Source organism: Olea europaea, chromosome 11, assembly GCF_002742605.1.
Source record: "Olea europaea var. sylvestris chromosome 11, O_europaea_v1, whole genome shotgun sequence".
Lineage (NCBI taxonomy): Eukaryota > Viridiplantae > Streptophyta > Magnoliopsida > Lamiales > Oleaceae > Olea > Olea europaea.
The window spans coordinates 25,814,906-25,886,994 of record NC_036247.1 but is presented as its reverse complement, the minus strand read 5'-3'; the positions used below and the strand labels follow the sequence as shown (position 1 = coordinate 25,886,994).

Genomic DNA, 72,089 nt, shown 5'->3' with positions numbered 1-72,089 from the left:
CTAAGATACTTGAAAGGAACTATTGATTATGGATTACATTATCGTGGATTTCCCGCTGTACTTGAAGGATACAGCGATGCAAGTTGGAACAACATAGAATCGAATTCTAAATCCACAACAGGTTGGATTTTTACTTTAGGAGGTGCAACTGTTTCTTGGTGTTCTAAGAAACAAACATGTGTCTCAGATTCGACTATGTTGGCAGAATTTATTGCTTTGACTGATGCAAGTAAAGAAGCTGAATGGCTAAGAAATTTGCTAAATAGATATCCCATTGTGGGAGAAACCATCTCCAACTGTGATGATCTATTGTGATAGTAAAGCTACTTTGTATTCGGTAGCAAACAAGACTTACAATGGTAAGCAATGATATTTCAGTATTAGACATCAGTCTCTTCGAGGATTACTTGAGCAAGGAGTAATCACGGTTGAATATGTAGAGTCGAAGAATAGCCTAGCAGATCCTTTGACAAAAGGATTGGCTAGAGAGATGATTGCGAAAACATCGAAAGGAATGGGATTTGAGATCTACGTAACTTCAGTTAGCTTTAATGGGAACCCTACTTATGTTTTGAAATATAAACAAAGTTCAAAGGGTACAAACAAGTTAAAGTCTAACTAAGACGAGACACTAGAGTATTAGTTCAAACCCATTCATAAAATCTCTAGTGTATGTATTCTGCATAGTTGAGGATGGATTTAATTCCTTAATAAGTTCTATTGAGAGAGAAAGTAACTCGCAGAATTACTTTATAAAGAACTTACCGATGTGAGTGAGAAAGTCAGGCCGTTTTCTATGAGATTTAGGCCGTCTCTAGAGCACTCACGAAATTCGGGATATACACAAGGCCATTAATACATTGGTATAAAAGATACACTCCTTTTTATCGGAATAATATGTGTAATGACTCCGGTTAGTCATGATAGGGTCCTTGGTTCAAGATTCGTTCACCATAGCACCTTGACAAAACTTTGAGTTGTTTACACTAAGTGAAAGTTCAAAGTCAAAAGCTACTTTCATTTATGTACAATTTCCTACGATGATGCCTTTTGTGTGTGTTTGCATGAACTACGGTGGTTTGATCCCGTTAAGGGTACGTAGGCAATCAATTTTTGTGATGCAGTCGCTTCGTCTTTTCTAAATCAAACTTTTGAAAAATAGGGGGGATATGTTAGATATTTTTAATCATTTTGCATGTGTTTAATTTTTTGTTTTGCGAATGATTTTTGAATAGGTGCATCTGTTCATTTTTAACAGTCACTTCCAATAGATGTACCCAAAGATTTCAAGGGATACAACTATTCAAATAGTTGCCTCAGTTTCTATAAATTTTGGGCGAATTCTCATTTGCAAACACATTAAACAATTTATTCTTCCTTCTTTCTCTTGGCATCAATCAGTTATTTTCGAGTGTCTTCTTGATTTGATCAAATAGTCACAATTTGAATCAAACACCTTCATTGTACCCTGAGAGAGATTTTCTATCATACCCCAATTGTGACTTTGTTGAATAAGGGAGAAACATCTCTTGAAAGATAACGTTTTTTCGTGCCTTGGAGTTCATTAACGTATTCAGATTTTCCTACATTTTTATCAACAAACTTCATGTAGCTGCCTGCGCATCAGGAAAATGCATGTAGCTGCATGATAGCTTGTAGGCAGCTGCGTAGCTGCCTGTAAGAGGCAGTACAGCTACCTGTTGGTATGAAAATATTTTTAGCCAAAAAAAAAAAAAAAGGAACACAGAATTTCACAAATTTATATAAAAAAATTCAAGTAAGCTTGGCTTGGCTCAGCTCAGCTCGGTAAAGCTTGAGCCAAGCCAGGTTTTTCGTCTGAGCTTCTCAGTTGTGGCCAAGAAAACTCGAGCCAGTTTTTTTACGGGCCATGCACGAGACACGAATCTTGGCTCGTGAGTTGGTTTTGCTCGACTCATTTACATGGCTAAGAAGGGATAGGAGGGGGCTTTAATGGAAGAAAAGAAAAATTGATTGCCATTAATTTTTATAGAGAAAGAAATTTATAGTTTAATCCCTATAAATTAATACTAAATCTATTAATTTTAGCAAATATAAAATAATTAATTAATTAATTAATTAAATGTATTCAATATTTTCTTATTTTCTTGTATATTATTTTTCGTTTTACTAAGTCCTAGTCTGTTTCTCATTATTTGAATACAAGAATGCATTTTTTGAACATTCTTCAGCACGAGTCCCATTGTAAGATAAAAAGTCAAAAAAAATCGATTGCTGCATTTGCAACTGTCCAAAAAACTATTAAAATGAGGCAAAAACAAAAAAAAAAAAAAAAAAAAAAAAAAAAAGGGAAACAAACACCTTCTCTAACATACATTTTTATCTATTTGTTTAACCAAGAAAAATTAATGAATCTACTTAATTTTTAAAAAAATAGATTGTACATTGTTCTACATTATTCCTTATTATAAACATTTAACCTAGCAGAGACAGATTTAATAAACTAAAACCATAGTAACACAAGGCATCGTACATACCAAATGAAATCCTATCTCAAAGGTAAAGATGATCCAGAACAATATACCATTGTCCGTCTTTTTAGACCTTTTTTGAGAATACTAGTTTTTGCCCATGCAATGCACTGGCCGAATATTTCTAAAGTTAATGTTGGTGTGTCAAATTATTTGAATTTTCATAAATGACATTCTCAATTCAATGTTTGCTATGGCTACACTAGGATGGACTTCCCTTATTGAGAATGTAGAGAAATTTATTAAGTTAAACGTTTCCAAAACAAAAGAAATCCTTTTACATGTGGATTAAGGATCAAATAAATTTATACAACAAACGAATTGTTTGTAGTAACAGTTGCATAATTCAATATAAGTGACCATGGGATTCTTGAAAGCAAAAGACAATTGTAAAAATAGTCAATGGACAATCTATGAAAGCATATACCATAAAACACAAGTTCACAAAATAAATTCACATGTCGAGATTACCCAAATGAGACATGTAAAGGGATAGGAACAAAAAAAGAAAAAATTCAAATTGTGTTTCAAAAAGTTATGGATTACTTGAAAATCATTAGTTTTTAGTATGAGTAATCAAAAAATGTAAATAAAAATCAACATATCATAAAATCCTAATAAATTTGTCAACCACTACTGTTCTATGGGCTTTTATTAGAACTAGGAGAAAGAACAATAGACATGTTTTCATGGTTTACATGAAGAGTAATCTAAGGCCCCGTTTGGGAGTGATTTTTTACACCCCAAAAAATTAATTTTTTGACCGTTATTTCACTATTCCAGCTGTAATTTTTAATTTCATTTCTCATAGGTGGCCCTAACTTTTCTCCTAACGGTCAAAAAATTAATTCTCAAAATCACTATCGAACAGACCCTAAATTACAAAACTTTTCAAGCTCTCGGTGTTAGAGTCACCATCAAGTGCTTGAAGAGATTCCATTTTAGTAGCATAATTATTATTCAATTGAACTGCAGTCTTTTCTTTCTTTTCCTCAAAAATCTATGAGACCAAAAAAATATCACCATAATAAAGCATATGCACAACAAAAAATAAAAAAACGGCACTAATAACAAAAAAAAAAAAAAAAAAAAAAATTCACTGCATAGCTCTGGTGGAACACCTAATGAGGTTCATTGTACAACATTTCTATCCAAATCCGCTTCATACACAATAAAATTGGAATATCTAAAAAAATAACAAGCCCAAAGATTTTACCATTTTCAAATGATAACCAAATTGACAATTTTCATATACATCAAAATATTTATTTAAAAGGATTTACTAAGCTTACAAGAATAAGAGCAAACTTTCTCTCTTAAAATTCTTTATCTAATGAAGTGTATGACTCTGCAGTAGATGGGATCAACAACTTCATTTTTCCAAATGTTTAGTTCACGTAAGCTTAACTTTAAACACTCTTCTAGAAAAATTCATATACTCTCGCTGAATATTTCAGTACCTGGTATCCTCATTTGTACTAAAATATCAGAACTTGCTTCTACCCTTGCATTCACGTTCATAATTCGAACAATAAAGATAATTAATTGAGATACATTTCTAAAAATCGTCTTAAGGTTGATAAATAACGTAAGTATATTTGATGTATGCAAATATTAAGGGAGAGACCAAAGAGATACCTTTTCCTGTGAATTCCATGGAAGCCTGTAAGCTAAGAGATATAGCGAAGTATACCAACATCAGATTCTTCGACGGAATACATGTTATTGGCACTGTTGCCTCCCTCGGTTGCAAGGTTTTAGTGCAATGGAGAATGAATATTAAACACATGTACTAATCATAAGTTTCAGATTACCAAGCATCATATATTACAAAACAAACATGGTAAGTTCAAATAAGGAGAAATAAGATGAGATATCTACAAAAAAATAAATTAAATGAAGAAATCAATTCAATAAAAAAAAAAAAATAGGTGCACCACTATATTCCAACAATTTAACCTGAAAATATTAAATTCAACAATGTGCAAACCAGATTAATTAACACAAAAACAAGAAGCATGCATGGGATATCATCTCGTTCCTACTTTTGATTAGATGAGATAAAAGAGTAGAGGCCTATGAAATATTTTCTATTAAAAAATAATGTAGAATCTGCCACCAGTTGACATAGCACAAATAATAAAATTAGCAAGCTGGAATTTTAAGGGGGGTTTATTCTTTATATTGATATTTATTATTACAATATCCAGTAAACAGGGAAGTTCCAACAACACTTACTGAGCTATAATATCATTCTCCAATGCATATAAATTTCAAAAAACATAATATTGGAAGTTCAATAAATATGGAAAATACATAAGGTCTCATTGGCTTTATATTTTACTAAATGGTTATACGAAATGACTAGAGCCACCCCCCCACCCCACCCCCCTCTCCTTCCAAAAAATAAAAATAAATAAATAAAAAGGTAAGTTAAATTAAATAGTGGTATTTCCCAAGAAAAAATGACGACTATACTTTTTCTTATCATGTTGTCAGGGTAGTCTTTTACTATGTATCAAATATGCAAGGAGAAAAATCAATAGGGTGTGAATTGTGGTTGAATGCATAGAGAAGGAGGTGGCCAGGGACCAAGAGTGAGTTCTATCATCAGTATGACTAGCTTGGTCATCAGAGTGAAATTGGTTATACTGCTGCCTTTGTAATGGTGGTAGTCGAAAAGCAATTGGCCCATAGATTTGATTACAAGTGGTGGCTGTAGTTTTTGTATCCATTGTAGCATCATATTCAGGTGACGGCCCCTAGACTCCTCCCACCACCAGGTACTGTGATGCTTGTCGACTGTGATAATAAATAAAATGACCTGGTCGTCACCCATGTAGCCTATATTTCTGCAATGAAAGCACAAAGATCTTAATTAGAGCGTAAATTTATTGTATAACACAATTCATTATCTCCAAAATAAGCGATATTCACTTGGCAAGAGCAACCCGTCAAGTAAAAAACTTCCATAGCTAATTCAAGCCATTTTCAATTTTAAAGAATTTTTACAAGGAAAATATTTTGATCGAACAAACCTGTAAATGACTTTTTACTTCAAAATTTGTTAGACCGTCAACCTTCATCAAATCCTTAATTGTTTAGGTGTAGCAACTGTATAATAAGATGAACCAGAACAATCAATGCAAAAATGAAGTCACATGTATCTTAGTCAAAGTTAATTTGATAATAAATTATACTGTGTGAACCACCAAGTTTTTGAAGGGCTAGCAAGAATTATCTATGTAGCATAGATGACCAACTCCTCCTAGGTTTTCTTTGAAATTGTCCTTCCTTCTCATCCTTATTATTTCCACCACCACCACCACCTATCTCTTCCACAGAACTGGTGGCAACCATCAGCACCGACATTCTGATTGGCCCTTGTGGAATAGTTACAGTACTCCACTAGAAAATACGTCTGGGTGCAAATACAATAAGTCCTCCACCATAATTCTTGCCGAATATCATTTGCATAAATGCAAAAAGGGATATTATAAGTTTAAAATAAATATTACGATGCCAAAATCTCTGTTACATTGAACGCACAAGTTCGTGGCAAAAAAATCAAAAGGAAAAAATAATTACCAGACCTTCTTTTGCACTAACATAGAGCAAAAATTTTTGACTTCTAGCAGCACAGCGTGCATTGTTGGAAAAACACGAAGCACCAAATCTAAACCTTCATGTTAAGTAAAAATGTACTATCAGGGGGTAAAAAGATCTACACCATAGAAAAACTCTACCTAATTTTTCTAAAACTAAATAATCTAAGTTTACTTTTATTTGTCTCGTTTTCAGCATCAAACATTTTGTCAAATGAGAACCAGACCTCCCCTCCTTTTCCTGTTCTACAGTTCTACACTGCAAAGATATCATCATACTCAAAATCAGTTTTTGCTTCTTTACATATACATTTGTTTAATCTACATTGCCAATGAGAAAATACCTGCATTTTCAGGGAATTTACACATTTTACTATTGATTCAAGCTTCACAGGATGTCTCTATTTGGACAAGATCTATCCTTGATTACTAATGGATCTTCCAAAGATTTGTTAGCTTTATTTATAGATTGCTTTCCATTTGCTGGCCTCTTTGTGCAATTCCTTGTGCCATTAAAAACACCATCTAATGATAATAACCTTCGACTAGAAGCACATGTAGTTAGAGATTGTGAGGGCATTACCAAGAATGAACCTGAATTAACTTAAATTTGGTATAAAGATCTTGAGCTCTTGTAGTAGTAATCAACGAATCATTGAATGAACCGATCGAATCCTCTGAATTTGTTCGGGACGCTATGTAAACATCTCCCTGAGAGAGACCTTGTCTAAAATACACAACCTGTTCCTCGAGTCAAACAACCTCATTTTCCAAAATAGCCAATTCAGCTAGAAGTTCTAGAGTCCACAACATTACACCCACACAATCACAGGTTCATAAGAATAAAGTATGGTGAACCTGTCATTAGTCTCCAATTTCCAATTTACTTAACAATAATTCCCAATTACGCCATTAGTCCTTTTGCCTATGCCAAACGAAAACTAATCAAATCCAATATAGTAGTAGTAAAGGCAGAGAGACATATCTAGATGAATGTGGAATTCAACTAATAGGAAATTCTCGGTACACAATACTCGATTACCTTCTTTAGTATACCAAACATGTCGATACTTAAGTATTTGAGGGAGATACGGAGGAAGACGAGGTAGTGTTCCTAAGGGTCTATAGAAAGCCCTCTCTGAAGCTCTATGAACATTTTCTTCATGCTTTAATTCAGCTTATCAACCTGCCAATTAGAGAAAAAGATAAAAGTTAAAAAAATGAAAGTTAAGCTTAATTTTGTAAAAATTGGAGAACTTGAGTACATCTTATTGTAAGGTCCATTTCGTTGATTTGTTGTAGCTTTCTCTATAGTTTATAATTTCCTTCTCTGCAATTTTATCTTCATTCCCTTCAAGGATTTAGATATCAATTCATAAGTACAATTGCCAAGAAAAAATATTAATTTCTTGAAAGATAAGAATAAATTGGGCAAATTCTTGATTAGTGAACAATAGTTCCAATTTAAAGGAGAAAAATTTGAGAAAAATAATTATATACTTACATTTTGAGGATGTTGTGGTCCTTTCTTAAAATTATGACATATAACCAATGGATGTCAAGGAAGATTATTGCTGATTAACATATGCATCAATTAACATTCATAACGTAAAAATATTTATAACTCATTCTAATCAAAATAATCATCCTCTGGTAAAGTAAAATTCAACAAATAAAAAAAAAAAATCAACAAATCAAACATGTATTCATCAACTGACAAGAATTTATGATCCCACTTATGCATTGCAATGAAGAAATCAGTATAAAAGTTTAGAAGTCTTAAAGATGAACTAACATGAACTACCTTAATTTCTCAAAATAACCTTAAAATCCGGTTCTTGTTCCCAAAGCCAGCCCTACCGGGAAGGACAATGCGGCCTTTTTTTTTTCTTAGAAGAACCTCTACCAGCCAGAGTTGGTCCTTCATCTCAGCTCTTTCTGCCTAGTATTGCAGGGCACATAAGGGCCTCTGAAATTTTAGAAATCACAGCTGCAATATTAGCCATCTTCTTCTTCCCAGGAGAGTCCACCTCTGTATGAGTTTGATCCCATCGGACAACTGTCGGCCAGGGACAACAACATTCACCTAGCCCCCACCGGACATGACTGTCACCTCCCGGTAGGTGATGGCTGTCGGTAGCAATAAACTAGCAAAAATTACTATAATTTTATGAAGAAATAAGACAAATAGAGGAACTCACGTGTGAAGAGGCCACCAAACGGTTCAACTATTAGCTTCTTCAAACAGATCTTGCAAGAAAGGTTACGACTATGTTTATAAAACTGAATAATCAATGGCTTTTGGGGTGCCCTGGGAGAGAAAGGGAAAGTGAAGACGGTTTCTCTCTTGTTGGCTGGCTTTTGGCTTCTCGATTGCAAAAAGTCTATGCAGATATCAAGGTTGATATTAAGCCCCCGTTTGAACTCCGTCATTTCTCATTACATTAAATTAAATTTTTTTCTCTCCTACTTTTAACCACACAATTTTCAATAAAATAATATTACATGTAAATCAAAAACTTTTCAACCATTCATTTTTCAAAAAAATACTATTCATCTCATTATAATTCACAAATAATGCGATTCAAACGGCCCCTAAGGTTGGACCCCAATCTTGCGGGTCCATCATCTCACCCATATATATGCAAATATTTATTCGAAGTATCAAACCTGTTTATGAATAGTTAACATCGGGTTTGAGCGTGCAAAGTAAGGCGACAAAATGAACAGTAATCTGAGTTGGCTCTTTGAAGAGAAGGTAGATATTTTATAAAAAGTGAAAAAAAAAAAAAAAAAAAAAAAAAAAAATTGGAATGTGTAATTAAAATGTATGAAAAATCTTAAATTTGCATCAAAAAATATATGATTAAAAATGAATTTTAAAGAATGATACTCAAACAAATATTATATTTCAGATAAAGTGTGAGTATTTGAGGAGATATAACTGTAAAATTATTCTACTTGTACATTCTTTGTGTATATCATAGTTGACACTGTGTGAGGTGTAAAAGTTGAGGTCATTGCTTGTTTTAAATGTTATTAAAATTAATGACAAAATTGTGTACCACATCACGCAATGTTAAAAAAAAATTGTTCACAACGAATATACGCCAAGCAAAATAGTAAACTTTATTAGGGTATGTACTATTGAATGTGTATTGTAAGCACCTGTTTGGCCCCTATTTTTTGGAAATGAAAATGGGTGGAACAATATTTTTTTGAAAAATGAGTGGTTGAAAAAGAAGAATTTTTTTTCAATTTACGTGTAATATTGTTTTATAGAAGATTATGTGATTAAAAATAGGAGAAAAAAATGGAATATAATGCAATGAAAATTAATTGGTGCCAAACGGGAGTTTAGAGTATATGTATACATTAAAGAGTGTTCAAATGATTTTTTAAATAATAATTCAAAATTATAATTTTGGAAAGTTCGTAAGGATAATTTCATCAAAATTTTTGATATAATCTCATTTATGTAAGGATAATTATATTCGCACAACAATTTTATTTCTTACACCACATTTTAGTTAGGGTAATTAGTACAAAACGTCGTTACCTTTCATGGTTTTTGTGGAAAACATCTATAACTTTCATTTTTGGCAATTTCACCCCACCTTTAACTTTTATTGCGGAAAACATCAATCCGTCCACTCACCGTTAAAATGCTCCCTTAAATTAAATAAAGTGGAATTTTTATTTTCAAAAGGCAAGAATAACATTGTCCAAACTAATTTCTTCATTGTGGTCTTCCCGCCTTCCTCTTTAAATGTTAAAAACTAAAAGTAATATGAAAATAAAATAATTTGTAAAAATTATTTCATTCAATAAATAAGAAAATGACGTAAAGAACAGTGTATTTCTGATTGAAAAGAATTATGGTTGCTTTAATGCTTGATTGCTTTGGAATGGTATATGAAGATAATGAATATGTGGGTGATAAACTTGAGATGCTCATCCCCGTTTCGTGCTTATAAAGGGTGTAAATAAAGGATAAAGTGAGAAGACCAATTAAAATGTGATTCAGTGAATGGACAATACATATGAATGGGGAAGATGATGAAGACGAATGGGTCTTCTTTCCATTTTAGCATGAAATTGAACTTGTGGTTGTTGTAAAATTAATCAACACCGGGGTTGGAGAAGAAACCAAAAAATAGTAATTCGAGAAGATGAAAGATGAACAAGAAGATCAAACTAATATGAAGGCTCAAACACGAAAATAATCTCGCTGTCCTCGAATGATATTTGCCCCCTCTCCGGATTATACGAGATGCTTCAAGGGTTTTACGGCAAATGGTTCATAGGATTGATCAAACCTTATTGTAGAAAAAACACTAAAGCATAAATGATTTTCTACCCAAACTTGAAGAACACAAGAGGGAATTGCTTGAATATGGAAATAAAAAGAATGTTTTCTTGTGGAATGTAAAATCAGTTTCTCATATAATTTTTCAATAATATGTATTGATCCTTCAATACCTATTTATAGATGTCAATCAATACCTCACAAATTGGTGTCAAAAGTCATGAAGAGATGCAAGATTCCCTCTAAAAGTCACCAAAAAACTAATTGAAAAATGACCTCCAACGGACACTTTAAATGTACCCTGCGGTCGCATGGAGTATTTCAACAGGCCTCTTTAATTTTCTATTAATGGCCATGCGACCACATGGCCATATGACGTGCAATCGCATGGCCCAAAATTTGGGCCTCCGTTTCAGTTTCATGTTTCAATTTTGTTTCTTTCCATTCCACACACATATTTATAGATTTTGAACAATATATTTTGAACAATCCCCCACTTGTTCAAAATTTCAATAAACTCTCATTTTCAAAGTATACAATACTCATGCATAAGGATTAGATATCTTTCGATTTGAATCTAACCATAGTGTAATTCAAACAAAGTATAGTCGGAATCAAAGGTAGCGTGAAGCTTTGAATCAATTGTTCCAAGTGACAATACTGGTTCGAACACACACACGAGTATCACATGTTCTCAAGTTCCTCATGACTCGCTTAGCGCTGTTATGGCCTTGTGTTCATCCTATTCAACAAACTTTTAACAGAGAAACTTCAACTTTCTATTAAGACGACACCACCTTGAAGATTGTTTAGGTGAAGTTCTTCCATATCCTTTACCTTTTAAATCATAGAAATACATCTATGATGGAGAAAGGTAGAGAAGGCCTTGTATTTTTAAGGATGAAACGCACTAAATCTAAAGTAGATTAAATGAATAAATGTCGATTGTGACGCTTGCAAAACCAATGGAATATTTAAAGAATATTCATTGAAGATCATTGTAATGATTCAATGATGATAAGTGAATACCCAAGTATAAAAATATCCACAAATAAAAGTGCTTGACTAGTGTAATAACTTGATGGAAATCATCCAACGATGTTTTGAAAATCAATAAGGCTTTAAAGCAAGTGAGAAGCATGTGGCTTCTTGGTGGTGACGAATTGTATCTATCAAATGAATCGATCGTTGGCTAGCTATCTTTGATAAGATACTGAGTCACATATAATAAAAGTTTAGACATATGAGTCTTAGACATGACTTCCAAAAGGAAATTATCAAAGATGAAATAATTTTCATAGAGAATTTAGCGGATCGTTAAACTAGACCACTAAATAAATATTTAGTGGCGACTATTTCGAGTAGGATGGGATTGAAACTCTTAAACTAAAAAGGTCCACCAATGACGGCAACCCTACCTATCATTATTCAAAAGGTAATCCACGAGTTCAAAGGGTAATAACGAGTCATTCGATATGTAGATAAATTGCAACATTATTAAAATCCGCAATAACCTATCATAATTAAAATAGTGCTGGTTGTTGGTGAAGTGAGGGTTGAGCATTAAAGCTCTTAATGAAGTTCAATACTAAAATACAAGTACCTCTAAAAGTAATAAAGTTACTGGAAGAACTTCACTTAAACAATCTTCAAGGTGGTGCCGTCTTAATAGAGAGTTGGAGTTTCTCTCTTAAAAGTTTGTTGAATAGGATGAGCGCAAGGTCATAACAGCGATAAGGGAGTTATGAGGAATTTGAGAACATGTGATACTCATGTGTGTGTTCGAACCGGTATTGTCACTTGGAACAATTGGTTCAAAGCTTCACGCTACCTTTGATTTCGACTATACTTTGTTTGAATTACACTATGGTTAGATTCAAATTGAAAGATATCTAATTCTTATGCATGAGTATTGTATACTTTGAATATGAGAGTTTATTGAAATTTTGAACAAGTGGGGAATTGTTGGAAATATATTGTTCAAAATCTATAAATACGTGTGTGGAATGGAAAGAAACAAAATTGGAACATGAAACTAAAATGAAGGCCCAAATTTTGGGCCATGCGGTCGGATGGCCATTAACAAAAAATTAAAGGGGCCTATTGAAATACTCCATACGACCGCATGCAGTTGTACCATGCGGTTGCATGGTACATTTAAAATGACCGTTGGAGTGGTAACAATCCCTATCAATTGGAGTTGCGTAAAATATCCCTACCTTTGTTAAAGATTGTGTAAATTGTCCCTACGCATTTTGAGCTAAATTGATCTTCTTTCTTCTTGTCCATTCACAAATCTAATCATTCTCATTAATGGCCACACATCCATTTAAAGATTTGATCATTCTCATTAATGACCACAAATTGATCTCTTTTCTTCTTGTCGCCTGATGTAAAGTCTGAACTTTTAGAGTTCTTTATAGTTTTCTTAGGCTTTGGTAAGTAAAAAAATTATCATAACCCTCTTTTTATTTGGATTATAATATTCTGAATCGTTCAAAAAATGTATATCCCCTCTTATATTACTAGTAGTAGATTTGCTTCTCTTGAAAACAGAAGACAATCTTGAAGATTCACGGTGGTAGGCTTGAAGGGTGACGGTGGTGCCACCTCCTTGCTTAGATTTGAATGAGGGAGAAAAAAGGAAAATGGGTACAAGAAATGAAGAGACTAAATTCCCAAGTTTTTCTTGGAGGCAAAAAGCACAAATTCCACCTGGCTGCTGCTGCTGCTCATGTATGGATGATTCATTACAATGTTACCCTTGTCTTTTGAAAAGAAATATCCAATTTTATTTATTTTAATGGAGCATTTTAACAGTGAGGGGGCGGAAGGACGTTTTTCATAATAAAAGGTAAATGTGAGGGTGAAATTGTCAAAAAATGAAAGATAGGGATGTTTTCCACAAAAAATTTGAAAGGTAGGGATGTTTTGTGCTAATTACTCTTTAAGTTACACTTAAAGTTCTTAATCTTAACTCATTACAGTACTTGTGTCCTTAATGACTTTTCATATTATTTTCATCCTCAAACTTTTCATTTACACATTTTATATTTAGTAACAATTTTATGTCCAAAAAGTTGTTGAAATGGCGTGAAACAACTTATTTTCTCATCATATTTAAAAAAAATAAAACGTGTGAAAAAAAATTATTTTTCCTTTATATCAAATCATGAAAACAAAATGTATTGATATAAATCATCATCAACAGCGAGACATATTAATTAATGGAAGGTTGAAGATAAAAATTCGAAGGAAAAAATTGATATAGTAAGCAAAGATTGAGAAATTAAACTATAATTAAAATGTGGTGTGTTGACCTAAAAAAATGTGTCAACAGAAGTCTGACATCGTCCCCTTCACGTAGACATAATATGCACACTAAACGTCCCATTAGAAGGTAAAGATCGTCGTTTGAGAAAAATGTTCGAGTCCATTTCCACTCTGAAGGTCAAGCCAATGGTCGGACGAGAGATATATGAGTGCAAGAGATGTGGAAGGGAATTTGGCTAAGTTAAAATGAACGTTCCTCGATTGTGCAATGAATCACACAATAAATAGAAATAGAAATGGGCCAAGTGGGTCGGGCCCAATCTTAGGCCTGAAAATATTTTGTTTAATTAAATAGGTCTAATTCAATTAAATAGTTGATGTCACTCGGCATACGTAAGACCCCCACCGCCTGAGTATGTCACGTAATCTATAGATGTAACACGGTGTATCAAATAAAAATAAAAAAAGCCATTGGGACAGGCCCAAAAACAGTGGCGCCCCTATTGGCGGATGGGCTGTTTAAAGTTGGGCTGGATCAAAATTATGATCAGCCTTATATAAAATGTTTTCAAAAGTGAACAAATGTCAAAAATTTATGGCGAATGCAGTTGTACATCTCTTATTAGCCGAATTTGAAACGGTTCAAAAATATCAAATTATTATTAACACCAACACCATAATTCATTGCCATGTCATCGTATAAAAAGCAATATCATATATCACTAAATGGTGATAGTCATGGATCTATATGACACTAAGATTTATTCTTTAATTCAAATTGGATGACAGAAAATTTGCAAGTTGCCAAGTCGTATGAAGGGATCATAGACTAATGGGAACAGTAAAATACATTGTATTAATTTAATATTTTTTATGCGATTGTTTGGTGTAGTTAAAGATCAAAATTTTAATAAATTTTAATAAAAATTGATTAAACTTTTGCTTGATATAGATAAAAATTACATTTTATATAGATTTGGTAAATGTTGATAAAATGTAGAGCTAATTATTCCAATGGTCACTGAAATTAGGTCCACGTCTTTGATTGTTCATTGAAATTTAAAATATCGAGTTTTGGTTACTGAACTTAGGTTCATGTCTTTCATTGTTCACTGAAATTTAAAATGTCGAGTTTTGACCACTGAATTTTGAAAAAAATATTGTATATTTCTCATTGAACTTTGAAAAATGTTGTATATTACTCACTGAATTTTGAAAAATGCTGTACATTACTCACTGTAAACTCGATATTTTTCATAGTTCAAAAGTTATGCTAGTGAGTAACGTATGATATATTCCAAAGTTCATTGGTCAAAAATTGACATTTTAAATTTCAATGAGCAATCTAAGATATGGACTCAAGTTCAGTAAGCAATCAAAGACATGGATTTAAGTTCAGTGACCAAAACTCGATATTTTAAATTTTAGTGATCAATAAAAAATATGGGCCTAAGTTCAGGGACCATTGGAACAATCGTGAATTCCATAACATATGTGGTTGAAATTAAATATTGGCTTTGATTTAGATTTTAATCATTCTTTTTAGTGAAACCAAACATGGACTAGACTAATCAAATAATGATATTTCTATGCATATGCAATAATTCTCCCTAATTGGTTTGCTCATTTAGGGTCTGTTCGATAGTGATTGAAAATTGATTTTTTGATCGTTAAAGAGAAAAGTGAGTCTTATCTGTGAGTGAAGAAGTAAAAAATGATAGATGAAATAATGAAATAACGATAAAAAATTTGATTTTTTGGAGTGAAAAATTGCTACCAAATGGGGGCTTAGATTGTACACGATAAAGAAAGTGAAAGGGATAAAAGAATTTATAAAAAAGGGGATTCCGTTGTTTTTAAAAATAATTATTAACTTTAATTTAATTTTATATTAACTCTTTAATCTACAACAAACTGAACTATGTGTGTTGTGAGTATTTGTATATTGAATAATGTTATTTAACATCATTAATATCAGAATATTAGTTTATACGGTATGATGTTATAAGTTCAATTAAAAGTAAAATTTTTTGATTTATTTAATTAAATTTATAATTAAATTTTATTAGTTCCATCATTTAAATTGGTGTTAAACTTAACAGTGTTACTCGGATGAAGTGCACTACATGTACAGAAAACATTTTTTTCAGAGGACTTACTGACCGCACATAATTCATGGAGTGAGTGGATATATTTTTTCAATATAAAACTCACATGGATCCACCATGCGAGTTTTCTGAATTTCTTTTCTGGAAACAAACAGATTTTTCCTACTCGGATAGGTTACACCAGCCTGGAAAATTCCTAAAAGCAAGAAAGTTGCGCAGGAGCTAAAAGTCAATAAAAATTGCAGTTGACTTGCGTCAATTACAAGTGGCCACGAGGGAAGTGATTCATTGCAAACGCGTAGGCGGCGTTAAAGGGTTTAAAATATTTAATTAGAAGTACAAAAGTGCCCCTTGACTTTTGATGAACTACTGTTTAATAAGATTTAGGCCCTGCTTGGGAGGGGTTTTGAAAATTGATTTTTTGATCATTAGAAGAAAGTGAGGTCCACCTATAAGAGAAAAAGTCAAAAATTATGGCTGGAATAGTAAAATAACGGTCAAAAATCAATTTTTTGCGATAAAAAATCCCTTCCAAACAGGCTGTTAATTTTGCTATGCCCCGGAGCATAGCCTAGTGGTGTAAAGAACAGAAGTGAGGTTATCTCACGCCTTGCCAGCAGCCGCAGTGTGGGGGTTAGATTCCTGAAGCATGGAATTGGACTCTTTGTAGGTGCAATGTACAGACAACTCTTGTTCCCCGACCTGCTGGGCACATCCCACGATTTACCTCCCTCACAAAACTCTAGGACGCAGGGCGGTGGGAACCCTCAAGATTGGGATTCAACCCTTTTTTTTTTTTTTTTTAAAGATTCAATTTTGCTATAATTTTGATATAAGTACAGGGAAGTTTGTTTCACAAATTTTTTTAATAGATGTCAAGTGTCAATACTACATTAATCTATTTTAATTTATATTTTTTCATCATCCAATTCAAGGAAGCCACATCTTTTCCAGTGAAATTTTCCTGTTAAACATCTCTGTACGTACGACATTTTTTCATTGATTTGCTGGAGTTGACTTTGCCAAATATTGATGAGAATCTCCTCAATTTTTTACATCACAAAACAATCAAGTCACATGATCATTACTGAATAATAAATTTGAAAGGTGTGTATTCTCGTTTGGCTCCCATTTTCTGGAAATGAGAACAAGTGAAATAATTTTTTTTGAAAAATGAGTGGTAGAAAATGAATGAAAAATTTTCAACTTACGTGTAATATTATTTTATGGAAGATTGTGTGATTAAAAATAGAAAAAGAAAAATGAAATATAATAGAATGAAAATTAGAGGAGCCAAATGGGGCGTAATGCTCTAATAAGCTATTTTTTTAAATTTTGCTTGAATTGCAAAAGTACAGATTTATATTAAACATCTTATTTTGTAGTTTAGAAATATATAAATATAAATTTTTATTGATAAGTTTGCATATGTTAATACTGTACTGTGTGTACATTATATATAAAGTATTAATTAATTATTAATAGGGTTAATTTCATAAATGGTCACTGAACTTATCAAAAAATTACAAAACGGACACTGAAGTTTAAAACTTTCAGTAACGGCCACTGAAGTTATATTTTCTTTCAAAAGGGGTCACTGAAAGACCGTTATGCTTTTCATTCAAACTTGAAGGACCAAAACAAGTTAAAATCAAACATTGTGGACCAAACCACTCTTTATGCAAAAAAATTTTAGTGACTGCTTCCAAGTCCATCTCCGGCGTCAGCGGATTCAAGGCCAAAATCGACCACCCTATCGTCTGATAAACCACTGGATTTTTGCACCACAAACACTTCATCATCTCTCCACAATCTTATGGCAACAAATAGCCTCAAACAATTAAAAATCAAAAGAATTTTCGGTTCAAAAAATCATACCCACGCACGATTTTACCTCCAATTCCGGCCAAACCACCATCACCCATACCAAAACTCCATCACAAGCTATTAGTACTCCCCAAGATGAGTAGGTTCACTGTCCCATATCATCACAAAACAATTTAAATCAAAATCTAAATAATACTAGTTTGAAGGCAGCAACAACGAATTTTCCTCTCCAATTTTCGGCCTCGGAATAAACAATTATGGCCGCACACCACCATTACCTTATACTCATCGTGGCAAACAAGATGCACATATGGGTCTTCACCAATTTACACCACCAGTTTGCCAATTTCTGGATTTTTCGCACTATGTCCGCTCGCGAGAAAATGAATTTCATCCATCAATTGAGGCTCCAATGCAACCTAATATACAAATCAACTTGGGGAAACTGACATTCAGGTTCAAAAGACACTGGATAACTACTCAATTGCAGAAATTACAACTCTGATATACCAAATTTTGGAATCAAACGTCACTGGATTTGAAGGTTTTTTGGTCGAAAATTTGCACCTGAGTTCCTCAATATTCTTTGGTTACGTGTTATGGTCCTTAAGTTTGAAGTAGAATCATTTTGGTAAATTTTGTGACCATTTGTACAAGTTTTTAAACTTAAGTGACCATTAGTGTAACCACCTGGAAGTTCAGTGACTGTTACTAAAAATTTTAAATTTCAGTAACCGTTTTGTAATTTTTTGTTAAATTCAGTAACCGTTTCTGAAATTAACCCATTATTAATAAAATAAATTAAAATGTAACTAATTGTAGATTTTTTTTTTCCTTAACGACATTATAGATGATACATAACTCAAATAGTGCTTAGATATATTTATGATACTCAAATATAAAATATGAAAACTTAATTATATTTTTATAACGTTGAAGTGTCTATGATATTACTAGTAAAGTGATGGTTATTTGTAATACTTTTATAATTAAAAAGATTGGAGTGCATCTAATATTATTAGAAAAGTGATGGGTATTTCTAATGCTTTCTCTATTTGTTTCTGAATTCATTAGTATAAATTTTACAAATTTGTGAGATGCGAGTACTAGAGCAATTATGCATTATTTTATAGGAAAAATTGCAGCAGTGGTCCATAACTTTTTCTTTTTTGCAGATTTTACCTTAACCTTCATTTTGTGCCAATGAAGGTCCCTTACCTTTTATAAATATGCACCTGAAGTCCATCTAAACTGAAACCGTCCAAAACACCGTCAGTTGATTGGAAAAATTCCTTGAACTATCTGCTATCAAGATAATTTTATTAGATGTTGATACATTTATGGACGATGTTTTTGGATGATTTTATTGGATGTTAATTCTTTAATTTTTCCAGTTATCTGACGGTGTCACAAAATGAAGGTTAGGATAAAACATGCAAAAAAATGAAAAGATTAGGGCTCGATGTTGCAATTTTCCCTATTTTATATCAACATGTTTGAATAGCTTATTTTCAAAACGTTTATATTATAATATAAAATTTGTTTTTGTCATTTGATTATATTTTAATTTGTTAGAAAGTAATTCATCATTTGACGACAACTTGAAATAAGATATGCCCTTTTATTGGTCCCACTATTTTCAAAATGAGCAATGCTATAAGTAAATATTTTTCTACAAATTGGTAAATTGACTATTGTTAAAAATAGTTTTTAGCAACAGCAAAATTGCAGGAAAGCAGCTATATCTATTTTGTTAAAAAAAAATTGGCACTTGCAGATTAATTCTTTTAATATACATTTTTCTTGATCTTGTTTTCAATCACACATTTTTCAATAAAATAATATTACACTCAAATTCAAAAAATTTCCTTATTTTTAACTATATATTCTCCATCAAAATATTATTTTAAAATACATTTTTGACAAACTACTCATGGTCATCCAAAGGTTGTAATTGTTTGAAATTTCCGGGGCATTATTATTATTATATTATTATTTTTATTTTTCAAAGAACCAGAAAAGGGAGAACGCGTAACATAATTGGAAAGTGGATTTAACATAATAATAATAATAATAATAATAATATTTATTTATTATTATTATTATTATATTTTTTTTTCAAAGAACCAGAAAAGGGAGAACGCATTACATAATTGGAAAGTGGATTTAACATAATAATAATAATAATAATAATAATAATAATATTTATTTATTATTATTATTATTATATATTTTTTTTCAAAGAACCAGAAAAGGGAGAACGCGTAACATAATTGGAAAGTGGATTTAACATAATAATAATAATATTAATAATAATAATAATAATAATAATATTATTATTATTATTATTATTAACGCGTAACATAATTGGAAAGTGGATTTAACATAATAATAATAATAACCAGAAAACGGAGAACGCGTAACATAATTGGAAAGTGGATTTAACATAATAATAATAATAATAATAATAAATATAATATTTATTTTTTTTTATTATTATTATATATTTTTTTTCAAAGAACCAGAAAAGGGAGAACGCGTAACATAATTGGAAAGTGGATTTAACATAATAATAATAATATTAATAATAATAATAATAATAATAATATTATTATTATTATTATTATTATTATATATTTTTTTTTCAAAGAACCAGAAAAGGGAGAACGCGTGACATAATTGGAAAGTGGATTTAACATAATAATAATAATAATATATTATTATTATTATTATTATATTTTTTTTTTCAAAGAAACAGAAAAGGGAGAACGCGTAACATAATTGGAAATTTAACAGAATCTCCTACCCTAAACCGAGAATAATGACCTATTTATTTAGCAGGGGTTCCGCGTACATAACAGCTAGCAAGCACTCAGAACTTCGTCAAACGCAGAGAAATATAAAATGTCAGGCTACCCCCCTCATCAACCACCCTCTGGCTACCCTTACGGTGCGCCACCTTCTTCTCAGTCATATTCCTCCGCCCCATATGGTGCGCCACCGCCAGGTCCACCACAGACAGGTCAATCCTCTGCCTACACCCCTTACTCCGCCCCTTCAGCTCCTCCATACAACAATCCCTCCGCCCCCCACAAACCACCAAAAGATAATTCCTATTCTCAGCCCTCTGCCCCCTATGGTGCGCCTGCACCACAATCTTACGGTGGTTATCCTCCGCCACCCTCTGCGCCGTACGGAAGCCCCTTTGCTGCTCTCGTTCCCTCTGCTTTCCCTCCCGGCACCGACCCTAACGTGATAGCGGGCTTCCAGATGGCTGACCAGGATGGCAGTGGGTTTATTGACGATAAGGAGCTCCAGAAGGCGCTTTCGACGTACAATCAGAGCTTCAGCTTGAGGACTGTCCATCTTCTCATGTACATTTTCACCAACACCAACATCAGAAAGATCGGTATGCACGCTCTCTCTCTCCCCCCCACATCTTTATGTTCTAACAGAAAAATTTTGACCCGAACAAGTCTCCTAGACCCTACCAAAGATTAATCGATGCTCGAGCCTGAAAAACGCCTCATGAAATGATTAGAATTTGAGATCATAAAATGAAACCCTAATCTGTAGAGTTACAGTTGAGTTCACGTTCTATATTGAAGATCATTTTAATTTATTTCTAAACATTTAAATCAAACCCAGATGCAGCTAATAGTTTTAGGGATGGGGACGATTAGAATCTGTTCTGTATGAAATTGGGGGTACAAGCATGAAATACTATACAATAATGCAGCAGTGGTGTTTTTTTATTTTTTATTTTCTTGGTTGTAGAATATTTAATTTTGTGCATGAAAAGTGGAGTTGTGGTGGTTGCGAACTTCAGCATTTGGGTTGAAATGTTAGAGCACAGGTCGGACTCGAATTTCAGCAAATCCCTGCAGTGGCGCGAAGTTTCTCGTATCTGCTAGCCAACAACTTGTAATTGCACTTCTTGGTATTGAAAACAGGAGAATTATTGAGAATATTGAAGTACTTAACTTTCGGGTACTATTTGCTCATAGTAACCTATGGCAAAGTTCAGTAGGTAAAGAGTAACTAATTATTTAGAATATTGAAGTACTTAAAATAGAAACAGGATTTACGAGAACCATCCAACTTTATTTTTATAAAACAAAGAAACACAAGTACCAAAATGTGAAGAGTCAACAAATCTATCTGTTGCCTCAACGGTGCATCTATTATTCTACATATTCTAAGTCACCAACACTTAGAATATATACCAATCCACGGTAGGAGTTGACACCCCCAACTGCTGGCTCAGTTTTCACAGATTGGGTTGGAACTGTCCCAACACTTGACCACAATGCATAATTGCCTCAAACTACCATTGCATGTCCCGCTTCTATAAAAACAGCATCTTATCCATAATAGTTAGAGACCAATTTTAAATTTAGAGGAGAAGTTTTTATACACTCCAAACATGCTCCTAATTTTGGCTCTTTATTTATTTTTTCAGTAAACATTTATTAATTTCTCATCATCTTTTATTTAATATTTTTTATATGTCCATGACTAATCAATTCAAATATGATTTGAATAATTTAAAAAGCAGAGTATTAAAATCCTCATTAAGGGCCGTTTCATTCCTATTCTTTGACCACAAAAATGAAAAATATATTTGACTTTCTATCTCTTGTGTTGGGTCCCGTAATGACTATATTTTTCATTCTCTCTTAGAAAAATAGGAATCAAACGGGCTCTAAACGCGCATCTTGTATTTAGATAGTCTTTTGGTGGTGCTTTTAAAGGTAATCTTTTAGGATTGGGAGATGCCATCAGTTACTTTATCTCTACATTTTGCTTTGGTTAAATCTTGGAATGTACTTTTATTAAAGAATTTGATTATTTTATGGATCAATATTTTACATTAAATTATTGAACTTTAGACAAAACCATCAACTTAGGAATGAAATTTTTGTATGCATACTAGCACTATTTGCAAAAAATGGGATTCAGGGAATTAGGAGGGCCAATATAACACATAGCTCTAAATAGGAACTCGGACTTCTTTGAGAAAATTAGGATCCATTTCCACAGTTCTCGTGTTTCAGTTGATTATATCGATGCGTTCTACCCAGTAACTTGTAGATGAATCTGTGCATGGATGTTCACCTTAAGAGCGATGTTTCTACATGCTTTTTAGTCCATTCCCAGCTAAAGAAGATGCACTGGAAGTGGTAATCCATGCATCAGAAGCAAGGGCGGAGCTAGGATTAAACTTTACGGTGGGCTACTAATATAAATTTTATAAGCATCGATAATTGGAGAAAATTATATTTATTTAAAAGTAAACACACATGACACATCTAGTTATGTGAACATAGTGAACTTTAACCCTCAACATGTGTAAACTAATATAATACATTAACTTGAGGACGAAAAAGTATATGAAAAATACATCTAGGTACATATGATTAGATTTTAATAAGACCAAAATTGACTAAATTAGCTGTAATTTAACTAATTTGTCTGACTCAAGCTTAATTTAATTGGTTTTTTGAGGGGGAAAAGATCCCACCTTTATACAATTAGGTATTCACCGAGGCTTAAAACTCAAAAATTGTAGCATAGATATTCTCCATAATTTAAAATCTAAAAGGTGAAAAAAAAAATCAGCAATCTAACAATTCAAAAATAATTTACAATCCCACAACAAATCCAACAATTCAACCTAATTTAACTAATCCAAGAATAAACAATTGACCGACTCAAATCATGGAAAAGATCCAAAGAGTAGAATACATGGATATTATTTGAAGGACCTTATTACATGTACATCAAATTTTACATAATGGGGTATATAATACAACTTGTCACTTTATCATATGTCAATTTAAAACAAGTTCTGCATCTAATATTTTCCCTCCATATCAGTTTATGTAACCCCTTATGTATCACTTTTATGTACAAGTAACTTAATCTTTATTTGAAACATGCCTCTTAAATTCCTGTTAAAGAGTTAGCAATATTAAAGCCATTCCCAGGCATTTCATTATGGCTTGGGCAAGACTGGGCTATAGCCCAGGCCTGCCTCCCCCGTTATCCGCCATTCAGAAGGAAGATGTCATATCATTTAATTGTGACAATTGCCTTGACACTTCAATGGAGTAGCCTTGAATTAGTAAATTAAAGACTTGGCAAGGGTATGAAGTAATACTTATGTGATTGTCAAGATTCTACACGCCTTTAGGGCTTCTAAGATGCAGTTGTAGAAAAAAGTTAGTGTTATTTGGGATGGTATATGGGCATTTTCATTCTTTTTGTTCTATTGATTTTGGTTGAAGTGTAGATAATCACACAAACAAGAAGAAGAAACTGAGCCTAGTGCTCAATAATCTCATAAGCAAGATGAAGAAAATGTAACTCAGTATTTGATTGTGGGGTTGATTTCGAGATGGAAATTTGCTTTGTTGATTGCTTGGTGTTAACAAGTAGTGCCATTATAGTTTGAACTACATACGAGTTGCTGAATTGTGGAAGAGATAATGGGATAGTTTCCTTTTGATCTGTTTGTTTATTTGGATTTGTGCTCTTTTCGTGACTTTTTCTTCTTGTGGTGTTGATTTGTTGCTATTCTTTTAAACAGGCCCAAAGGAATACACTCAAGTTCATTATAGTCTTCAGAACTGGAGGGTAAACTCCAAAATCATTTTACTTTGATCTTTTCATAATAATAAATAATTTCCCTGTGTATCCATCCAATCTTATTATCTTTTTCATTCTTGTAGGCAATTTTTGAGAGATTTGACAGGGACAGGAGTGGGAAAATTGATTCGGCAGAACTAAGAGAAGCTCTTCTCAGCCTTGGATTTTCGGTATCACCTATGGTTTTGGATTTGCTGGTTTCCAAGTTTGATAAAAGTGGTGGGAAAAACAAGGCTATTGAATACGACAATTTCATCGAGTATGTTTGACCTATATCTTTTATGCTACATTCCATGTTATGTGACGGTGAGTATATCTGACATTTATACTAATTTTCTCTCTGTGTTCTACCCCTTTCTACCACCAGGTGTTGCCTCACTGTTTCGGGACTGACTGAAAAATTTAAGGAGAAGGACACTGCATACTCTGGCTCAGCAACTTTCACTTATGAATCCTTTATGCTAACTGTTTTGCCTTTCCTCATTGCTTAAGAGTTGTGGTTTTCTCCATTTAATCCTCGAATATCCTGTTTGTTTTGCTGTATTTGGTTCCCCATGCGACTTTAGCCACTGGTGAGCGACTTCGTGTAAGACCATGATGCTATATATTGTTATTGGTGCCGCCAGATTCCGCACGTTGCTCGTGCTATTTTCTTGTAATTTCGGTTTAAGTAATATGATAAATTTTCTGTTTAGTTTCAATTAGTCTCACTGAATCCTTCCGTTCTTTTTGTTTCTTGGGTTGCTACTGTAGACTTGTTCATCTTTTCCTAGAGGGTCGTGCTTAGTGTACATAAAATATTTACATAGGGGTGTCAACCCTCAGATCTGGACAACCCTATTTACATGTTTTATGTACACCAATAATTTTTCTTTTCTAAATATAGTAGTTTTGAAGTGAAATACTAAAAGCCTTACCATCAACTTGTATCTTCAGTTTTAATTGAGATGAATGATGAAGTTCAAGTTCCGAAGTGTAGATCGCTCTAGAATAAAACCCCACGGTGAATTGAGAGAGGTACGTTTGAGTGGATTTCCATGTACTAAATTTAATTCATTTACAAGAGTTATGGGAGGAAAGCATTTGATTGAAGCTATAAGCATCTTGCATGCCAACATATATTAAACGTATACAAGAATAATACTATTAATGGTGTTTTCAGCACCTAATTTAAAACAAGATACTTAGTAAAATTTGTAAATAGACAAGAGAATTTAGTCAAACTGCAGTGACAAAATAACGTACTGAAGGAAATGAATGTTAAAAAAATTTAGTAGAAATTAATATTGATTACTTTTGAAATTTATTTGTTCTTTAGGATAAAGATGACCCCTACAATTATTCCCCCGAGTGCATCCATCATGCAGAATCAAACTACAGACAGTTTACAAGACTGACGCACTATCCCATTCAAACTTTAAAGCCTAAAATGCTTGCTAACAGGGGCTCCTCTGGATGGTCTTTTAAAGCTTGAAATGCTTGCTCAGCCTTTGTAGGGAATTGTATTTTTATGAGGGTCTAAATCTTGTCAACAGGGGCGGATGCAGAAAATTTTAAGTTAGGGGATACAATCAAACTCTGCACAAACTGAATACTTTGTTATTGGTTTTTGAATGATTTAAAGTTGACCGTAGATCTGACACACAGTGTCAGCAAATTGGTTATCAGAACCTATCCGAGAAAATGTAGATTTACATTTAAAAAATATTTCTTCATTAATATTTTGCTCATAACTTTCATCCATTTGATTTCGAATAGTCATTTTATTAATAATTTGCTGCACATTATAAGAAAATTCATATTTACGTTTAAAAAAATTATAGTATATTTAATACAAACAATCAATTCAAGTGATTGAAAGGAAAAACATATAACCAATATTCAATCATATAAATGCACTTCGTTAAATAAAAGTTAAATTTGATATAATTAGTTCAGACACATTCTATGTACTCAAATAGGATAGGGGGAAATGCAAATTTAGGTTCTAATTAATTGAAAATTTGATTGAAAAGTGAAAATTTGTAGTAGATGTGATAATTTGTAGAAAAATTATAAACAAATTTTGAAAATTAGAAGGATTAATATTTTGGTAAAAGGTGTGAGGGAGAAAATAAGATAGAGTAAGAGAAAATAAAAAAAAATAAATTCAAATCTATTGTGATTTTGCTCCTATTTGGTGAGGGTTGAATTCAAATTTTTAGTAAATTTTAATAAAAGTTAAAAAGTTAATGATTTCATAAAATATGTTATTAAAATTAATTATTAATTTTGATTTAAATTAAAATTTAGATTTCAATCGATACCAAACATGTACCTCACCGATTGACTACGTGGTCGAGGAACTTTTCGAATTTAACTCCAAAAGCGCATTTAAGTGGATTGTGTTTTATTTTGTATTTTCACAATATGTTGAAAGCATCTTCAAATGTTTCAAATGGCCTTCAGTTTGTAGGCTTTTCACAAGCATGTCATCGATGATACTTTTATCATTTTTCTTATTGGCTCGGCGAACTTTTTGTTCACTAATCTTTAGTACGTAGCCCCTTGTTTTTTAGCCCAAAAGGTATTACCTTATGACAATATCATAAGAAAGGTTAAATGGGTTGACCATGGTGTCTATTGAAAAAGAAATTCTAAAATAGATTGATTTTAATAGTATAATCGTTGATTTTCTATAAAAAGAAACTCTAGAAGAGTATTTAATTTAGATATTTGAAAGTTTTAGATTATCATTTTTTATAACTTTGAATATTTTTATCTAATAACAATTAGTATTATTCATTGCTATATATTTTAAATTTTTATAGATGCCTTATATTCGAAGTTGGCATAAGTCCCTAAAACCTCAAATTTAGCACGTGGATTAAGATTGAATGTATCAAAAGTGTGAAGCATAAATAATATTGTGTAGTAGCTAATAAAATACTGGAAAATGTACATATATGGGCTAATTTTGGCAATATTTTGAGAACATCGAAATCATATATTTACTTGCCAAAATTGATGCTTGGGGGAATGAAAAATTGGAGTTTAAAGTGGACCATTGGAAAATGGTTTGTGTTGGAGGGAAAACCATATTTAAATTTATCCCACACAGGAAGTTCATGAAAGCAAAGACTACTTTATTGGAATGATGTAATCATGTGTTGTATAGAGGTTCTCTTCACGTGCTCCTAGAGAGATTGCAAATCACGGATTGAATTGTACATCAAACCATGAACTTTTGTGTGAGCACGACCTTGAGCTTTAAGAAAATAAATGTGTTAAAAAGTGATCAAGTTGATGATATGAAGCAACATTTGTTAAATTATGTGCACAACACAAAATTATACATAAAATCAAAACACCTTATTCGCCTCAACAAATGATGTGCTGAACGAAAAATCGTATCTTTAGAAAAATGATGAAAGCAATGCTAGTAAATTTTGGATTACTTCAGAACATGTGGGGGAAAGCTATGTTATCGACAAATTACCTTTTTAATAAGGTGCTACGAAAGAAAAAGAGACCTTTTATAAGTTATGAAAAGGAAGAAAGTCTCCTTATAAATACTTATGAGTGAGGAAGTGTCTTATTAAAGTGGTTATCCCAATACCAAAGAAGATGAAGATAGACCCGAAAACTGTAGATTGCATCTTCATTGGCTATGCATAAAATATTAGTGCTTACCAGTTTCTTGTTCATGAGTTTAAAAGCCTAGACATACACAACATTACGATAATGGAATTGAGAAGCTTCATTCTTTAAACATATATTTTCATATAGATCTAAAGAGAAAGCATGCTCTTCTAAAATGACATATGCAACTATGATTAGAAATAGAGCGGACCAATAACTACAAGAGAAAGATAAGGTTGAACCAAGATGCAACAAAAGAGAAAGGACCGAAAAATCTTATGGTCCTAGTTTTCTGATTTATATGCTAAAAAGTGAACCTCAAAACTTTCAAGAAGCTATGAACTCTTCAAAAAGACCTTAATGAAAAGAGGTCACAGATGTTGTCCTATGAGATTTGTACACTTCGGCTTGGCACCTTCCTTTGGTTCGTGCTCGTATGGGCATTAAAAGTGAAATAAATTATATTTTGCAAAATCATACTAGGAGCCAGTGGATCTTTCTCCAGAAGGTAAACCCACTAGGCTACAAATAAACTTTCAAAACGAAAATGAAAATAGAAGGAACTATCAAGAATCATAAGGCTAGATTAGTGATAAAATATTACAGACAACGAGAAGGCCTTGATTATATTGTTACATATTCTCCATGATGAGAATAACATCTATTAATATAATACTTGCAATTGTAGCTTTGCAAAAATGTTGAAGTACATCAAATAGATGTTAAAACCGCCATTTTGAATGGAGATTTAGAGGGAAAATCGATATGGAGCAACCTGGGGGTTTTTTTATCACCAGAACAGGAAAAGAAAATCTGTAACTTGATGAAGTCATTGCATGGCTTAAAATAAGCAACCAAATAGTGGCATGAAAACTTTGATAATGTTACGATGGAATGTGAATTTAAGATCAATGAGTGTTACAAATGCTTTTACGTCAAAGACACCAAAATCAATTAGATCATTTTATGTCTTTATGTTGACTACATACTTATCATTAGTAGTAATGATAAGATGATCAAATCCACTAAAAATATGTTAAATTTGATATTTGACATGAAAATATGGGTTTAGCTAATATGATACTTAGAATTAAAATTTCAAGGACATTAGAAGGACTCGTTCTAAACCAATTATGTTATGTGGACAAAATTATGGAAAAATTTAATAATGATGATTATGACATGACTAGAACACTGATAGATATAAGTCAAAATCTATCTAAAACTAAAGGTGAATTTGTCTCTCAAGTAGAGAACTTTAGATTATTCGAAGTCTGTTGTACTTGAAGAGTTGTACAAAATCAAACATAGCCTACATATTTAGTAAGCTGAGTAGATACATAAGTAATCCAAGAGTTGACCACTGGAAAGGAATAATAAAATTACTAAGGTACTTAGGATATATTTATAGCGATAGATTGTACTACACCGAATATCCAGTAGTCATTGAAGGGTATAATGATGCCAATTGAATATCTGGTGTAAAAGGCTCAAAATCTACTAGTGAATTTATGTTCACATTGAGAAATGCATCAATATCCAAAAGACCCTCTAAACAAATAGTTATAGCTAGATTTGATAAGTGTACATACACTTATCTAGGCCATTAAATTGGAGTACTTGTTAGTGATTTGAATGAATTATAGCTTAGTTACGTGTTAAATCTATTCGTTAGGTAAAATGTGGGGCAAATTGGTCGAATTGGAAAAAATGAATGAAAAATGACAAAAATGAAAGAAACCCAAAGTTCGGGGATCAAAGTGTAAACATCCAATAGTTGATTCGGACCATTAAATGATGATTAAAGGCCATATTTGATCAATTGGATGTAATTGGAAGTCAAAGGAGTAAACTAAAGCCTAAGTATTCTCACAAATTAATTTATAGGCGAAAAAGATATGCTCCAGATTTTGTCTCTACCTAAGATCCATTTTTCGTACAGCAAACATTCGAATTAGAGAAATTTTATTCCAAAAGAATTGTAGCCCTTCGAGTTATCTTTCCAGTGCATTTTGAATCACCTCAATCAGATATCGAAAAAAAGCTATGATCGAAATATCGAAGGCTATTCATGGACGTCGCGATTCAAACTGGCGCTTGCTAGCAATTAATGTCGCACACGCGGTACATTGTTTTTATCAACCTGAGATTTATTTAGATCAATGGTATGCGCTTGGGCGTTAAGCTTACGCACACACAGAGTCCATTTTCCTAGATGAATAAGTAGTTTTATTTCACGATTTAAACTCTTTTCAAGCTAAATTGGACATGATTTTGTCCAATTTTCTATCTCTTATAAATACAAAACAAGGGCTACACATTGAGGTAGAACTGTCTTTTGCCCCGTCATATACAATAATAACATCAAATTCATCAAGAACAAGATGTCAATTTCTTACTTTTGATAGAGAAGATCAAGACCTAGCAAGGATTTAAGTCCAATTACATCAAGAAATTGAAAAATTCAACTTTGGATTGGGAGATCAACGTCTTTTGTATTCTTTTCATGATCTCTACTTGTAATTTATTTTAAATCATGCTAGACTAGATCGTTTTCTATAAACTCTGCTGTTTATTTGTTTTAAATTTAAGACTAGTAATTTAGTTTAATTCTTGTATTTCTTGATTAATTTTGCATACCCATTGTATTATTTAATTGATTGGCCACTAATTAGATAATTTTTTGCTTATTATGATGTTGGGAGACTAAGTTTAGAAAGCGGTAAAATTAACATATTTGCAATAGATGTTAGGTATAACATGTACCACTTGTGTAATTATATAGATAATCTAAAATTTAATGAGTTCTAACCATTCAAATTCAGGCTAGGAATAGATTTAGGTCTAGTTATAGGTCTGGTTAGGATAAAATTAATTTATCTTAGAAAAAAGTTAAATAAATTAGCTTTATTGATTGTTAAGAACACGTAAACGGAACTAGATTACAATTCAAGAATTGAAATAGGTATCAATAGGTGGATTCTAAATTCAATATAGTCATCCATAACTTGATATAAAAATACGTTTTGCCGCTTTCTTAAATAATTTAACATAAATAAAATAAAAAAATCTCTCAATTGTGTTACATATTTCGAATTTCATACATAAATAGTAAACTTGAATTGAATTTATTTCCTTTCGGGATGATACTCTCAACTCATCAATTCTGTTACTTGTCAACGATCCTATACGCTTACAGGTTTCGCAGAAACAATTTTTTGACACTGGGAAATAAAGTATTTAATTAGAGTTTATTAGTTTACATAGAATTTGAATTTTCTTTTACGTTATTTTAGGTTATTAATAACACACCTAATCTCTTCATTTTTTTTTGTTTTTTAGTAGTTTATACAAGATTTTGGAAAAATCGAGCTCCTACCATTGGATCTCGAAATCAAAAAAACTTTTAGATAACAAACAAAAGAATAGAGAGAAACTGAAAAATGGCTAAAAATCAAAATCAAGATCAAATTCAATTACCACTAGATCCGCTAGAGCAACACAATTCACTAAGAGCAGCTGCTAATCGTGGAGAAGCTCTTAGGGATTATGCGAATCTCATCCTAACTCATGTGCAACCAACTATTATATATCCACCTTTTGGGCAGGCCAATTTCCACATTTGACCCGGTATCATCAATTTGTTTAAAAATATCAGAACATCAGGTTCTCTAGAAGATTAATTGAAAATTCTCATGAACATGTCTAGACCTTCTTGATGCTTTGTGAAATGAACAATCACGAAAGCATGTTTGTTGATGCTTTTTGATTGTATCTATTCCTTCACAATTTAAAGGAATGCAAACAAGAATGGCTAAATCCACTCATTCCTGGGAATATCATTTCATGGAATGGCATGATACAAAAATTTACTTTAAAATTCGTCCGGCCTTTTATAATTTATTATATCAGAATTGAAGTCCATATTTTCTAACAAAAAGACTTCGAGAACTATCCAGATATATGTGAAATATTCAAATATTTCTTCAAAAAGTGCCCCAATCTGAATATTTCTAAAGACTCTAAGATTTACATATTCTATTTAGGTCCGAATCCTGAATTCCTCAACATAGTTGATGCTTCAACTAGAGGGTCAAGCTGCGATATTTCATTGGATAATATCTTAGACCTTTTTAAGAGAATTGCAAAAATTCAGTCCATCTGGCCAATAGATAGGGAAGTGCTAAGAAAAACATCGGGTATTTACAACATAGATAGAGTGATAGCAATGGAAACCTAACTAGAAGTACCAACAAATAAGTTGGACAAACTAACTTAAAATGTGAGCACGGTGTACCTACAAGAATTTCAATGGCAACAGGAGAACATGTCATCTTTGTAGGAATGAGGATCTTCTTGCTAACTATATCACCAAGATTGAGGCTGCAATCCAGAACTAGCAAGTCTCTATCCAAAATTTGGAAAATCAGGTAAAGTAGTTAGCAGCTGCATTGGCCAATAGAACAAAAGGTACCTTGCCAAGTGACATAGAAAAGAACCCATGGGAACAAGTATTAACAGTTGAAGCTGTGAATTATGCAATTATTGAGGCACCATCAATCAAGCTAGCTACCCCTGTTCGAACTTATGTACAGCCTATTCTATTCCCTCAAAGGCTCAAAGAAAACCTAAAGGAGAACAAGTCTCGACCATCATAATGAGAAGCGAAGTTTAGTTACTAGAAAACTGTAAAGAAGAAAGGGATCAATGAGAATCAATTACCTACCACGGACAAGGAATGATAAGTGCATTTTTACACACTTATTTGACCACAAAACATGACTAATTATTGATCAAAGCGTTTGAATTATTGTTTAATTTTATGTAATTATATTTTGTATGACTATATTGATGAATGTGACGGAATTTAAGGAAAAAGAAACGAGAAATGACTAAAAGGAAGAAAATTCAAAGCATGAAGACTAAATTGTAACATTTCAATAGTTGATTCGGACCACAAAATGAAGATTAAAGATGTTATGGGTTCAATTGGAAGCAATTATAAATTCAAGGCTTGAAATTGCAAGAGAAACGAATTTAAAAAATCAAAAATTGAATTCGAAGACTAAAATGCAACATTTGGAAGAACTTATAACTAGACGAGTTATAAATTTTGGATGACCGCCCAACATCAAAATTCAATTACCAAAGCAAAAATCCGCCCATGCCAATCGCGGTGAGAAAAATCTAGTTTCCTTTTTCGATTGAAATTCTTATGGAAACAAATCTGGGGAAGTTTTTTAAAGCCTTAGGGACGTCCAAAAGGAGGAGAGCACGAATTATAATGCACTCATTAAGGGTTTTTAGAGAGTAGAATAAGGCAAGAATGGGAAGATTGACATCAAGACGCAATGATTCAATTTAAGATCTAAAGCGGTGATGTCTTTTATTTATGATTTAGTTTGTTTTCTTCTTCCCATCATTCTAGGCTAGATTTTTATGTACTAGGAGAACGATGAACCTTGTAATGTAATTTTTTATTCCTTTTTCTATATTTTTGACATTAAAACACGTATTAAATATTTTGAATGGTTTATATGTATTTAATTTCTTCCGCAATTAAGGGACTATAATTGTATGAGTTTGGGTGACTAGTTTCTTGCATTCGAGAGAAGAGAAATATGTTCGACACGGTATAAATCATCTTAAGGTCCGATAGGGAAAAGAGATATACCACTATACTCTGCGTAAATCTTTAAGTGCTCACAAAACTATATGCATTTTTGTATATTTGCACCCGTCATAGAGATATAGGCTGGTGGTCTATGAGAGTAGATTCAACTTTGCTCGAGAGAGACTATTGGATTGATTTAGGAGCATTGATTCTTCATAATTTCAACGTGTTATCAAATTATAGAAGTAGGATTGAATTGAGCATTGCTTGAGAATTCGTGATCCTAGTGCGTCATACAATTATTGAATACATTAAATTGCGTTCTCAACATTTAATAGCATTTTAGTTCATTTAAACATCAATTTACATTTTGTTCATTGCCTATATAATTAGCTTAGGTTAGGGAGTAATTAGGTTATAGAATCACTTGTCAAAATTTAGTTTTGATTAAGGCCTGGATAAATAACATTGAACTAAATCAATCTCTGTGGGACGATATTCAGACTCAATTTTTCACTGTATTACTTGTCACGAACAGTACACTTGCGGATACAAATCGAAAGAATATTTTCATGAACAAGGAACAAGTAGGTCAGACTAAAGATTCATCAAATGTTAATCAAGAAGAATAGTTAGATAATCCATAGGTTACGACAACCGTTCTCGTCAATAAACACACACATCCAATCCCATTCCCTCCAATGTTGCAAAGCAATAAACTGGACAAACAAGTCAAAAAGTTCTTGAATGCCCTTAGACAACTTTATATCAACATTCATTTCATTGATGACATTCTACAAATTTCAAACTATATTAAGTTTTATAAAGAGATATTGACCAAGAAGAAAAAGTTGCAAGAAGATGAAATAGTGGCATTGACCGAAGAATGTGGCGCAATCATAAAGCAGATGCTTTCTCATATACTAAAAGATCAAGGGAGTTTCACTCTATACAGCTCTATGGAAAATTCACATAGATGCCTTAGTTGATTCTGGAGCAAGTATTAATCTGATGCCACTGTTTATCTATAGGAAATTCGGATTGGAAAATCTAAAAACAACTTTAATAATTCTATAGCTGGTTGACAGGACACCTAGGCATCCTTATGGAGTGGTAGAGGATATGTTCATCGAAATTGGAGATAATTTCATTCCTACCGATTTCATCATCTTTGATATAGATGGTCAACACATGTCGCTAATTTTGCCGAGTCCATTTTTATCAACTTCACGAGCATTAGTGGATTTTGAGAAAGAAGAATTAATTTTAAGGGTGGAAGAAAAATAATAAAGGTTCACAATGAATGATTCACTCAAGCAACCACTTGACATTGAGGAATGTAGAAAAATTGATCGTGGGGAAAGCAATAAGAACAGAAATGAAGAAGGTGGGATTGTTAGGTGGGACAACAATGGAAATCTTGTAATTTGGAGGCTCAAAGATGAATTAAAAAACAATTATCAATTCAACCGATGTAAGACTGAAACTCTCTTTTCAAGCTACTATCAATAGCTTAAACATTAAAGTTAAGTTAATGACTATAAATAAGAGTTTATTGGAAGGCAACCAATTTTTTTTCCTTTCATTTATTTTTCTTTTTAGATAGATGATTAATAATTTTTATTTCTTTTAGTGTTATATGGTATCTTCATGCATGTGTCTGAGCTTATTGTAAAATGTTCCATGTTATCATTGATTTTCTAATTATTTTGAAGGAACATGATACTTGAACAAATTGGACAAGGGAAAATACATAGCAAGTGATCTAGCACTTACATGTCAATCTATCCACCACCTGCAAATTTATACCAAGGGAGTACTTAGTTTCCGTTTTTGCCGTTAATTTTAGTATATTATTTGTTATATTTTTAGACATTGATGCAAAGTCTGTTATAAGTTTGGGGTTGAAAATATCGAATTTTTATCTATTTTTACTATCTTGTGTATTTGTTCGAGTGCCAAAAAATTCAAAAAACATATTTCATTTTTGCTTTATTATTATTTTTTGTGTGCTTGTGTGAGTTAGATAAAGTTGTCTACTATGATAAATATATTTGGAACCATGTGTTAGGTTATAAATTGTGGAAAAGTTGCATGTTAGGGCTGATTTATTCTTATTTATGTAAAACTTGATAATTTTTAGCACGAGATTTATATTTTGCATAATGAATAATTGATTTGATTCAAACTTTGAATATGTTGAAAAAAAATTAATGAACCTTAGATGCTAAGTCCAAACAACCTCTAAATTATACATTCTTAAACCAAATCTAGAATAGTTTGGGAAGTAATTGAGCTATTGTAAGGAGACATTGAGATAAATGTGGATTCCTTGTGTGCAAAATTTTGTACAGATTATCTACGGCCAATAAGATGAAAATTAGGTGAAAATCTTAGATTAGAGGTTGATTTTTGAGAATAAGTGTTTAATTAGGGGCATTGCACCAATCATTGCGTGAAAAAAAAGAGAAAAAAGTTATCTCATTGTGAAACTTCTCTTTGTAACTTTTATGACTTGAGCGATTAAGTTTGTAAGGGTATTTAAAATTTGGTGCCCTAAAATCATCAGATTTGAAAGTCATCGGCCAAAATCTATCTACAAGGGTCATTTAAAAAGCCTAATGGAGAAAAGTCTGCACATAAGATGAAAACAAAGAAAAAGAGAAAAAGCAAGTGCATAAAAATAGAAGATATACTATTGCCTTAATTAAGCCCTAAACACTTATTTTAGAAAATTAGATATTTGACAAGGGGTTATTAACTTAGTTGATTCTTGAGGGTTGATGATGAGCTACAACTAGTAAGATCAAACCAAACTGAAGATGGTGAGACTAGTGTCTAAATTCAACTTTAGATCACTCCGAAGGAAAAGAGTTATAAAATAAGTTTGGGAATGTGAATCTTACGAGCAAAGAAAGGAAATACCATTGAGGGTCGGGATTTGAATCACTTTATGAATTTATGATACTTGACATGAATTTTTACACACACACACACATGCACACACTTCGGTTTTGCATTCAATAAATATAAATTAATTCTAGTATTGTGATTCTGAAACAATTTATAGTTTTAATACAGAAATTTCAATCATGTGACCAATGGCAAATTATCTATCCATGTTGCTTTAACTTTCTTTGTTTAATGTAGGTTATAATTTTGTTTAAAGACAAACAAATGTTCGAGCTTATGTGTATTTGATAAATGTATTTTGTGCACTTGTCTGGGCTAGTGTTAATTATTTGAATGAATTATAGCTTAATTATGTGTTTATTATATTTGTTAGGCAAAACCCAAGGCAAATTGGTGTAATTGGAAGAAATGAATGAAAAACAGGTAAAAACGAAAGAAATCCAAAGTTCGAGGACAAAGTGTAAAATTCAATAGTTAATTCGAATCATAAAATGATGATTAAAGATCACATATGATCAATTGGATGCAATTGGAAGTCAAAGGAGTGACATATAGTTGAAGTATTCTATCAAATCAATTTCTAGCCTAAAAAGTTATGCTCTAGATTTTTAACCTCAAATTGAGTTCAATTTTTCAGATAGTAAACATCTAAATTGGAAAAATTATATTTCTAGAAAAATTTTATCCCATGGATTTATCTTTCCATCGTATTTTGAATCACTTCAATTAAGTATTGGGAAATGAAGTTATGATCAAAATACCAAGGCTGCTCAGGGATGTCGAGATTCAAATCGATGCGCTCCGAGTACATTGTTTTCACCAATCGAGAGCCATTTGGCTCAATGGTGCGAGCATGGGAGTTAATCCCGTGCGCACACAGAGGCTATTTTTATAGATGAATCAGCAGTTTCGTTTCACGATCTAATCTCTTTTCAAACCCAAATTGGACTCGATTTTGACCTATTTTCTAATTCTTATAAATACAAAGTAAGGGCTACACATTGAGGTTGAACTCTCTTTTGCCTCTTTATATACAATGATAACATCAAATTCATCAAAAAAAGAGGCCAATTCATTACTTTTGGAAGAGAAGATCTAAACCTACCAAGAATTGAAGGCCAATTATATTAAGAAATTGAAGAATTCAACTTTGGACCAGAAAATCAACATCTTTTGTATTCTTTCATAATCCAAGTGATATTACTACCAAGAATTGAAGGCCAATTATATTAAGAAATTGAAGAATTCAATTTTGGACCGGAAAATCAACATCTTTTGTATTCTTTCATAATCCAAGTGATATTTTTCCATTATTCTTCTTATAATTTTTTTAAAACCATGCTAGACTAGATCTTTCTTCTTCTTTTTTTCTTTTTCTTTTTTGTATTGGATGAGATGAACCCTAATGTTTATTTGTTTTAAATTCAAAACTAGCAGTTTAGTTTAATTCTTGCATTTCTTAATTAATTTTGCATACCCATTGTATTATTCAATCGATTGGCTACCAATTAGATAATTGCTTGTTGTAGTGTTGTGAGACTCACAATAAGTTTACAATGCGACAAAATTTTTATATTTACAATATATATTAGGAATAACATTTATTACTTGCGTAATTATATAGATAATCTAAAATTTAATACATTCCAACAATTCGAATTTCAGCTAGGTCTAGATTAGGGTTGTGGTTAGGATATAATTAATTTGTCTTAAAAAAAGTTAAATAAATTAGCTTTATTAATTGTCAATAACACATGTAAGGAACTATATTAAAATTTAAGAATTGTAATAGGTAATAATAGGCGGATTCTAAATCCAATGCTATCATCAATAACTTGACATGAAAATATGTTTTACCGCTTTGTTAAATAATTTTACATAAATAAAATTAAAATCTCTCTTTTGTGTTACATATTTCAAATTCCATACATACTATTAAACTTGAATTGCATTTATTCCCTGTGGGATGATACTCTAAACTCATCAATTTCATTAGTTGTCAACGATCCCATACGCTTGCAAGTTTCACATGAACAAGATCTATCATAGAATCTGAGTTTATCACTCTAGATAAATATGGTGAAGAGGCTGAGTGGTTATGCAACTTCATAGAGGATATTCCAAACTTGTTCAAAACCCGTGCTAGCAAGTTTGTATAAATTGTGATAGTCAATTAGTAATTGGAAGGACACAGAGTAACATGTACAGTGGTAAATCTAAACATATACGTCGTAGACATAATAACATAAGGCGAATACTCTTAACTAGAGTTATCTATATTAACTATGTAATGTCAAATGATATTATTGCAGATTAACTAAGCAAATGGTTAAATAGAGAGTTAGTTGAAAAATTATCGAAAAAATAGAACTTAAGCTCTTGAACAAATGAGTTAATACAAAGAAAACCTAACCTAGTTGACTGGAGATCCCAAAATCTAGGTTCAAATGGATAACCTAATTGTAAAGAATTGATTGAATCACTGTGGAGGTGATGGAATGATGTAACGTTGATGCCTGTAAGATCAAAGGATAAACAGTAGCTTTTAATGATTTTTATGTGTCATAGGCTAAGTGAAGTAATGCGGGTTCCTTGTAATAACAAATCACCTATGTAATAGAGAAGTGAGTCGCTTTTAAAGGAATTGTGTGGCCTTAATTCTTAGAAACTGTCGCAGAACCAAGCATATATTCATGGCCATATCGAGAACTGAATTGTGTCAAGAAAAAGCCTATGTGGAGTATACCATCATTTATATAAAAAATAGAATAGTTCAAAGACACCATGTCCAATGTTTAATTAGTAAAGTAAATGTACTTTTACAAGGGAATGTTCAAATGATAACACCTACCTATTCTATGTAGGTTTCAACCATTGAATTATTAAAAAAGTCTTTATGTCCCCATCTCTTTATCTCTCTCAATTTTCATTTATGTTGGGAATTGTTGGAAAATGTACATATAAGGGCTGATTTTGGCATAACGTTAAGTCGGACCCATTCATTCATTTTGAAAGATCAAAGTTGATTCGTGTTCCCCTTCATAAGAATATCGAAATTATATATTTACTTGCCAAAATGGATGCTTGGTTGAAATGAGAAATTGTAATAGACTATTGGAAAATGATTTTTGTTGGAGGGAAAATCATATTTAAGTTTGTTTTGCATAGGAAGTTTATGAAAGCAAATACTACTTTATATATAGCTACACTTTGAAAAGGTGTAATAATGTGTAGCATAGAGGCTCTCTCTACGTGTGCGTAAGGGTATGCAAATATGAATCAAATTGTATATCAGACCTTGAACTCGTATGCAAGCATGATATGCGTATACGAATGTTGGACCAAACAAACAAAAAATTGGCCCCTTAGGAGTGCCCACATTTTGCTTTCTTCAACTTACCTTTTTAGGAAAAAGTCTATGTGGAGTATATCATCATTTACATAAAAGATAGAATAGTTAAAAGACATTGTGTCCACTAGTCAGCTAGTAAAGTAAATATACTTTTATAAGGAAAGAATCAAATGATAACACCTACCTATCCTATATAGGTTTCAGCCATTGAATTATTCACTAAGTCTTTATGTCTATCGTGTCTCTATCTCTCTCAATTTTTATTCATATTGGGGATTGTTGGAAAATGTATATATATGAGCTGATTTTGGCATAACTTTAAGTCAGACCCATTCATTCATTTTGGAAGATTTTGCCTTTCATCGGTTGATGATTATGAGTTGTTGCATGATTATTATTTTTTGGATTGAATTTTTCATGGGCTTTAAGACTATCATTGTCTTCTCATTAAGAGAAATATTTTTAAATAAAAATGGATGATAGCTGCCAAAGTAGCGCACTAATTGTTATTTATTCGGTTTTCTCTACAAAAAAAGGAGATGTTGGCATGACATTTTGAATTATTGCATATAGTATTAGGCCCGAAGGTATTATTACATGTGATGTTTTGGAAGATGGCATAAGACAGTTAACGAGTTTACTTTGGTTTAGAAATCTCATTCTGTCCAAAGGTGTTGGTATTCGAAAATCAATGTGATTTTGTTAATTAGCTTTATGATGTGTTTAAGAGTAACTTGCAGCGTGTTGTATTATCAGCCCAAATGTGACTTTCTAATGATGCATCTAGGCTCTTATCGTAATAAGGTTTATATGGCTTTGACTTTATATACAGATTATCTAATTAATAGACCATGTTAATTAGATGGATATTTTATCATCCATTGATTGCATGCATTATGATTGAATGAAATTAAATATAATATTTTATGTTTTCATAGTTTATAATTCCTCATCTCTTTCAAGTCAATTGTTTGCTATTGAAATCTTGACTGAAAATAATTATGTGAGATGAAAACGAGACATAGAAATTGCACTTGGTCTTTTGGGCTTGAATTTTGTAATGTAGAAGCAACTTTCGAAACCCAGAGATAAGAGCACTCTTGAATGTGTGGTTGCGTATGAAAAGTGCGAAAATAATAATAGACTTTGTTTGAAAATTATTAACCGTTCTATATCAATTACATTATGGGTGCTATTCCAAATAATGAAAATACAAAAGTTTTATGGATACCATAGGAGAAAGATTTGTTGAATCTGATAAAGTTAAAAAGGAGATCTATGGACTAATTGATAAATATGAGATATGATGGTACAAGTGGATTTAGGGAGCATGTTATGAAGATGATAAATATATCATCTAATTTAAAGGCTCTTAAGATTCCCATTACGGACCCTTTCCTATTCTATCATGTTTTAGATAGTCTTTCTAGCGAGTTCATTTAACTTAAAGTTGCTTATAATGCTCAACGGCATAAATGAGGTTTAAATGACCTTATTAGAAGATGTGCCGAAAGGAGTGTAGGACGCAACGTGAGATTGTTGATATTATGTAACTAGCCTTTTAGTTACCACAGAACAAGGGGTCTTCTCATAACCATAAGTCTAGGCTCCATAAGAATAATAAGTCACACCAAAATTAGTAGAATAAAAATTTTGGAAGTCAGACTTCTGGTGGTCCCAAGCAAACTATAAAGAAAAATGATCAATATAAGTTCTGCAAAAAGAAGTGTATTTGTCAGAAAGATTGTTTTAAGTTTAAGACTTGGCTAGAGAAGAAGAAGAGCTCTGCAGGTATCTCATTGGCCTTAGTTTGTTTTGAATCTTCCTTTGTAGATATGCTTTTGAATTCTTGATGGTTAGACTCGGGAGCAAGTATTCATATTGCAAATTTTTTGCAAGGGTTTACAAGCAAATGGAGGTCAAGTGAGAATGAAGTGAGCTTGTGGGTTGGAAATGAAGTTCAAGTGAAGGTTGAGTTCATAGGAGTGGTAAAGTTGTTTTTAGAGTCTAGTTTCTCTAATATTTTAGAGAATACATTTTGTACCGACAATGAGATGGAGTTTAATTTTTATATTGAAACTTGATGCTTCTGGGTTTTCCTTTAATTTTGGTAATGGAATGGTTGAGTTGTTTTATGATTATCCTTTGATTGGAAATGACCTTTAGTGTGATGGTTTATATAAATTGTCTTTGGCTCTTTTGGTAAAATCTATCGTTTTACCAATGTGTCAAAGAAAAGGTCTCTATCCATAAATCATCCTCTATGTTGAGGCATAAGCAGTTGAGTCACATTTCAAGGGACAGAATGGAAAGATTGGTAAAAAATTGAGATATTTTCCTCTATAGACTTCTCCAATTTTGATATATGTGTATATTGTCCAAGAGGAAAACTAATTAAGTCTACAAGGAAATGTTCTACTAGGAGTGATAGTATTTTGAACTTGATACATACTGATATTAATGAATCTTTATGTTCCACCATATATGGGAACAAAAATTTCATTACTTTTATCGATGATTTCTTATGTTATAGATATGTTTATCTGATTAATGATAAATCATATACACTTGAGAAATTCAAGATTTTCAAAATGAAAGTAGAGAAATAATGTAGAAAATATATCAAAATTATAAGATTTGACCGTTGTGGTGATTACTATGGCAAGTATGACGAATCTGGTCAAAATATGGGTGATTTTGCAAAATTTTTATAATGGTGTAAAATAGTACCTCAATACACCATGCTGGAAAGTAGAATGACATTTCTGAAAGACATAATCAAACTCTGAAAAATATGGTCAGGAGCATGATGAGTAGAACAAATTTGGCAGAATATCAGTAGGTTGAAAAATTGCTATGTATATTTTGAATAGAGTTCCAAGTAAAGCTGTTGCAAAGACACTTTTTGAATTATAGACGGGACGTAAGCTAAGTTTGGCCCATTTCAAAGTTTGGGGATATCTAGTTGAGATTAGAATCTATGATCCTTTTGAAAAGAAATTAGACCTAAAATTTACTTTAGGCTACTTTATTGGGTACTGGGACATATCAAAAGGATATAAATTCTACTGTCCAAATCATGACGCTAGAATTATTGGGTCCATTATTGATATATTTCTAGAGAATGATTTTGGTGATAGTGAGAGTTCTACATTGAAATTTTTTTTATTGAACCAAATCAAGTTGTTGTTCCAGTTCCTATTATATAGGAAATAGTTGGTTCTCAACCAGTTGAAATTGTTAATGATGAACCAAGGAACTAAGAGGAACTTTCGATTCTTCGTCCAACAACGATTGAGTCAGTTGTTGAGCCACAAGTTAGAAAATCACAAAGGGAAAGAAGGTCCGCATTACCAAATAATTACATTACGTATTTATTGGAGAGTGATTTTAATATTGGGCATATTATTGATCTTGTTACTTATAACAAGTCCTGAGTCGCATAAATGGATAAATGCTAAGGAAGATTAAATGAATTTTATGGAACAGAATAGAGTTTGGGAACTTGTTGAATTTCTTCTGATTGCTAAAGCTATAAATAACAAGTAGATCTTCAACAGCAATTTGAATTTGAAAGGGAAAGTTGAACGAGAGAAGGCAAGACTCGTTACAAAAGGGTTCACTCAACGAGAGGGCATTGATTATAATGACACTTTCTCACCTATTTCATCCAAAATACTTTTCAAATTATCATGACATTTGTGGTACACTATTATTTGGAACTTCATCAGATGAATGTTAAGACGGTCTTTCTGAATGGAGATCTTTTTGAAAAGGTTTTCATGAGACAACCTAAAAGTTAGTATTTGACAGTGGTATTTAAAGTTTGATGAGGCTGTAACTTCTCTTGATTTTGTTAAAATGCAGTTGATCAACATATTTATCTTATAATCAGTGGGAGAAATTTTATTTTTTTGTTCTGTATGTTGATGACATTTTGCTTGCTAGCAGTGACGGAGTTGCTTCATGAGACAAATAAAATGTTTTCTGCTAATTTTGAAATGAAAGTTCTTGGAGAAACTTCCTATGTGCTTGGCAATGAAATATATTGTAATAGAAATCGTGGCTTGTTGGGACTTTCTTAGAAAACTTATATACGACTTGTTCTAGAAAGATTCAATATAAAATACTGTATACCTGTGATGTACCTATCATAAAATGAGATAAGTTTAATAAAGCTCAATATCCAAAGAATGAGCTAGAAAGAGAATCTATGAAGATGATACCATATGTTAGTGCTTAAGTTTGCACTAAACCTGATATAGTCTATGCAGTTAGTGTTCTTAGTAGGTTTCAATCGAATCTAGGGCAAGAACATTGGAAAATATTTAAGAAAGTTATGAGATACCTGAAGAAAATTGAAAGTTACATACTTACTTTCCAACATTCAAATCACCCAGAGGTGGTAGGCTACTCATATTCTGATTTTGCTCGATATCAAGATGATTAGAAATTAACTTCAAGTTATATTTTCGCGTTAGCTAGTGTTGCTATTTTTTGGAAAAGTGTTAAGCAGACTCTAGTGCCATCTTCTACTATGCAGGCAGAATTTATTGCATGTTATGGAGCTACAGTCTAAATTGTTTGGCTAATAAATTTCATTTCTGGGTTGAAAGTTGTTGATTCCATCTCGCAACCAACCACTATTTATTATGATAATAGCCTAGCAGTGTTCTTTTCAAGGAATAATAAAAGTTCTAGCAGGTCAAAGCACATTAACATCAAATATTTGGTGGTTAGAGACAGTTAAGAAAGTGTAGACGAAAATAGAGTATATCAATATAGAAGTGATGATTACAGATCTTTTGACTAAGGGACTCGCTCCAAAAGTTTTTAAAACACATGTTGCTAATATGGATATTGTGGAAGCATTTGATGTTTTTGGTTAATGAGAGTTATGAATGTAGAAAAACTATGTTTTGGCTTGATCCCTTCACGGTGTATGTAGGTAACCCATATATTTTTTTGGGTACAACCCATTCCAATAATAAAATATATTTTTCCCTATCCAAAAAATATTTTGAGCATGTATTTGACTTATATCTTTTTATTATGATATTGTTATGATCTCACGATATAACGGATAAAGACATAAGATGAGTCTTTTTTAGAGCATGTAGCTTCATTTTGATTTGAAACATTATAATGGCCGATGTGAATTAACAAAATTTTTATCACATTTAGTGCTAAGTTCATACTATATACTACCACATTGGTTGGATGATGGGAATTCATGTCAATAAGGATGTTGATATTTATAGTTGTGGAGTGGTCTTATATCGTTTAAATGTTGTAAAGATTTTAATATTCGACGTCGACATTTTTGTTGGACCGGATCATGTTGTGTAAGGTATCATCATTGGAGGTATACTTGTGTGGCCACCTAGTTAGTCTAACCTGTAAGTCAAAAGTTTTGTTTTATTATAATAACAAATATTTGCCCAAGTGGAGAATGTTAGAATAATTCTAAAATATAGGCTTTTCATTTGATTGTAAATTTTATGGGTTAAATGTATGACTCATAATGATATTGTGATTAAGCCTAATATGCTAAGTGATTACCTGGGCCGTTTTATACCTTACATGTTATATTTTGGATAATGTGGTAATTTAAGTATGTGGGCCAAAAATCTAGGGACCCTAATTAGAATTTAAGTCATTAATGGGATGGCTTAATAAATTTCTATATAAAGGTTAGATTTTCTCCCCTCTCCATATTGTTTTTATTGACTTGTTCCATTGATGGCTAATATTTTTGATGAGTAAGGAAAGTAAGATCTAGCTGTTAATATTCATGTCCACGATGCCTTCTGCAAGTATGAATCTTAAACTATCAATTTAGAATTGTGATTCTTGTTTCTTAGAATGATTATCGTTAAATTCAACATATAACTTGTACAACAGAGTTTTTCAAAATTTCTTTTAATTGATTTTGTTGAAGTTTTGCAACAGGAGCTTCTCTGTTTGCCTCTAAATTCCTAAATGTTTAATTTGATTTTGTGAGTTTAAAAAGAAAAAAAAGGCTTAAAAGTTGGGGGGTCATATGACTCATCAGGACTTACTGTAGGTTTGCTAGTGTCCGTATGTTTATGATTCTTCACCTGGTATAGTTTTCAAACCTAATTGAATTGAACGTGCATTTTGTAACTCTAAATCTAGGGATTTTTAGTTATTAAAAAATTTAATGAAAAAACAAGTAAATAAGATATTAGCAATGCTATTTGGAACGACTGATTTTATCTTGGCATTAACTTGTTTTTTGAGGCAACAAAATTGCAGAAAATTTATGTTGGATATGTAATTATGAATAGCATATTACTCGATATGTATAACAAAATAAAATCCAGTACACGCCCCGATTTATCTGTTAAGCGGGCCGCAGTGGGCTTAATTCCTCGGACTTGACTGAACGAGACAGCGCCCCATAAACGCATCTAACACGTATCATAAAGAATTCAAGCACAACACCAAAAGCAGAAGCAGAGGTTCCTCGATTCTCTCTTTGCTCCGCTCCGCTTCCTGGTAATTCTCCTCTCATCTTTCGAAGTGCCTTTTTCTAACACTGCACAGACATGTTATTTGTGCTTGTGTTTTATTACACTCATAGTGGGAGGTTAACAAAATTATGTTGATACATAGAAACGAAATTGAATTGGGGCTTTTAGTTTGTATATGATTAAATGAATAATGAAGCAATCTTGGTAGGAGAATAAGAATGAAGTGAAATTGTCCAGTTCTCAATTCAGATGTAGATCTGATTCTGGTGGATAAGAATGTTTGAGGCTTGAATGTTAATTTGTATTTATTTATTGAGATTTATACGTTTTCTTCATCTTCTGGAGATTATGTTGGTTTTGCTTTAACTCTTTGCTGAGCTTTCATTTACTGAGGATACAATTATTTGGAGTTCCTATAATCGAGAATTTCCAATTCCTAGATCCAAAAGGTTACATATAAATTTTGTCATCAACTTTTGTTCATTGTATATTTGTGGGTTAGGCCTCTTGTTTTGTTTATACGAACACTGCTCTACCAGAGGTAGTCAATCCTATAGCTTTTGTGCATTTTGAATATATTTAATATATGCCATTTATGACCGTTTACTAGTTGCTTGAATTTTAGTATATCGAACCATCAGATGGTTTTTGGACTGAGCTTTGAGCTATAACTGAAATTAAGCATTATTAGCAATGTGGAATTTACATAAATACGTATTGTGGATGGCAATATAAGACCAGGTTTATTTCGTTTTCAATAAGTCCCATGGCCGCGGCAAAGTCTGATTGAGATTATTTCGTACTAATTTAATTTGAAATGTTGGACCCCAGACTTAAATTGTCGTCTTAAGAGTTCCATTTTTTTTTTATTTTTTATTTTTTGCTACTACATTCAACCTCATATTTTCTTTTATCAATATTGATCCAATCCTTCAAGAGTTATTTTTTCTTTTAACAGATTGGGAGTTTCAATTGAAGACTACAATAGGATTTCTGCAAGCATCAATCATTATGGAGTTTGTATCGTATGAAAATCTAAAAGGTAGATGCTACTTTGATAGTGGGATTGTTTCTGTTGCTACCTGCTATGAGCAAACTGAACTGGTTTTAAAACTTTTCAGTTTGTGAAAACCTTGTTCCTACATTGTTGTTCTTCCTTTAAGTGAATTTCTTTGAACTTTATTTCCTCTAGATAAGAACAGTGGAAGCACAGAGAAAGAGGTTGCAGAAGATGTTCAACCTCAGAACATGAGAGAGAACCTTATAGAACAGCCTGCTTCTTTTAAAGACATTCCAGAAGTTCATAAGTTTGATTTTTCCAATGAGCATGTTTCTACTGCATCTATAGATGCTTATGGAGATGTCAACATGGAGGCCTCTATAACAGCTGATGAAGTTACGAGGGCTGGAGGCTTTGGAGCTCGAGACGATATAAGTAGTTTTCTTCCAGTTGCAAGCGACTCCACTGATTTTGAGGCTTCACTTCGTGATGCTCGTGACTACGAAGATTTGCAGGAAGCAAGTGGTAGGCCTGGCCTTGGCTGGAAAGGTGATGCAAAGTGAATTTATTCCTGTTGCAACGTTACATTATGTTTTCTTCTGATATTTCTTGCTCCTTTAGACTTAGGGTCCTGTTCTTGATTGAATATGTGACTTTATTGTATAAGCGATGTTGTTAAGTTCAAGTGGCAATTCTGGGGTTCATTCTCCATTCTGAAATTCGCTGTAGCTTTTCATTTGTTCATCTAGAAATGACGCTTGATGTTCCCGTTCCTTTGTGGATGTTAATAAATGTCTTAAGTGCAACACTCTCATACAGTAAGGTTCTTGAAGTACCGAAAGCACAATTATGATGCTCTATTTCTGAGAAGTACAAAATTCTGTTATGTACATGTAAGAGGCTTTATGATATTTTATCTATGTGCCTCTAGAGCTGACATAGACCATAATTGTAAAAAAATAAATAAATAAATAAATAAAATAAAATAAAATTTGAGATTGAGAAAGAAAGAGTAAGAGAGAGGAGAAAGAGAGAAGGGGGAGAGAATAAAGAGAATTTGAGGGAGAAAATATTGTTTTATTCAATATTAAAATTTAACTATTACAATGCTTAAGCTCCCTTTATATAATGTTTCAACTAGTCCAATTTAAGTAGAAAATACTAGAAAGTCTTTTAAATTAAACCCTAATATTTCCTAAAATAAGTATCCAATTTATAAAATCAGAAAAACTGTATTAAATAAAACCCTAATTACGTTTCTTAAAATAACTATCTAATTTGAAAAATAAAGCACATAATATCTCTACTAGGATTCCCATCATATCTCCTAGTCTGAGAGTATTTGACTACGACAGGATAGAGTGCAAGGTCGATATTTTATTTTGAGTCTTTGACCATGTAGCGGTATTGAATTCCTGATAGCAACACATGATGTAACTCATACCAAGGTGGACAACTCCAGAAAGTAGCAAATGGTAAATTGATCTACAGTGGGTTAATTGATTCATATGATGAGGAGCACAAGGAATTGACACATCAGATTGGCTCGCAGAAACAAATGATTGCAATATTGGTGGGTCAAATGTGCTAAGATAAGGACATAATTTTACTATTGATAACATAAATTTCGTTTAAGTGTGGTGGAAAGTTAAATACATTATTTTAGTGTGAGTTATTCCGATAATTTTTAATGTTTTAGGAAATCGGGTCAAAGAAATACATAATAAAGAATAAAATCATCAATAAAGTATTTGAGCCTATATTGCGCATCAATAGCAAGCTTGTAAGTTTCATGAAGAAAAATGTTTTTCGTTTAATCACATTATGAAAATTAGAAATATTGACTACAAAGTTTGAAGTTGAAACATTATGACTGTAATTAGTTTGTAACAATGAATATTGATAGGAAAAGTATGCAAAAGAATAATTGCTTTAGAAAAAAAAGTGGCAATATCGTTCAATTGAGGTAACACCGTAACAAAATCAATGTTAATTCACGCAAACGAGTAGGCAATAATTATTTTGGCACGAAGTCAAGGACATGTGAAATATATGGCTTCGGTGGCAATGCCATAGGTGGTAATTCTCCAATTATGTCTTTAATTTATCGACTACAAGTGTCAACATGAAAGGGGACACAACACGATGCTCAAGACCTCACGCTCGGCAAACTACTTGTCTTCATCCATGATGTGGTGCAGAAGCGATTGTGAAATTATTGTAATAAGAATTATATAATAAACTAAGAAGGATATTGGAATAAACTAAGAATGATTAGGCAATATTATTCTCTAATCCTATTAATATAAGGAAACTAAAGTAAGGAAGCTAATTCAAAAGGAAATAAACTAAAATCCTAATTAAATAAAAGATAAAATCTATTTCAACTAGAAAAGGAAACTATAAAAGATAAAATATAGCTAGAAGAAATAAGTCACTATTATATTAGGAAACTAATTGTAGTTGTGATGTACTACATTAATCCCCTCTACTTGAATAAAGCTCGTCCTTGAGTTTTCTTGAAAAAAAATCAATCAAATGGGAGGAAAATCAAAATTTTTTGTCAACACTAATATTGAAAAAATTTTAATTTCTTGATGTGCTCAATAAATGTGGTTATATTCTTTGAAGTCAATTTTGTTCTTACCATGCTCATTATATTTTCTTCACGGACAATTCATACGTAACATTCCTTCATTAACAAAGCACAATTTGATTTCTTTTCCTTTACTCCTCTCTTATGAATCTGTAATGGCATGAGTTCCCGAAGGTCATGATTTGTGTGCTTTGCGCTCAGCCCTCGAGCCTTGGTCCCACCAAGTTGCTGTTGGTAATAACGACGAGCTGGTGTCTCTCCACCAGGCTTGGGTCAAAGTTTGGTTGTAGTCTAGGGTGCGGGTTGATGTTCGCTGCAACCCTAGAGTTCCTCTTGTCCAAGTCAGTCTCCTTCGTCATTGTTGGAATCTAGGTTGTTTTCTTTCTACCAATTATCTTACTTGCTCGATTTTTCTTCCATGGGCTCACTATTCTTCTCAATAGTCAACGTAGTTAGCATTTGCATGATATTGCGAAGAGTCTCATCGACCCCTTTCTAGTCGCTGTTCATTTTTTTCAAACCTCCGTTTATTGTCGGCAGTTTGCCTGCCACCAGACTATCGTTAGCTATCAAATTGAGGTAATATCCTTTCTCTGATACCAATTTGATGCTAAAGCGTATGTGAAATTCTTGTAACAAAAATTGCGTAATAATCTAAGAAGGATATTGGAATAACTTGCTTGTATGTTATTGAATAATGATGTTATAAATGAAGTGTGCAATGACTTTTTATTTATAGGCAAAATTATTCCCTAATCCTATTAATATAAGGAAACTAAATTCTAAAGGGAAATAAACTAAAATCCTAATCAAATAAAAGATAAAACATATTTCAAATAGAAAAGATTAAGAGCCTGTTTGGTTTGGATTAAAATTCGATTTTAATCTAAGTTAAAGTCAAATAATTAATATTAACCACATCTTTCATGGGTCCTACAACTTTTTAATCACACAATTCAAAAACTTTTATCACAATTTATTAAAAAATCTAATTATAATCCCCACCAAACACTCCCTAACTACAACAAAAAAAGATAAATCACTATTGTAGTAGAAAACTACTCGTTGTAGATGCGATGTAATACATCAATGCTGCTATTCCACTCAGCAGTGTCATTAGCCCTTTTGCAAAGGGAGGAGACCACCTCACTATAATCATAGATATAATTTAAATATTTTATAGATTGTGTCAAGTAAGGTTTGATCCTGATAGCGCACTTTTTAAAAAGTCTCTACCAAAGGCATTGCAAAAGGAAAAACTTCATTCTTGTTCTTTTTCATACTATACAAAAAGAGGGCAAGCAATTCTAAAGAGAGATTGTTGGTTCCTTCCAATAGAAGAGTCATAATTATCTCCATGGATGTGAAGATATTTTCTATATGATTTTTCGATTAGAGTGTGTTTGATTGACATGGAAAATATCACCTCGAAAATAAGATGCTTTCCTTGTTTTGAGGAAAACAAAAACCTATTTTGTTTTGAGGAAAACAAAAACCTACTCTCCCCTAATAGAATATATTTTCCTTAAAAACAAGTAAAACTAGGCATATTTTCAAAAGTTGGACAATATTTTCAATGGAAAAAAATAGCAACCAAACATCCAAAGTAGGAATTTGGGTAGAAAACTGATATTTTCCATGGAAAATATATGCAATCAACCCTTAAGGCTATAAGAAAATGTTGGAACATGGAAGACTGGAAGTTATGAGTAGTTCATTCTAGATTCAACATGATAACACAACTCTTAACATTAGTCAAGTTTCAAGTATCCTAGCTCCCTAAGCATACAATTTGGATACAATTAATGGAAATATATTCTTTCCTTGTCTCATCGTCATACGGAGCATCGGGTGCATTAATATGGAATATTTCACTTAGGCAAGAAGCAATTGCAACTTGTAAATCAACATGTGCATATTTTAATGGTTCATATTAGTGGAGAGAAATGTGAGCATGGAAATAACAGGTGATTAGTCCACTTGTGAGAGTAAATTTTCAATTTGTTCATATACAGGCAGGAGGTCATTAAGAGACTACAAATTGAAGAAACTGTATTCCAGTTTCATTAATTTTTCCCAACTTTTTGTAGGCACACCACTACATTTATGGGACTAACTTATTCAAAGTGATTTGAATAGCACAATTTTTGCATGTTTCTTTTTTCTTTTTATTTATTATTAATTTTAGAATAAGATACCAAGCACCTATATGAAAATTAAAGTTCAGGTGGAACAAAATTGATACTTGACCAAAAATCAAATTGAAGCAGCAACCCAACGTTTGAATCATTGATAAGCATATGCATTCTACTAGAATAAGATAAGAAGCCCTCGAAAAATCAAGGGCAACAAGCTACTTAAAAGGTTCGGCCGAGCTGAATATTGGAGAGTTCATCCTACCACAAACCCTATAGATATAAAAGATGGGCTGTCAAGAACATAGAGGAGGTGGATGGCAGTTGATGAGATTTCGTTTGAATCACACATGGACTGTAACAAAATACCTTTCAGGGTTTTGAAAGCACTAGCTAAGGCAGAGAAAGAATATTTTGTTCTATTTGTTGGTAACTCTTTGATGCAGTCTAAGCCTGCAACTAAAATAAGGGGTCGAGTTTTGTTATCCTTAATTATTTTCCTACAATTGAAGTCATTAGAGGGCGTTTAATCTATAATTATGTATTAGGGCCTTTAATTTTTGTCATTATCTTTCAATTTCATTATTATCTTTTAATTTTAATCATTGCTTTAAATAAGCCTTAATGGCACTTGGTTGGGTTTTTTTTTTTTTTTTTTTTTTTTAATTTAAAAAAATTGGTTGGTTTTTTTTTTTTTTTTTTTTTTTAAATTGAAATAAAACTTTAATTGTTGTTGTTCAATCCAAATTAGTTTTCGTGCTTGAATCAATAATTTGTTGATCAAATTGAATATTCGGTATTCTTTTTAAAAGAATTAACGAATATTTCATGGCATTCCTTGTGAACCAGCATATTTTGAGGCTAGTTCTCGTGTTCATCTCTTATTTATCGCTTTTGCCTATATTAGTTGGTATTAGAGTTAGATTTGTTCATGATAGAGATGAGTTCTTATGCATGAAATTCAATGTCAGAAGTTTTGTTTCAAGACGAAACCCTTTTTACTCCTTTCAATTAGTCAAATGTGGAAGAATATTTAAATTTCGGTTACAATGGTCCCACAATCTTCAGCGAAGATATTGAAGAATTTGTGGATTTGAATAATGACAGTTATGATGGTCCACCAATTTTCAATGAGGAAACTGACTTCGAATTTTTCAAGATACATAATAGAAATTCCTAGCCAGTTCTCTGTGCATTCAATTACCAACAATCAATTATGGAACTTCAAGAATTGACTATTGCTCATTGCTGGAAATAATCTTGATTTAAGGTTGTACAAAGCTGCTTTAGAAATGATTCTTATTGGAATTTTGCAAAATATTAGCAGCAATTTCAAGAAAGCTTCTCATGAGAGCAGGAGTCCTCTGTGCATCATTTTGGGAATGTTTAAACTCCATTGCCATCAAATTCATAGTTTAGTTTGTCCCGTGTTCCCTAATAGAAATATGATGCAACTAGAGCAGAAAATCCTTTGATTTCATTTTTTGGATGCTAAATAATTTGGATGAAAAAATGGATGGATGATACTTTAATTTTGTTTCCATTACAAGATAATGAAGTCGACCTAAGAACATAGTGCAAGATTCGAGGGTGGATCTTTTCCAATAGGAGGAGAATGATGCCATTCGACCCTACAACTAAAATGAGGAAGCTGAGCTTTGTTATCATTTAGAGCCTGTTTGAGCCTCATTTTTTGTCCAACATGCATTTTGGAATAGTATTTTGATGGAGAATGATGCTATTCGACCCTACAACTAAAATGAGGAAGCTGAGCCTTGTTATCATTTAGAGCCTGTTTGAGCCTCATTTTTTGTCCAACATGCATTTTGGAATAGTATTTTGATGGAAAATGTGTGATTAAAAAATAAGGAAAATTTTTGATTTTGCGTGTAATATTATTTTATTGAAGAATGTGTGGTTGAAAATAAGAGAAAAAATGTATTTTGAAAATAATGGGGACTAAACAAAGTTTTAATAATTTTCTTGTACTTTAGTTCATTCGGTGTGTTTAGCCTTTAATTGTTGATACTCCAATCTCAGTCTAAATTAGTATTCGTGCATGAATCAATAATTTGTTGATCAAATCGAATATTCTGTATTCTTTCAAAGAATCAATGAATATTTCACGGTATTCTTTGTGAATCAATGCATTTTTTAACTTGTTCTTGTGTTCGTCTTTTATTCATGACTGTTGCCTACATCACTCTTGAACTTGAACACCTGTCGAAGGAAAATGATTTGCTCCGATACCAGATTGACGTAGAACACAATCGAACAAGACCGAGATTAAGGAAAAAAGAGGAAGAGAAAGGAGAAAGTGAAAAATGAGAGAATGGAGAATTTAGAGGGAGAAAATATTAGTTTATTCAATATCAAAGTCCACCTATTAAAGTGTATAAGCTCCCTTCATATATAGTTTATCTAGTCTAATTTAATTAGGAAAATATTAGAAAATCAATTAAAACCTTGATTATGATTGTTAAAATAAGTATTCAAGTTGAAAAGTAAACAACTGATAAAACACTAGAAGATTTATTAAATAAAACCATGATTACATTTCGTAAAATAAGTATCTAACTTGGAAAGTAAATTATATAATATCTTTACTAGGATTCCCATCAAGACCTTTATCCACTGAGCTGTTTAATTTAAGGTCTTCGTTGTCCAAATGCCTTCGCTTCTGGAAGATTCTTTGTCCAGGAGCTAGGATTGCCAGAGGGTCGTAGATGGATTTCCTTTTAGAGAAAACTTCCCAGAAAGTTCCAAAGTGAGCTTTCCACTCCTCCTGTGTTCTATAGTGAGGCAAATATTGTTTGATCCCAAGATTAGATCTTCCACAAAAGTTAAGAATTCTTTGGTGTTGAGTTAAAATATGTTCTAAGCCATCTTTTCCTGTGGAAGATGGTATTGCTGAAGACAAGAATGCAATTAGGTAGAAAACATTCTCCGCAGGCGTAACCATAGATGTTCCATTTTTCCACCTGTGAGAAAAGTGATTCAAAATCAGATTGCAAACTGATAGAGGAAACAAGTCAATTTCCTACTACCACAAATTAATACCTTGATTTGTTGACTGGATAGATCAAGACAGGACCATTGCTGGTATCTGAAAGAATGTTGCCAAAAACTTCCTTGGCAAACAGATGAACACTACTTCTTGGAATAAGAAGATTTAGCCAAGGGTGTGGCACTTCCCATAGCCCCTTTTCCTGAAGTTTTAATTCAGAGACATGTACTCTATCCAGGAAATCCACATAGGAGACTTCTGATAAGAAGAGAGTGGATTGAATGTAATTTAAATCTGATAGTAGATTATCAATGTCCTGCATACGAGGAAGCAGTGATGAATATGTGAATAACCTTCCTAAATTGAAGTATCTTCTTTGTATCCGTCCAATAGGATGAAGTGGAGTAAAATGTCTCACCTTATCAATGTGATCAGATTCTTCTAGGTTGAAATATTTTGCAACTTCTAGGCAAAACAGGACCCTACCTTCTGAAGTGAACTGGTTGGCTTGAATGGGGTCTTTGGAACTGAAAGAAGACCTCCAATTGTCTAATAAACCTGTCCTATTTATAATGACAAACCCTTCTATGTAGTTGAAAGAATTTTCAGATGCTATTAAACGCTCTTGGTCTTTGGAAAATATGGTGAAGTCTGAGTAAAGTGCTCGGATCCATTTAACCTGTGAGAAGACATTTCTTGGATTACAAAAATAATCATCCCTGTTGTAACTTTAATCCTATCTATAAGCAAGTGCAAATCTAGTGACCTTTTTGGGTGCTGGTTCTAGAGCAATTCTAGCCCGGGTGATGATACCAAATTGTCCTAAACCTCCAAGTACAGCATGGAAGAGGTCTGAGTGCTGCTCTTCCGAACATATTACCACTTCTCCTGTGCCTGAAAAATGAATAGGATTAGTGTCCTCAGCATTTTGATTGTCATATACAACATTAAGGCATGGCTTTGTAATAGACAAAAGCAACTCATGCTCCTCATTTCAAAGCGACAGTCCTTTCCAAATTAGTACAAGCACTTCATAACTTGAGTGAGAAAATCATGTGCCATTACTGAATAGAACAGGGAGAAGGGTGGTTGAGCTGTCCGAGTTTATCACAAAACAACATTTCTTTACTAGTGTGCAAGAAAAATGAAAAACCAGGGGTTTTCTCCCTAATTATACGATCTTCTGACAGACAGACTAATTCTGTATGAGAACTTACTACTGACCTGTGACAACCTGTAGTTGGTAGACATTATCTATCTGAGGTCCATGCTCGAATGCTTGCCCACTGATTCCGGCATTAGATAAGGTGCCCCCAACTGTAAGATGAAGATAGTCAGTCCAGGATTTTGGTGCTAAGCCATGTTTAAGGCTTTTATGCAGAATATTTATCCATAGTTCGCCAGCAGAAACATCAACATAGGGCATTATTCCGGTGTGAAAACTCATTTCTGGCTCCCGAAGTGATTCCATATTGATAACCACACCTCTGTGTGCTTGTGCTTGGCCTTCAAGGGAGTGGCCATGACCTCTAGCAACAACTGTAAGTTCTGTGGTTTCACCCATTTGAAAAATATTTTTTACGACAGAGGAGATATCAGAAACTGATTTTGGATATAAAACTGCTGATGGCATGAAATGGTATCTACCTCCAAAGTCCTTAGCCGTATGTTCGGTATTTTCAAAGCTTAGATGCCCATCAAATATCATCTCTGCCAATGATGAATGTGCAGTCGCAAAATGTACACTAGGAGACTTTACTGGGGTAAAAAAAGGGTGGTTGGAGCAGAGATTTTTTCTGTTGATTGTAAAGCTAACAAGGAAAACTGTTAGAATTCTTAAGGCTATTGTATTCTGTTTGAAGTTAATCATCTTTTATGTGATGGTAGAGAGAAAGGAAAGGAGCAGTTTACCCTTTTTTGTTTCCTGTACTCCTCTGTGTGAATAAATCAAATAGAAAGTAGTAGAATTGCCTAAAAATGAATGATAGAGATGAGTATATAAAGAGAAGGATGTGGTAGAATCGTCAACAGACATTCATTGTGCAAGTGCTGATGATTATCTATCGTTTACTATAGGGTTTTTTTCAAGATTTTTCTTTGCTCATCCTTCTACTTTCTGAGAAATGATATAAGAAAGAAAGAGATTTCACATAATCCTTGTAGCTTTCAACAGTTTCAGCCACCTTTTTGTCTTTCTCACTATCCATTGAGTTTTTATATTAGTTTGAGCAATTATGCTCACATTTGGAGAAGTTGATGACTTCATTTTCTGGCTGAAGACAATTCTGGATGTTGTGTTACTTGTGTACATGCATTGTTGTCAGTTGTGTATGATATATTATAACTTTTTTTCTTGTCATAGGGCCCCGCTAAATCCCATAAGAACTGATTAGAAGAGGGAGGCGTATAGCATAACTAACATATATCTAGAAATGAAAGGTCTGAAATGGAAAAAATAAAAATAAAAAAGATTAATTGCTGACTCTTAATTTATCGAGAACAAGAATTAGTTGTTGCGATCCCCACTAAATAACTAATTAATAGTATGAATCACCTATCAATTTCTTTGTGTTAACTTATTGGTCTCGTGACTATTTTTCGGGGAAAAAAACCTGAAAACTTATTAATAGCATCAAATGGCTCCACATGTGAGAATGTGTATTTTTTTATTAGTTCATTTATTTATTTTTGCATTTGCTATATACTATTGTCATATTCTACATAAAGCAATTTGGTTTCTGTTTGGAGGGTGAAAAAAAATCTTTATGGGGAGGCCCCTACTGGATACCATGCTTTTAGAGTGTCATCAGTGAATTAGAAAGTTTGTTGTTTTAGCACTTCTACTTATTCTAACATAATCTGCCTAACATTTGTTCTTTTCCTTGGTTTTTTCTTCAAAATAACTGCAATTTCTTCTGCAATGGGTTCTTATCCCACAAAAAAAAAAAAAAAATAATAATAATAATAATAAAAATAAATCTTCTGCAGTGGGTTACACAGCCAAAGACCATTTTATAACTATTTTATTCTCTCAGTTGGGTTAAACTCAGAATATAGAAGGGATTGAGAAGAAATATGGTGGTGGTAAAACCGTATCAGACATTTTACAGCATGCATGTTTTGCTGTGAATTCTATGTTATGTTTGGAAGAAAAAAACTCTATCAGACATTTTACTGCATGCATGTTATGCTGTGAATTCTATGTTATGTTCGGAAGAACCATACCATGCAGACTATTGCCTGTGGACGGATAAATTATCTGTCTTATTTTTTTATCATTTTGTATATATTTGAGTACCAATGAATGGCCTATAAGAACTCTTCCAAGGAAGTGAGGTCATTGTGTCCTGCTTAGAATATTTTGGGCATAGGTATAATATGATGGTCCCAGCTACTTTTGACAATCTAGTTGTTTTAGATCTTTCAATAAATCATGAAAGTAGTGAAGTTATGTATTTATTATGATCAATCAACGTGTTTTCATTTATCATACCATAGTTTCATGGAGAAGGAATGAAGACATGGTGTCTCTCCTGCAAGTTAGAAGAAATGACTTGAATTTAAAGCCATTGTGATCCAGAGTGCCTCTAGTTCTGTTTTTATGGTTCATGTAGGGGCATGGGGCACTTGTTCACTTGTATATGGCACAGAAACAAATTTGAAAGTGGACAGTTTGAATGGGTGAAACACTAAAAAGGTATCAATTTAGTCATGGATCCCAACATTGGGACAATTCTAATTGATTCTCCAATTAAATATACTATTTGTTTGTTGCTTTCTTTGCCAATCAAAGTACTGTCTGTTCCTCTAATCATTCCTCCATTTATTTGGGTTTAATGCACTATCCAAGCATTCAATACAGATGTTTTCATTACATTATTTTTGGTACAATTGGAGTAAACTCTTACTAAATGTATCTCTTATCTTCTTAAATCATGTGCGACATAGTGCGTTAAAAAAATAAAAAAAGAAGCATTTCACCTCTTTTTTTTATGGCACAATTATGCTGTTTATGCAATGTTTTGCAATGGGAAACTTGCAACATTATTGTATGCGATGATGTTACAATGATGTGATGAAGTTGATGTCTTATCGTGTGGTTGAGATTATGATGATCAATGAGATTCCTCATTCTTGTACTGTTTCCCATTTGAGGAGAGTACAATACCATCTCCACATCTCCAAGAAAAAGTCTTATTGTAGACACTGATCATAATTTGTACTGCACCATATCTCCAGAGGAGATAATACTGTTGGCATTTTTCTACAAAAGTAGTTAATGCATGCATCACATTCATAGACTATGATTCAAATTTCAATTGTTGAATGGAATTCTTTTATGCAGGAGTGGAATTGAATTATTAAAAGTTTTGAGATGATGTTAACGCAATTCTAGACGAGTTGCGTGAGCAATTTTGAGCTTCATTCAATTCCACGTACTGAACATGTCAACACCTATGTTTACTTATAGATCACTCTTGATATTATTTTGACCTTGTGTTGTACCATTCCTTTAGTTATTCTGTTTTTTGCTCATGTATTCAATTCCTAGGGGGGCTACCTCTTCAAGTGTCAAGAACAATGTCACAGTTGTGTGCCAAATATGCATGTTATTGGAAGCTAGTGGTAGATAAATGGTTGGCCTTTGTCAATGTCTTTTACTTATATTAGAAAGTTTCCACTTATCAATGACACTCCTTTCAAGTTTATTGGTACCATTTTTGGAAAAAGTAATGCCAATAATTCCACATCTTAGATTATTTCGCTTGGTTCATAATTTCTTACAAGAAATGGAACATGTGAAAGTTGAAAGCATTTGTCAATACACAAAATTTTATTTTATTTTATTATTATTATTATTTTATTTGGATTCCTTGTTTCAGATGATTGTATGTTTGAATTTTATCAAATACAAATATCTATCCTATCCACTATGCTTCTTGTTAGTGGCTTCAACATTATTTATGCTGAACCTTGCGCCATTATTAGCCTCTTTTGTTTTTTGGTGGGTTATGAGATAACATTATATGATCAAATTTAATAATAAGAATCAAAATTTAACTTAGCTCCTTTATGGCACGTAATCTTTAAAATTCATTTTCATTTTTAATCTTTTTTTTAAAAAAATAATAATTTTCCACGTTGATTAATAATTTTTTTACTTTTTAATTATATATCCTTAAAAAAAATCACTTTTCAAAAAATTTACATTAAACTTTCTTATATAGAAATGTAATGTAGTGAGGTCCTATCCATTCGACATTTTCTTTTATTTTCTTTCTTAAACTAAAAATGTAAGCGATCATGTCCATACATGTTACTCTATAGTTTCTGTCTGTTTGGTATGAATTAAAATTTAAAATTTTTAATTTAAATTAAAGTTAACAATTAATGTTAATTAAATATTTGATAGGATTCACAACTTTTCAACTATATATATACTAAAAAAATTATTTTAATCCCCAATAAAAATGAGCATATTTCGATTTAACTTGTCATGGAAAATTTAAACAATATTTAGCTAAGAACACTTGCACAACAATCCCTCCAAAAAAAAAAAAAAAATTAATAATAATAAATAAATAAATAAATTAAAAAAATTATAATAATTATTGCACTTGATTCACAATGTCAAATATGTGGCTGTGATATAGTGAACATAATTTGAAGGTTTTGATTAGAGAATTGAAATCTATAAAATAAATATACGGAGTTAGCTCAACTATGATTAAAGAAATATAAGAGTGCTTACCCTACAAGTTAATTTTTATTTCCCTTATATGTTATTTACCAATATTTAATCAATGCTAAATTTTACTCTTAATATGCTTCGTAAAATTGTGGATCGTTTGAATATAGTAATTTGGAAACTCAAGATTTAATTTTTATCTTAAAAATTAATATTATTAAGAAGAGTAGCCAAAATTTTCTGTTTCTCATTTATTATTTTGATATTTTATTTGTGTTGAATTTTACTTGGCACAAAAAAATTATAAAGTAGTATGCATGAGAGAGAGAGAGAGAGAGAGAGAGAGAGAGAGAGAGAGTAGAAACATTATTTATAAGAAATTTGCATTTTTCTTCCTCAATCTTTGGGGAGAGTAACAGATTTATCCTCAATTTTTCTAACATAATCCAGCCTTTTCTTCATTTTGATTATTAAACTACAAATGTACCCTTCTCCTTAAATAAATAAACGAAACGAAACAAAACAAAACAAAACAAAACAAAAATATAAAAAAATTGCAAAGTTAATAACTTTTCAAAAAGTAGAAATAAACACAGCTTAAAACAATTAAGTATAATATTTACACATGAAATAAAGAATTGATAAGAAAATCATTTTTCCTAACCAAGATCACCACGCATCTCTATCAAAGGCCACGCACACCAACCTATCCCTCCTAATCCACTCCATCCGTGGTCAAACACCAACTTGATATAATAAATAATGAATTGACCTTTTAATTTATTTGAGGGTACTGAAAATTTAATTAAATTAGTCATGAAAACTAAATCAAGAAATTATTTATTTTGTGTAAATCTTTTAGGTCACAATTCATCATAAAAGATGTTTAGATTCAGACATTTTTTGTTAAGCTCCATCCTTCTCATAATCCTCAGCTAACATCTTAACTATGGGAACATTAATAAAGTTTTGCTTGACAAATATGGACATTGCGAGCCGATCATTTAGCCTATAGTGATATGTACACTTCTATACATTTTTACTACAAATAGAGAAAAAATGATTAATAAGAACCACTAGTCTAAAGGTGGTATTTGACCATAGATGGGTTAGGATTATGGTGCGTGGGTGGGTGAGCTTGGTTGGGAAAAGATAATTTAATTTTTTTTAATGTATCTAATTATTTTAAGTAAGATTTATTTGTATTTTTTGAAAATTTATGAGACTCGATTTGCAATTTTTTAATTTTTTTTTTGTGTTACTGCTTTTTTGTATTTTTGTTTATTTAAAGAGAATGGCAAATTTGTTATTTAATGATCAAAGTAGAGAGAATGACGAGTTTTGCTACATTTGAAAATTGTGGATGAATTATGTTAAAAAAAAGTAGTGGGTAGATTTTTACATTCTGCAAAGATTGAGGACAAAAATTGCAATGATCTTTATTAATAATTACATTTTTGTTTCTCAATATGCTTACATCATGTACTATTAATGTCTGTTTGTCTTTAGGAGACTTCTAATTTTTATGTTCTTATGTGGTCAACATTTTGTGCTTATTTCTTACCTATAATCTATATATTAAATATCACATCAAATGAAAATTATTTTTTTAAACGATTTTAATCATACTATAATTCAATTATTTAACTAATACATTATTTTTCATTTTTCAATATGTAATATATACTACAAAATCTTTCTTATGTATAAATTTCGTATTTTTAATTCTCAACTAATTAAAATTCATATTAATCTAGATTTAATAAATCTTGATTTACATGATTTTAGAGTTATTATATATGAATTTATTTTCTATTCATGCATCTAGGAATTTTAATGGATATTTAAATTCATGTATTACCAGTTAATTCTTATGTACCAAATGTAGTATAAAAATATTGCTCATTTGTAGTTGGAGCTGTCAATGAATTGAATTCTGATCCAAATTCGACGAAATTAATGGGAGAAGGATTCAGGATCTCAATCTAATAACCTAATCAAGATTCGAATTTGATAATCCCATTAACTAAATAAAGCAAATATAGATATAGTTCAATCTAATTGAATAACAATACGATCCGATTTTTTAAAATAATAATTTATATATTGCATAATTTTCTTTTCGTTTTGAACCTTGTAAATATAATAAATAATATTAGATAATAGTATAATATTGTTAATTGAAATAACTAAGGAGTGTTTAATTTTATTAACTAAAATAAGATAAAAATAATTAATTCATTTTATAAATTAAACAACCAAAGGGGCCAACAATCGGAGTTACTTTCATTGTTCCCAACTTTCCACCTTCTACATCGGATACTCTCTAAAATATTACAAGATTTGCAATTCATTAATTGGTGGGCCAAGAATTTGATAATAAGTTATCTAGGCCTTTCAATTATAGGGTTTAGAAGTTGATTACTATAAAATATTGAGAAACTTTCATATCTAAAAGATTAAGTATGGTACATTTCGAAACTAGGAACAATGTTTAAAACTTCAAAAATCAGATATTAATTAAATTGTATTTATGAAATAATTAATTAAAAATATATTTTATTAATTAAATATATTAAGATTACAATTCTGCATTAAATCACAAATTATTCTTCGGTCATAAATCAAAAATTTTATAGATCACAATCTATTCATTGATCATAATTTATTCATTGATTATAGTTACAATTTTATAAATCATGACTCAAATTTTTAGGTCACATATTATTTATTGGTCACAAGTTATCAGTCACATATTATTTATTAGTTATAAGATATCCAATTTATTAGTCACAATCTCAAATAATTAGTCACAAAAAATCCAATTTATCAGTAACAATATCAAATAATTTGTTACAAACATCCCACATGCATCACAACCATTAACAATGTCAGGACCACCATCGCTATTGTCATTGCCACTACACCATCAACATCACCACTACACCACCATCGCCAGTAGTACCACCACTACCGTCGATACCAACTGCACCATCGCCAAATACATCGCTGCTGTATCCCACTGTCACAATTGCTTGCTCCAACGACCATCACCCACCATATCCACCTTCTCCTGCAACTCCAATCAACCACTACATCACCACTACCACGACATGCTAGAGTCCACCATCTTATACAACAATACCACGTCACAGCCACCACTCCCACCAACAAAACCCTTAACCCACCACAACCATCTACGTTTTCAATATACAAATCACCCCTAATTCTAACCACCACAAAATCAGAAAAAGAGGAAGAAATGAGGAAACCTTATTTTGGCAAAAAAATTGAACTTCTATTATTGCTGTATGGAATTTAAATCCTTGGAGATTTTCAAATCTCCAGTAGTAAAACTCATAGGTGGGCTCCAACGCCACTACACAACGGTGATACCATGACCGGGCAGGAATCTTGAGGAAGGTGATAGGCGCTACTTTGCTCTTGCATAGTGACGCTCCAAACAGCATTTACACTACATGATTGTGCATCGAATTGTTAGGGCATCGCTTGCAATGGCTGGCTTGTCGGATTGTGCGCCAAATATATTGGGTTGCGTGTGTGTGAAAGCTTGAGATGAGGAAAGAGTGGGTGGTTTTGGTGAATAGAGGTGAGATGATTAGGGTTGTTAGTTGGGAGGATTTTAATGTATGTTTTTAAATTAAAAATAATATTAATTATTGATGTTCAAGAACATCGTTTCAACCTCGATCTCAAACTTGATTGCACGATCTTGTCCTTCGAGATTTATCCAAGCATTAAGGTTTGGCTGTATTTCATTTAGCGTAATCTTTGTCTCACACCTTCTAGAAAACATTAATCTTACTTCGATGACCCTTATTATGTACCTATTACGGTTCGATTCGAACTCAAATAGAGCACTTTCATTGTAACGCAAACACTTTGCATTATAAGGATAAGGGTTATAGATAGTTGGATCATTTTACAACTCTACCACCAACATCTAAAAATATATGACCAAAGTTCATTGTTGCGAAACGTTTTTCATTATTTTCAATTCATAGACCATGTATAAATTCTTTCATTGACTTAAGCATCAAAGAGGTGACGAGGACATACCTCAAGGCCTTTGTTTCAAATACTGAAAGATCTTATTTGTGATCAATCTCAGTCATCAAACTCGAAAATCAATAGATACGATTTTTGGTAGCATCATTGGCACTGTTTATAGGAACCTCTATCAAAAGTCATGGTTAACATACGTTTAGGACATCTTCTAGCAAATTCATCCGCCCCCAATTAGCCCCCAGCCGAAGATCCTTCGTTTTCGCAAAGGGAATCATTCGGAGAGTCAACTCCTCCACCAACAGATATCACTCCTATAGTATTTGAGGAACTTCGCCAACAAGTTGCTACACTGACTTAGTTGCTAAATCAAAGAAATCCGCCTCCAACACCACCACAACAGGGTGTTTTTATGGTAGATGCTCAAGCTCAAGCTTCATGGCTCGGCAACGATGATGCTAAAACTTCAGGCATACTGCATATGGCATCGAGCTCGAGATCAATTACGATGGACTTTGCTGAACTAGATAGAATCATTCAAGATGGGATCACGATGGTATGCTTAAGAATACTCAGGCAACAACAGGGTTCACCCTAACACACATTTTACTCCTGAAGTCTATCATACCCTTTGTCAGATAGATTCAAGAATAAAAGAGTATGATGGGACAATTGACCCCATCAATCATCTCAATGTACATAGAGATAATATGAATTTGCAGGTTACACCTGATGCGGTAATGTGCAAGGCCTTTCCTTAGACCTTTACAAATGTGGCTAGAGATTAATTTTCCACTTTGGAACCTAACTTTATAGTTTTCTTCTCAGACTTGGCCGATAAATTCTCCACTTTCTTTGCAGGCATATCAAGAAGACAGCCGCATCACTTATGAGGATGCATCAATGGTCCAATGAAACACTTCTTAATTTCATGACTAGGTTTAATAAAGAAATACTTCATATTCCCAATCTACACATCAAAATCACGGTCCAGCTTTAACATATTCCATAAGGTGTGAAGTGTTTAAGATGTCTTTATCAAAGACCCCTCCAAAGTTAGCAATCAACCTATTTACCCTAGCCAAGGAATACATTAATATGGAGGAAATCATGTTTCCAATGTGAGATGTCCCGTCATCAAGTAGGCCAGACTAGAAAAGGTCGTATGAGTCTAATCTACAGTAGGATCTTTCTCGGGTCAAGCTAAGGTAACCCCCCTCTAACATCTTTCACTCACTTGAACACCACGAAGTGTAACATTTTGATGGTGATCAAAGACCTTAAAGAACTCAAATTGCTTCCAAGGTTGCAAGCTCCATCTGACACCAGTGATAAAAGCAAGTACTGTGAGTTTCATCGAAATTGAAACTCTCATCAAGAGAGGATTTTTGGGCTCTTATGTCAGTAATGACAGGTGCACGAGGAGTAATCAAAATAGGGACAAGGCTCCTAAAGATAAAAAAATAAGCAATTGATAGCAGGTACCATTAATGCCATCATTGGGGGGACAGACTTGGGTAGAGACTCTAGCAGTGGATGCAAACAATATCTGGGCAATATCCATCAGTTTCGAGTATAGATCGTGGTGGCATGAAAGATGTTACCTTTGAATCAAAGGATTTGGAAGGCATATCTTTTCCACATGAAGATGCCTTAGTCATATCAACAATCATTGCAAATTTTAAGATAAAAATAATTCTGGTGGATAATTGAAGTGCATCTAATGTATTATCTCATGAGACTTTCATTCAGATGGGCATTTCAGCTGATCAACTCAAGTCGTTCAAAACCTCCCTTTAAGGGTTTGGTGGCGGGTCATCACCTCAGAAGGCATTTTTGGATTGCATCTAACCTTGGGACCAGAAGGGAAACAGGTAACACATATCACAACCTTCGAGGTTGTCCGTGCTCTAATGGCCTACAACGCCATATTTGAGAAGCTATTACTTAATAGAATCAGGGCTATTGTATCAATTTTTCACTTGAAAATGAAATTTCCTACCAGTAACACAGTTGGGGTAGTTTGAAGAGGCTAAAAAGTGACCAGAAAACGCTATGTTGCTAGTGTTTGGGAAATTAAAGCTGGCATTGTGCAACTTCCAGAGCTTGAGCTCGTTCTTAACATCATGGGAGACTTGCCCCAATGAAAGAATTGGTGGAGGTCGAGCTCGAGCCTAGCAGAAAACTATCAGTTGGTCGAGGTCTTGATGTAAAAATCATGGCAGAACTTGTTAGCTGTCTTTTACACAACATCCACATATTAGCTTGGAAAGTTGAAGACATGACTAGGATTGACCTGACAATTGCTGTGCACAGACTTAATGTAAACTTGAATGCAAGACCTATTAAACAAAGGAAGAGATAGTTTATACCAAAATGGCAGGAAGTCATACTAGAAGAAATTGCTAAGCTCATTAATGTACAATTCGTTCGGGAAGTACAGTATCCAAATTGGTTCGTCAATGTAGTTCTTATCAAGAAAGCCAGGAAAAAGTGGTGAGTTTGCATTGACTTCACTGCCCTGAACAAAGCATGTCCTGAAGACAACTATTCCCAACCTTGGATTGATAATCTTATAGACAGCACATTGGGCCATAAATGATATAGTTTCTTGGATGGCTTCTCTAGATATCACCAAATCTTCATGGCTAAAGAGGATTAGGAAAAGACCTCGTTCATGGCTGATTCAGTCATGTATTGTTATAAGGTCATGCCTTTTAGGTTGAAGAAAGCGAGAGCAACATATTAGAGACTCATCTATAAGGTCTTCATTCACTTGATTGGGAAGAGTATTGAAGCATATGTGGACGTCATGTTGTTTAAAAGCAAACAAGTAAATGATCATAACTCTGACCTTGAGGAGGTCTTCGCTACACTACTGAAAAACAAGATGAAACTTAATCCTACAAAGTATGCATTTGGAGTTGTATCAAGCAAGTTCTTAGGTTTCATGATCGTACATAGAGGAATAGAGACTAATCCTAACAAAATCTAGGCCTTGATATCTATAGAAACCCCAAAGAGCAAAAGGGATATCCAGAAATTAATCGGTCGGTTGACAGTCTTGAATAGATTTGTTTCCTGAGCAATAGATAGGTGCTTTCCTTCTTTGAAGTTCTCAGGGACAACCAAAGTTTTAACTGTAATGAGAAATGTAATTTAGCCTTCCAAGAACTTAAACAAACATTGGTAGCACCTCTAGTTCTTACCAAGTAAGAACCTGGTCACACCTTGTTATTGTATTTGGCTGTTTCTCAAAACACCTTGTTACTGGTGAAGGAAAGAGAAAATGTCCAGTAACCCATTTATTATGTGAGTAAAGTACTTATTGATGCCGATACTTAGTACACATTAGTTGAACAACTTTCTCTCTCCCTAGTTGTAGTTGTCGGAATGTTACGACAATATTTTCAGTCTCATCCAATTGTTAGACTCACTAACCAACCCCTTAAACACATACTTCAGAGGTCAGATGTCTAAAGAAGATTGTTGAAATGGGTAATTGAACTTGGTAAATTTGATATAGATATCAAGCCGTGACCCACAATTAAGGAGCAGGCCTTGGCTAATTTTATAGTAGAACACACTGTAAGGCCTCGGGGTCGGAGGATAATGACCCAAGCAAAACCTTGGAAATTTGGAAAATTTTCATGGATAGAGCATGAAACAGTTCAGGCTCAGGAGCTAAGGTCATCATGACTAACCTAGATAAAACAACCAAAATCTAGTGTGCACTCAGGCTCGAATTTGATGCTACTAATAATGAAGCAAAGTATAAAGCTATTATCATAGCTCTAGAACTTCCATACAACCTTGAGATTGAACACATGAAAGTTTTTAGCGACTCACAGCTAGTGGTTGGACAGATTTAGGGTACTTTGAAAAGAAAAGACAAAAAAAAAGAGCTTATATTGCTTAAATGTGTATGATCTTTGAAGACAGTTCAAGAGTTGTAAAATTTTGAAAATTGTCCGAGCTAATAATTGCAAGGCTGATGCATTGTCTAAGCTTGCCTTCATTGGACTAGATGGCTAGACAGAACAATGTACATCAATATGGTAACAAAACCTAGCATAAGTCTGAAGACAAGCGTCTTAGATATTGACCATGAGCCCTTTTGTATGTACCTGATAATTGAATTCATAAGTAATGGAAACATACCATTTAACCTCCGGGTTGCAAGGAGCATTAAGTCTTGAGCACCGTGGTACTGTATTATTGGGGAAGTTTTATTTCTTAGAAGTTTCACGCTCTCCTATCTAAGATGTCTTAGACCTGCTGAATTACTCCAAGCTTTAACTGAAGTTCACAAATGGGTGTGTGAGAATCATCAAAGAGTCTAGCTCTTGCTTATACGCTTATAAGTAATGGATATTACTGGCCTAGCATGAAGAAAGATACATCATATTATGTAAGAATGTGTAATAGATGCCAGAAATTTGACAATATCATACATGCTCTCGCCGTAGAGCTAATTTCCATCTATTATTTAGCCTTTTTTGAGCAATGGGAAGTTGACATTACTGGACATTTTTCTTTGGCAAGAGGACAATTGAAATTTGTTGAGCTAGCAGTGGAATACTTCATGAAGTAGGTAGAAGCTGAACCCTAGCAACAATCTTCGAGCCCAAGCTTAGGTCATTTGTATGGAATTTAAGTGTTTGTAGGTTCGGGATACCAAATGTACTCATAATAGATAATGGAAGGCAATTTAGCAATTTACAATTTAGAAATTTTTGTGCCAACCCTGAGATTGACCATCACTTGACCTCAGTTTCACATCTTCAGAGCAATAGCCTCGCTGAAGTAACCATTTGGATCATACAGCGGGATTTTTGAGCAAAGATTAGTGATGCTAGAGGTGATTGGCCCAAAGAGTTGCTCTCCATACTTTGGGCATACAGGAGTTTCCTTAAGGCAGCAACTAGTGAAACCCTTTTCATTTTAGCTTTCGACCTGGAGGCCACAATTCCAATTGAAGTAAGCCATCCTACATTAAAGAGACTCGAGCCCAATCTCGAAGGACAAACGACCAAATATCTTGACTACTTAAAGAAGTACAAAAGCAAGCCTCCTTGAGACCTACAACTTATCAAAACAAAATAGTAAGATACTTTAATGGCAAGGTCAAGTCTAGAAGATTCAGAGTTGGGAATTTGGTCCTTAAAAGGACTGAAGCATTGGTTATCCTCTAGGAAAACTCGGATCAGTATAGAAAACCCTTTGAAAGTCATACTAAGATTAACAGGCAGAGCTTACAGCCTCAGTGACACCTCAGGAAAGCCACTCCCGAGGCCTTAGAATTCCAATAGTCAAAAAATTTATTACAAGTAGTTGGCCATAGTTCCAAGCTTTTACTTAGTTTTCATTCTTTTGGGCTTGCATGCCCCTAAGCAATTTATTTTTATAGTTTGAGCTTGCACGCCCATAGGTAGTTTATTTTTATAGCTTGGGCTTGCACACCCATAGGTGGTTCATTTTTGGGGCTTGCATGCGCATAGGTCATTCATTTTTGGGGCTTGCATGCCCTCACAATTTTTGTTTACAACATTTCGGGCCTAGGTACCCTTGAACACTTACTTTATTATGATATAGTGGTTTGCTTTTGCACCATCATTTTGCTATGATAAAAAATTTAGCATAAGTCCGTGCCCCGTACATACAGCCAAAACATAAAATTAGTGTAAGGTTGTGTTCTAAGCATACATCTAACACATCTATCTAGCATAAGGCTCTACCCCAAACACGCAGCTAACACATCTATTTAGCATTAAGTCCATGTCCTGTGCATGCAGCTAAAACATCTATTTCTTCTAAAGCCGTGTCCCGAGCATACAACTAAAACATCTAATTAGCGTAAGGCCTTACCATGTGGATGCAGCTAAAACATCTATTTAGTATAAGGTCGTGTTCCCTACATGCAACTAAAACATCTATTTAGCATAATGCTATGTCCCGTGCATGCAGCTAAAAAATCTATTTACCATAAGGTCAAGCTCAAGTACGTCTCAAGTTTTTCGCCTTATGGCTTGACTTTAATCTCTCCCAACATTGGAGGTATACCAAGTTTGAGCTCGAGATATTTGCTAAATTTACATCTCAAACTACTTGGCCAAAATAATGACCATGTAGCATGCTTGACCCAACCTTTAAAAGGTCACTTTTACAGAAGCTCGGCTATTGGTAAAAAATAATGACAAAGTAATTTTCACATACAATTTTTATCTTCCTAGTTTCTTCAATTTTGGATCGAAGTATCAGATCTAATATTCGATAACATAGCAATTTAGATATGGAATTTAACAATCAAATATTCGTTAGATTATCGAATCAAATTGGATCAGATAATTACTCTTATCGGATCGAATATGGGCAAATCCGATCTATATCCGATTTGTTTATAGCCCCATTTTATTATTTCATCATAAAAAATTAGAATTATAGAAGTTGATTTTTTAGAGTACAATTTTTTCTCTCAAATTTCTATTCTAAATTTTATTTTCTTTTGTTTGTTTGAGACTTATCAAATCCTCCCAACAAATTAATATCAAATATTACTTTTATAGCACTCATAAAGTACTTTAGAATAACGTGCAATGCACATTCAACTCTGACTAGTTTTTATAAAGATATTAAGTTGAGTGAGCTAAATAACTTTTTTTTTAGGTCAAGCAAGCTCGCTCGCTCGCTCACTCATAAGGTCATCAGTGTTGGGAATCTACTTAAATATGCGCAGCAAAAATTAAAATAAATTTTGATTCCCATCAAAGATCTCTTTGTGTTTAGATAAAAACTGTGAAAAAATTCATATCTTTTTCTAGATCTGCAAACCCTTTTGCTTTTTCTTTGTTCCAATGATCTTGATTTGCCACCCACAACTATCCAATTGTCCAACTTTCAACGATGATCCACACAAAAAACAAGATTATAGAATTAGGGTTTTCTTTCTTGTGCTAGCAAGAATGAATTTTTTTTCCTACAAAATTGTAAACTCTAATTAGTTATTTATATAAGTCCAAGTGGGCTTGGCCTAATCCGGTTCAATCTTTAATTAAATTCGGTTCGTGAATTAATTAATCAAATTAATAAATTCGGGCCTATAAATAACCAACCAAATTAATTAATTTATTCAACGATTGTTAAATTAATTAATTGACAAATTGCAATATTCCAATTATATTTTCTGTGTGACCCATCAGGTTCCCGATCACGATACTTAACGACGTGAAATATTATTTTGATCTAATCAAAATTGATAAATTGAAACACTCTTGTAATTTATCACCAATTCACACTCGTTGTCCTGAATTGACATCTAGCAATGTGTTAGGACAATACATGTGACGAAAAATGTCA

At 32.6% G+C, this 72,089-nt stretch overlaps 3 protein-coding genes and 1 long non-coding RNA gene across 9 annotated transcripts; 2 read left to right on the top strand and 2 right to left on the bottom strand.

The window, feature by feature from the left end:
• Positions 1-4,664: 4,664 nt before the first annotated feature.
• Positions 4,665-8,481, bottom strand: LOC111403869. 6 transcript variants are annotated; one of them, XR_002704576.1, is made up of 5 exons: positions 7,920-8,481; positions 7,381-7,466; positions 5,711-7,301; positions 5,549-5,624; positions 4,665-5,362 (listed from the first exon to the last, which is right to left on the bottom strand). It is a non-coding gene; the product is annotated as an uncharacterized LOC111403869 (long non-coding RNA). The 6 variants fall into 6 exon arrangements; XR_002704573.1 differs by having other exon boundaries at positions 5,549-7,301; positions 7,920-8,245; positions 8,317-8,481; XR_002704575.1 differs by having other exon boundaries at positions 5,549-7,301; positions 7,920-8,201; positions 8,317-8,481.
• An 11,993-nt stretch (positions 8,482-20,474) lies between these two features.
• Positions 20,475-24,990, top strand: LOC111403868 (probable calcium-binding protein CML49). The gene is made up of 4 exons (XM_023032504.1): positions 20,475-21,041; positions 24,225-24,271; positions 24,367-24,542; positions 24,651-24,990. The coding sequence occupies exons 1-4, from the start codon at positions 20,537-20,539 to the stop codon at positions 24,772-24,774; spliced, it is 852 nt and encodes a 283-aa protein (XP_022888272.1). The 5' UTR covers positions 20,475-20,536; the 3' UTR covers positions 24,775-24,990.
• Positions 24,991-46,156: 21,166 nt separating this feature from the next.
• Positions 46,157-48,094, top strand: LOC111403867. Its single transcript, XM_023032503.1, has 3 exons — positions 46,157-46,305; positions 47,239-47,322; positions 47,473-48,094. The coding sequence occupies exons 2-3, from the start codon at positions 47,292-47,294 to the stop codon at positions 47,841-47,843; spliced, it is 402 nt and encodes a 133-aa protein (XP_022888271.1). The 5' UTR covers positions 46,157-46,305; positions 47,239-47,291; the 3' UTR covers positions 47,844-48,094.
• Positions 48,095-53,967: 5,873 nt separating this feature from the next.
• Positions 53,968-57,923, bottom strand: LOC111403866 (cytokinin dehydrogenase 1-like). Its single transcript, XM_023032502.1, has 5 exons — positions 56,243-57,923; positions 55,785-55,912; positions 55,437-55,697; positions 55,072-55,334; positions 53,968-54,992 (listed from the first exon to the last, which is right to left on the bottom strand). The coding sequence occupies exons 1-5, from the start codon at positions 56,886-56,888 to the stop codon at positions 54,602-54,604; spliced, it is 1,689 nt and encodes a 562-aa protein (XP_022888270.1). The 5' UTR covers positions 56,889-57,923; the 3' UTR covers positions 53,968-54,601.
• Between the last annotated feature and the right edge of the window lie 14,166 nt (positions 57,924-72,089).

Bases quoted from the DNA above. Each gene is read 5' to 3' on its own strand.
- LOC111403868 (XM_023032504.1), top strand. From the start codon at position 20,537: ATGTCAGGCTACCCCCCTCATCAACCACCCTCTGGCTACCCTTACGGT. The intron at 21,042-24,224 runs GTATGCACGCTC...TCTTTTAAACAG, and splicing joins CACCAACATCAGAAAGATCG to GCCCAAAGGAATACACTCAA. The intron at 24,543-24,650 runs GTATGTTTGACC...TTCTACCACCAG, and splicing joins GAATACGACAATTTCATCGA to GTGTTGCCTCACTGTTTCGG.
- LOC111403866 (XM_023032502.1), bottom strand. From the start codon at position 56,888: ATGATTAACTTCAAACAGAATACAATAGCCTTAAGAATTCTAACAGTT. The intron at 55,913-56,242 runs GTCAGTAGTAAG...TTCATTTTTCAG, and splicing joins CCAACTACAGGTTGTCACAG to GCACAGGAGAAGTGGTAATA. The intron at 55,335-55,436 runs GTGAGACATTTT...CCTCGTATGCAG, and splicing joins AATCTGATCACATTGATAAG to GACATTGATAATCTACTATC.
- LOC111403867 (XM_023032503.1), top strand. From the start codon at position 47,292: ATGGAGTTTGTATCGTATGAAAATCTAAAAG. The intron at 47,323-47,472 runs GTAGATGCTACT...TATTTCCTCTAG, and splicing joins ATCGTATGAAAATCTAAAAG to ATAAGAACAGTGGAAGCACA.